Source organism: Scophthalmus maximus, chromosome 10, assembly GCF_022379125.1.
Source record: "Scophthalmus maximus strain ysfricsl-2021 chromosome 10, ASM2237912v1, whole genome shotgun sequence".
Lineage (NCBI taxonomy): Eukaryota > Metazoa > Chordata > Actinopteri > Pleuronectiformes > Scophthalmidae > Scophthalmus > Scophthalmus maximus.
In genome coordinates, this window is record NC_061524.1 from 22,403,249 (window position 1) to 22,473,331 (window position 70,083).

A 70,083-nucleotide genomic window follows, 5' to 3' on the forward strand; every position below is an offset into this window, starting at 1 on the left:
TGTAACTTTAAATGTCAAGATGCTGATTTGAGGTGCAGTCAATCTGTCTCGACCCATCTTGTTTACGTCTCTCTCCTCCCTCTGAACCCCTTCTGCTGCGGCAGGGAGTCGAGTGAGATGTGTGGGTGCACTTCCCTCTCTCTGCATTGACCCGCTGCTCCGCTGCACTCTGCTTCCACAGCATCCCGCCGGCTGCCTAGCAACGCTCAGTGTCCATGGCAACGGAGCCAACAAACGCCTCCACTCCTCCTTGGCCTGTACCCCTCAATTAGGGCTGAAGTGTGGCAATCAGGAGAGCAGAGTCACAGAGCGGATTAACAGGGAAGGTCAGGAGCAGCCTGGGTGAGCAGGCTTCCAGAACCCCAACCAACTGGCTTCCTGACTATTTTAATAATTTTTGTAAATTTAATTTTAACTATTTTCCCATCTGCAACATTTTTACTCATACTTCTGCCCTAAAGTTTCTGATGTTGTGTGATCTAGGGTTAGGGTTAACCCTAAAACTGCTTTTAATTGTGTCCTATTGTTGATAGCATGACTCTGACTGACACAGCATCAGTCTTCGACTGTGGTTTGACGGTTCCATCCTCCTGCACTCTACTGATTGAACTTCACAATCAAGTAATTTTTTTTTCCTGCCAGCTTCAAGTCATTAGTCAAATAATAAATTCTGAATCATTTCAGATCTTCTAATCAAGGTATTGGCCCTTGACTAACAAGAATAACCTTATTGCATGTTCAAAGTTAAATTCAGTGTTGTTGTTGTTTTTATGTTCTTTGCTAAAATGTGAGTGTTGTATTCATGATATTCATTTCATTCGCCACGACAGTCCATTATTAGAGTCTAAAGAAGGTTCTCTGGGTTCTTTACATAGTTTTAGTGATTATTGAGGAGGTCCTCTGGGTCTTTTCAGGGTGTTTTGATGGTTCGGTTCCCGAGGTCCTTTAAGTTCTCAGAGTTGTTTAGAAGGTTCTATGGATAGATTCGAGAGGTTTAAGTTGTGATTAAGAATGTTCCAGTAGTCCTTTATGTGGTTGTGGAAATTATTTAAGGGGTAGTAGTGGTCAATGAGGACATTCTCAGGGGGGGTTTCTAGGGATCTTTCTGAGGTTCCAGTGGTCACTGAGGATGTTCTACATATCGTTTTGTAAGTTTAAGCAATCAATGGGAAGGTTGTATCGGCCATGTAGAGGTTTTAGTGGTCCTGTATACAGTTCTTCAATCAATCAATCAAAAAGTGTAAAATCACCATTAGTCATAGTCTCGATGCACTTTACAATTAAAGGAACACAAACTAACAGACAGCAATAAGACAAATGAACATCATTAAAACAGGTATTATAAAACAATAAAAAAAACTGACATAAAAACAATAAGTTCAAATAAGTGATGATGTGCTATGGCTGGCTATGATATAATGAGTTGAGGTGGGTTTTCAATCTAGATTTAACATTTTCTACTGAGCGAGCTTCTTTGACATGCGGTGGGAGGCTCTTCCAGAGATGAGGTGCACGGCACGGGAATGATCTGTAACCAACAGATTTTTTTTTTTACCTGAGGAATGAGCAGGAGACCAGTATGGAGGGAGCGAAGAGGGCGTGAAGGTGTATATGGTGTCATGAGCTCGGTTAAAAACAGAGGCGCAAATCCATGCAGGGCCTTAAAGGTTAAAAGAAGAACCTTAACATCAGTTTAGCTTGCACTGGAGAGAGGCCGAACGGCTGTTATGTGATCATACTTTCTTTTATTTGTCGAGATTCTGGCTGCAGCATTCTAAGCAAGTTGAAACCCTTTAGTGGCACAATGAGGAAAACCAGAAAACAGGACCTTGCAATAATCGAGTCTAGAAGGCACAAATGCATGGATTACAGTTTCAGCATCACACAACGATAAAACAGGTTGAATTTTAGCAATATTAGAAAAAAATGCTGTGGTGGTAAAGCCTTGAAACAAGACTGGAATATCAGACGAGGATCGAAAAAATTTCGGTTTTAATTTTGTTCTTTGGGAGGTTTCGGAGCATCGAAGATGAACTTCATGGTGGAACTTTATGTTACAAACACACTTTGTCCACCGCCTGTAGATTACATATATTTGGGCATTTATTTCACTCATTTATTTCTATAACACTCATCTAAACAAGGTAACAACATGCTTTCAACATACAAGAAAAAAAACAAACATCAGTTAATCTTGCATTAAAATTATTTTCTATAAAAATATATTTGAAGCCATGATTTAAACACAGGTAAAGTAAAGTCTAATCTGCTCAGGCAAGGAAGCCAGAGCCTCGGGGTCCTGATGGCAAAAGCCTGGTCACCCTTAGTTACCAGCCTTGACTGTAAATCTTAGGTTACGGCTTGGAGCATAGGGAGTTAAGTGGCGATGTAAAACTTTATATTTGACGGGCCAGCGACGCTGAGATTTAAAAGCTATGGAAATAATCTTAAAATCCATCTTAAATTTAACTGGCAGTCAAAGAGAAATAGGTCCTACGCTTGGTGATGGTAAAAATGTGAGCAGCAGCTTTCTGCACTAGCTGAAACAGAGACATTGAGGATGGTTGAACAATGCATATAAATAGTGCATTGCAGTAGTCTGAGCGTGAAAAGACAAACATGACCCATAAAAAAAAGATGTCAAGGAACTTCCTCATCCTGACAAAACAGTTCAGAACCGGTTTGTCTTTTGTAGTTCTCAGTAGATGTGCAGCTGAAATTTAAATTGATCTCCTGTTCATACTAGTGCTGAATAGCAGCAACAGTTTCTGTGTTTATGATAGTGGTCTTTTATTTCAAATATAGTGATGCCACGGTGGCAGCAGTGGCCCAATTAACAGTAACACTGTGGTAGCATATGTAGTAGCAATGGAGGAACAGTTGGTGAAGCAAGATTACATTTTGACATCAACTTGTTTGCAGAACGTTGTTATGAGACTTGTAGTAAAATCAAACAGCCACTAGAGGGAAACATAAATCTAAAAATGAGTATTTTCAGGGTCTCTGTCTGTCCTGTAGGGGGCGGTATATTCCTGCTGCTTTGTGACTCATTGGAAACCCTTTGGCTCATCTCTGTATCTGTGTGTGTGTGTGTGTGTGTGTGTGTGTGTGTGTGTGTGTGTGTGTGTGTGTGTGTGTGTTCATTGATGTAATCTCCTGCTGTATTTCAGCTGTGGCACATAATGAATTAGATGAGCAGTATGAAATAGATGAGAGGTGACAAAACTCTGAGTCTCTGTTCTTCCGTGGTCCTGGTTTCACTGCACTTCATGTTCTAAACTCAAGGCCTCCTGCCTCCTGGTGTCTTGTAGTGTTGACGATTCTCGGAGTAAAAGATACTCAGACGCAGTCATACACATGTTGAGGGGAGTAGACAGGTTCTTTCAGAAACACTCCAGGGTTCGTCTACCTACTTGTAAATATTTCTAATGGTTTATCTGAGCTGCGTTTCCTCCTGAGAGGTTCATAATGAGAATCCTTCCCCCAGAGAGACTCAAGAGAGGGATCGAGCAGTTCCTCAAGACATCAAACAGTAAATGAGATCCTCCAGTGAACTTCAGATATTGCTGCAGTTATAAGGAGAGCATAGATATACATATTCACATTCATTCATTGAAGGAACATGCAATTTAGGGTTAAGTGTCAAGGACAGATCGGCATGCTGCTGGGGGAAGTTGGGGTCAAACCACCAACCTTCGGGTTAGAGGATCACCATCTCTACCTTCTGACCCGAGTGGAATTTATAAAATCAAGATCAGTTTACACAGTAACTTATTCAGATAAGATAAGATAAGATGATATGATATGATATGATATACTACAATATAATATCATAATATCATATCATATAACATCATAGTATATCATATCATATCATATCATATCATATCACATCATATCATATCACATCATATAAGATAACATAAGATAAGATAAAATAAGATGACCCTTTATTGATCCCAATAGGGGGAATCCAAACTTGACACAGCAGCACAGAAGTGCAGCACAAGGGGAAAATGTATGAAGAAAATATAATAAGAATAGACTTCTTAGAATAGAAATAGGAATAGAAATAGGTTAAACCATACATACAATTTCCAGATGTATATTTAAGGTCACACATCTAATTGGGTTCATTGACAAATGATAAAAGAAGAATAGAGTATACAGATATGGATTTTTGTGGGCCGATACTGATATTGATATTAGGGGGGAAAAAGTTTCCGATATCAATATCAATATCAATATCAATATATATAAATATAACAATATATCAATATATATATATATATATATATAAAGAGAGAGAGAGAGAGATTGTTTATATATATAATCTTTCAATGATTCCTAAGATGTTGTAATCAAACCTGTATGCCAAATAAGTTTAACTGATGCCTGATATTATAGTTTAACCATAAACTTTATAATAAATAACTATAAATAAAAAGAAAACTCAAATTCAACGAAATTTATTTTCTTAAAATAACATTGTAAAACATAAATGCACATTTTTTTCTGCATCATTTATTCTGTACAATAAGATATTGGTAAAGATAAGCAGTGATACCGATATGTCTGTGAAAGGGCTCATATGGTCGGGCTCTAAAGAGTAAATGAAGAGGTATGATATAATAATTTCATATGGCTTGTTGGTGACAGGTGTGGTTTATATACGTGCATATAGACTAAACTTTTATGAATATTTCCAGACCTGCCTTCTGACAGACAGTGAACATAACATAACCAGTGATGTCAAGCACCAGGACAGGAAATGAGAGGCTGCAGCTTCATCAACCGGATGATGATGATGATGATTATGATGATTTCAAGCCAGTGCTAATCGCTTTGTTCGTGTGTCTTATTGTTTTAATGATGTTTCCAACACCAGGTTAAAATAAAACAAATGGTAAATCACATATAAGCACCGAGCACGTGTTCAAATCATAATCTCCTATTCCTTTCCGTCATTTCCTCCTTCATCCGTCTCCTCCTCCTCTGTCTCTCCAGCTACCTCTCTTTTTTCTTTCCCCACTTTTGTCTCGCCTCCCTCTTTCTCTTTTATTCATCCCCGTTTTTTCCTCCTCTCCACCATTGTCTTCCCTCTGCAGCATCCTCTCGCCTCTTTTCTCTCTGCTCCCTCCTCATGGTTTTCCTCCCTGTTCTCCCTCTTCGCCCTCCATCCCCTCATCCTCCCTCTCCTCTTTTTCCCCTCCTCCTCCTCCTCCTCGCGCCGTCCCGTGTGAACAGAGCCTCTTTTCTCTCTCTTTGGATGACCGCCTGTTCCTGGAATTCAGAAACCCCTCTCACTTTTAATTTATGCGCATATTAATTGTTCTCCATTGTAATTTCCACCGTGGGATACGACATGCAAATGCGCCATTTGTGCATGAGCGTGCGTGTGTCTAATTGTCAGCGTTCACACACTTTTAACAGTTAATTCAAATTACACCTGATTTATTTCAAGCCTATGGATACATTTTTTAAATCGGCAAATAAGGCATGATTTTTTTTTCATGTGTTCATTAAATTTTAAATCGTATTTGCACGAAAACAGACAAATGAAATAGGCTACTGTAAAATAAAAACAAACAAAAATATATAGATAAATCCACTCCGCACACCACCAGATCATGATGTGTTGTTTTATATTGTTTTCGAATTACACATAAACAATACATATTGAACTTTAACTTTCAAGTTTTTACTCGCTGATTTTCTTACACTTGGAAGATCATTTGTCTTTTAAAACCTCTTTATTATTGAATCCCCTGAGGAGGAAACAAATGTTAAGAGAAAAATTTCAGTTTCAGTAAAACAAAAGATTTTTGAAAAAATGTATTTGAATTACAGTTAATTGTTGTTTATTTTCATTTATTTCATTTTCGTGCCCCTCTGATTTTATTCAATATTCAATAAAAAAAACTTTCTGTTCATGATATCAAAACTTTTTGTCTGAGTTTTTCTTTCTTCTGCAGATTTTGAGACTGAAAAAAAAATTCAGCTGCACATTTTCCTCCAAAGAGTCTGTTCACGTCGTGTGTGTGTGTGTGTGTGTGTGTGTGTGTGTGTGTTTGCGTGCGTGCGTGTGATTAGAAAATTATTGCTGATTTCCGATAACGTGCCTGCCAATCAGAGCGAAGCATTTTTCAGATAATTATTATTTCCTGTTGAAGTTCAGCTACAGACAAACATTTATGGGGTTGAACTAAATGTCCACAGGTCCTTTAAGAGATATTTTAAATGATCTTTGATAAACACCTCCTGTGATATCAATGAAATGTATATTAAATCGCTGATTTTACTGCTCCAGTCTTTGCACACTTTGTGTCTTAAATACAGTAAATGGAATAGTGTGAATGTGTCAGTGAGAAGCACTGGGGCCTGGTTAATAAATTCTGTTGATTTTAACTTTTATTTCAATTGTTAACATTTTTTTATTTTATTCCATTACGTTTTCTCACTTTTTAACCAGGTCAAACGAAGTTTAAAGAACAGTGAAATGTCTGCGATGTAGTAGCTATAGTAGGATTTAATGACCTGTTGAGAGGAGGATTTGTTTGAAAAAAAAACTATATTTTTCTTCCTCCATCCATCATCGACTTACTGTATCATTAGTGTGAATAGACGACATCGTGATTATATTTGTATAAATAATCATAATAATAATAATAATGATAAACTGGTCTACAGTCAGTGATCATGAAACTTTGAAATCTCAACCGAATTTATTTTTACTACTTATTTTTAATTCATTCATCACATTTAACGCTGTTTTTCATATAATAATTAGTACACACACACACACACACACACACACACACACACACCCCCCTCCCTCCATCCCCTTTCAGCTGCGTGCACGCGGCCTCTCTCTGGATCTGAGTCTGGATCTGGATGCACAGCGCCACTGCGCATGTCCTCGTAGTGAAAGGATTAAGCAATTCATTTCGCATGAAGCATCATGTCATCACAAGTGTTTTATTTCTATTTTTTTAGAAGAGGAAGAAGATGTAGGAGAAGCAGAGGAAGTAAACCCCTCAGAGCCCTGTGACCTGTCTGACCATGTCTCCAACCTGCTGCTGCTGTTTGGTAAAACACATCAATTAAACGTCACAACATCAGCAACAGAAGCAAGATTCAGATTCAGCCCATCACATGTTGCTGCGCTTTGAAGAGGAGACAGTGATGAGCTCAAACCAAACACTAGACACAACGTGATCACAGTGTAATGACACATAGATTTCAATCAATACAACACACCTGCCACAAAATAAAAACCTTTAGCAGGATTATAATGTTCAGATTATACTGACACTGTCAGATGAGTCTTAATCTGACAGTGTCAGTCAAACACACACAACATCGTTTTCTGTGTAGAGGCAGAATCTGTCTGAGCTGCTGCATTGGATTTTACATGTGTACCTAATAAAGTGACCACCGAGTGAATAATGGCCAGTCAAACAAAATAAAATCACGGTGCCATTTTCTAATAAATTATTATTACATTGTTACTAAATTAGGCTTTATATATGAAAATTCACTGATTATGTCAGTTATGTTATTCATAAAAAAAACTGTGGGAGAAAAAAAATCCATGTGCCAAGATTTTTATCATCCCCTTGGAATTTTTGATTCTTTAACCATCAGGAAAATCACCTGATGATCAGCTGTGAAATTTTTAAATGAAAATATAAATCATGCAACTTCTGATTACCTATATCATTTATGAATGGATTTCAAACACAACTGTAGAAAAGACCCAGACAGTTGTTATTGATAAATGGATTCGAATTAGTGATTTCTTAAGAACTATTATTTTTTGAATAGTTAAATCTTTGATAAACTATGCCAAAGGGTTAAATGAATAAAACCAACACTCCTACAAATGATCCAATCAGCACCGAACAGCAACTGAGACGATGTGTGTGAACCATCAAATACACAAACCCTATTTTATAAAAGACAAATAGGAATATTCCCCCCAGTTGCATATAAGCAAGAAGGCTCACTTAAAAACGAAACCATGCAATATCACCTCTGTGTCGACTCTAAACGTGGATGAACATCGTTATTAAGATTTATTGAAATCTGAAAGACAAAAAGTAAAAAAGAAAAAAGTCTTGTTAATGCAGATACAAACGGGCACTGAATTGGTGGAGGACTTTTGTGGTATTTTAGCAAATTTAAAACTATTTCTGCAAAAATAATTTAAAAAAATGCAACGAAGTTCCCGAAAGGCTCAAATGTGGTGGAGCCATGAACTGCTCCTGGTTTCTCAACCGTCACTCGACACCTGGATTATTAGATCAAGGTTCCTCACGAGCAGAATCAGTGTGGGTTGATAAAAACACAAAGACGGTGAGGTGTAAATCTCACAGCCTGATCTAAACCTCATGATTTCATATATGTCTGTCGTTGTTGTTGGGTTTTAAAAAACAATACAAAAAACAAGTCCTCCTCTGGCCTCGAGCATCAACGTCCGTGTGAAAACCCTTCTCTCCTCCTGAGAGTCCACATGCACGGAAATAACACACGAACACGCACGTACACTCACACCCTCGTTTCCCTGCAGCGCCGACATGGATTTCTGACTCATTTGCATTTATGCAAATTCGTTTCTAATTGCAGGCGTAATGACTCTGTCGTGGGAGATTTTTCAATCCGCCATGTTTGTTTTTTTTTCATTGCTGCATGGATGGCATTTTTTGTTGTTGTTGCTCCCTGTTCGTTTTTAAAAAAACAAAAGCGGACTTTTCTCTTATTTGCAGCCGCTCACCCGACAGGAATCCTGCTAGAGCTCCACGTAACATTTAGAGAGAGAGAGTGGGAGACCATTTTTAAATTTTTTTTTTTTTTTTGCTTCTTAAAAAAGGCTGCAGCGGTGAAGCTCCTGCTGCTGCTTTGGGCTTGTGGATTTCAAGAGAAGCAAATGACGCTGCAGGAGAATCTGTAACTTGGAGGTGAGTCCCAGGATTTGCGGCGGCAGCCTGTGGCTTCTAAAGCCATGTTTGCAAAGAGAAAAGGGCACAATGGCAGGAGTTGTGAGGATCTGCGCTTCCAGAATCACAAGAGGGGAAACCGAGGCTTGGTTCTGTTGGGATGACCTCTGACAGAAATATTAATGATCCAATCTTCAGGGTTTCATGTGTCAGAGAAAACAGGTTCATATGTGAGTCGAATGAAAAAAGACGAGAGCAGAATTCAGTGTTTTTTAACAGTTTTCTGTTTTCTTTTGTCTCAGTGCATCTCTGCTTTTTGTTTTAATTTAACACCCCACCGTTCACTGCTTAATGAACAACAAGGAAAGACAGTGGTGTGTGTGTGGGTGTGTGTGTGTGTGTGTGTGTGTGTGTGTGTGTGAGAGAGTGTGTAGTGGTGGAGGTGTCAGAGTTGGGGGTGTGTAGGGTGGTGGTGGTAGGGTGGGGTAGGGGGGGTTAGTCTGTCTGGTTTGGCACAAGGAGGCTGTTCGGCCCCCATAGAGCTCCAACAATGTGGGCAGATTTGGAGGGGACAAAAGATCCGCAGCTTTGAGTTGCAGAGCACGTCTCCGACACTGGGACCAGGCGTTCACTGGGACACTGGGACACTGGGACGTGACACCGGGGAGGTGCTGAGGCAGAGGACGGCAGTTCGACCTGCAGCTCCAGCTGCACAACAGGTAGCCAGAACAGGGGGGTCCAGTTCGGACAGATCCCCGTGCACGAAGCGAATCGTGTGGCCTGATCCAACACAATAATCGCTTCTAAATTTCTTCTCCACATCTTCGTTGTTCGGAACAGAGCTCGTCACCGAAACAGCTTTATTATCAGAAATAGAATGAGACGTGACTCCTGCTCACCTTTTGTCCCGACTGCTGCTGCATGAGCTGAAGATATTCAACTGTAGCCGTCACAAACACATGCATGTAGAAGTGGACAAGTCTCTCAGAAGAGCTCATCTCCCCACTGAGGCCCAACTGTTTCCTCAAAGTCAATCCAGCCTCAGCTGATCCAACAAAGCAATGCAGGTCATGCAATTATAATCTCTGTTTGCAGAAGAATGATATGTCCATAAAAAAAAAAAGAATTACACTAAGAGCAGCATTTGTTGATTCTTTACTCCATCCACACGATTTCAGCTTCACATTAGTGATGCTTACAGGTTTTCTGGCTCTATTTGTTTCTGTATTATTTGCGCCAAATCTCACACAGTCATAGGTACCAGCCTCCTAAATATGCCTGTTTCTTTCCATCAAGATCCACAAATTATTCCCTTGGAAATACATGACATGTCAATTTAACAAAAAATGTCCTGTATCGCACAATGATAGAGCCCTTTAATCCGGATCCATACCAACAATTAATGGATTATTTCTTGACCCATGTGCCATCTTTCCACCACGTTTACTGACAAACTGTTTTTTTGATTAAATCCTGCTGACAAACAAGAAATGAACATGGGGTGAAAACAGAACCTCATTGGTGGAGGTTTAAAATCACCCATTCAGTTCACATGATCTTTGAGAACCATCTTGCTGATGCTGAAATGTATAAAGCTGAGAAAGATGCTCAACAGTGGTCTCAAGTCGCCGAGCGTCGTCGGCTCTGAGCAGACGGAGTAACATGTGTTCCCTTACCTGATGTGGGGGTCTGGGGCTCGAATCCACATCACAGCAGCCGAGACATTTCGTTGACCGTGGAATATATGGGTTCCTGCGCGTCATTGCATCATATACATGTGTGTCATACAGTATCACTGGCTGCGGCAGAGCGTCACGTTTATAGAAGACTGGAAAACGCAGTTAGGTTTTGAAATAAATCATGTTTGTCATCGTAGAAATGAGAAATTGGGGACAAATTTAATTTGTCAGTGAAACACGGGACAAAGGCTTTCCAATCATAGACCAGATAATATAATAATGTTAAATATTATTACTTCCAAAACTGCAGGCTAATGTCTAAGAGTGGCCATAGTTGAACATAGTGTGTATGTGTGTGTGTGTTTTGATGAGGACTATTGCTTCTCATATGGAGAAAACCGTCACAGTGAGGAAGATCCTCCTCCATGATAAAAAGAGAGAGAGAGAGAGCAACCAGCGTGACAATCTAACAAAAAAAGCTGTTTATCTGATATGAGACCTGAGATCTGAAACATTTTCTGCTCTGTTCTTTTCGCCTGTGCACCGTCGCCTGAGTCGTTCTTTTCTTTTTTTTCTTCTTTTGGCTCTCGTTGGTTCCTTTTCATGGAAGTGTTTGACATGCTGGTCAGCAGCTGAACCGGTTGACGGAAGTTTCTCAGCTCAGCGCGGACAGTGTGTGTGCCTGTGAACATCCTGCTGCCAGTTTAAAGAAGCAATCTTAAATATAAGGCTTAAAAAAAACCGACTAGAATGGCACGCACGGCCAGGGCCCAACACTGCTTCTTAAATTCAATCAAGCTGCACCAAATCTCACACACTCATAGAATCTGTTCACTCAATATGTCAGATTTTTTTCCATCAAGTTCCACAAATGATTCCCTGGGAAATCAATGAAAATATTGTGGAAAAGATTCTATCAAAAAAAAAAAAAAAAAATCAGCCCCTTTGTTGGATCCATGACAAAATTTAGTGGATTCTTTCTTGGTCCATGTTCCATACTTCCAGTTTTTGTGTAATCCTGCTGACAAACAAACGGACAGGGGTTAAAACTCAACCTCCCTGGCGGAGGTAACAACAACCCCATAACAAAAATCTAAAATGCACTGAGGAGTTGTCATGGCAACTCATTATCATGGGGACAGATATGGTGAAGTTATGTTTTCTGATCTCGGTAAACGTTTGTTTATCTGCAACGTGTGTAAATAAAGCAGGAAGAATGTTTTAATAGTCCGTTTTTTTAAATTCAAAACCACAAAATTATTTTTTTTCTAATCAGAGAAGCTCGTCTGTTACATATGATATGCAGCTCAAAACAGCAGCTCTCTCAACTGTGTCTGACAAGTGTCACGGTGTGGATTTATCAGATTGCCAGTGGTTAGCATTAACACGCCGCACTTGTTCTGCACCTGCAGCCTGAACAGTGTCGGCAGTGTGTGAGGGACAGACAGGCCTGTGGCGTCTTCATACCAACAGGACGTAAATGTGCTTTTTCAGAGTGAGGTGTCTTTGGTGATTTAAAGTGTCTCGGTCAGACCAGGTATCTGCAAGATTCGTAATCTTAAACATGTATTATAATAATAAATGATCACAGGCTGTATGAAACTCTGAGAAAAATAATGCAGAAGACTCGTCACGTGTCCTGCAAAACCTGAAATCTGCTGAATGAATCATACACGTGTGGAGTGATAATGTTCCCACAGGTGATTTCAACTGTCCACAACATTTATTTTCTTCATTGATATTACTGTGACAATAATGGACTTGATTTGCTCATTTACTGTTTCTTTTTCCCTAAACTGTCAAAAATAGTGGAACAATGTTGGTGACATCTTTAAATAATCTCTTCTAGTCCCTCCAACTGTCTAACACCCGCATTGATTTAGTTTACTTTCAAATAACACTAAGAATATAAGTAGATCTGCACTTTTGAGGAGGTGGAAACATCCAGAGTTTGGCTTTTTGCCTGGAAATGACTTTAATGTATAGATCGGCGTAGCCAGACTAATACTCAAATGTTTATAAAGGTATTCTGGGAGAGCAAATTGAAATGAGCTCCCAGAATTAGGACGTGGGAGGAAAGGAGACAGAGGTGGAGGGGAGGGGGTTGATGCAGGAATGGCTGGGGGGGCTGGATGGTGCACCCAGGCTATTGTGCCCGGTCCTTAGCCCATTAGCCACCACTAACCACTTCGAGTTCTCAAAGAGGAGCTCGAGGCCTGCCTGCCTGCCTGCCTGCCTGCCCGGTCTCGGTAACCAGGCATCGGCGCTAGCGAGAGGAGGAGAGGAGAGAAACAGTAGCCGTATTTAGAGTCTGATCCCCAGGAAAGCGTCCAAAATTTGGAGAGAAAGACGAGGGGAGCTTGGGACATTGGTAGGCAGAGAGAACCCCTCCGACAACAAACCCGGGGCTGACAAAGTTGTCTCTTTGGCAGTCGCGCCTCCTATTGACCCGGTAATTTATTCAAAGGAGATTTTTATCCCCGCGATCTGATTATTATGATAATCAAGTGACCCAGACCCCCTTTCTTGGCTCTTGTCTGCGGGTCCTGGGCTCGGCGGTGACAGTAAAAGCTGATTTGCACGGTCGTCACCCCTTGGTCACATTCCTGGACTCCTCTGTATCAAAGACGCACACAATGGGAACACAGTGGATGTGCGCACTTGATCCAGGCGCATGAGCGGAGGCCACAGTCTCCGCCGGGGGCTTTGTGTCAAACGAATACTAGTAGCCAGACAAGATTACACGAAACTTTTTATAATCCCACATGGGTCCAAAGCGGGACTCAAAACGACACACTTAGTATATGAAACTCCCGAACAACCCCAACAGGAGAGGCTGAGGCGATGTTGCCCATTTATGCGTAATTGAGGAATTCATTATGAACCTGGTTCTCCGATTGTATGCCATATAAGGACATTGGGCTATATAAATTGATATTTGGATAATTTAGTGTCAAATATGAAATCAAACGCAGGAATCCAACATGAATACGAATGATTAGTTTCCAGAATTCTGAGCAGAGAACTTGAGCATCCATGCTTATTCACAGGCACGTATGCGTTCATTATTTAGAGGGTGGAGACAAAAAAACAGACCTGCGTCGTGTCATAAAGGGGAGGGTCTTGGTTGCAATATGCTATATGTTTTTAGAGCAGGCATGTCTTGGTTCATATTGCATCTGACGCCAGGAATGGCGAGTGCGAGCCACGGCGCGGGCAGGAGAGAGGGAGGGGGGGGGAGGCGTCTTGATTCACGGCCACGGGAAATAATGGGGAAGATCATAAAACAGGGGGAAAACCCGTCCGAGGGAATCTGAATGGATGGAGCCGGTGAGACGTCACGACCAGCCGCAGCCATGAAGACCGTGCGGTCCAGCCTCCCGCAGCTCAGTTGCCCTGCATCTCCCGAGCCGCTCACGCCACGGGTTTGAAGAGCGGACGCCGCGACGACTCACAGGCGACGGCGTGAGTATGAGGAGATGAAATATAATCTTTGTTTTCTTCATGCATGGCGGGGGTCGGTGCGGAATACTGGCTCAGAATGACGGAGGAGCGCGCGTGCATCCTCGCAGCTCTGCATCGCCAACCTGCTCACACAGCGGAGCAGGGGGCGCGTGCGGCGTGGATCATGTGGCAACAGCAGGCGAAATGGGCGATGGGTGTTCTTGCAGCAGCTCCTCAGTTCTGCATTTGATATCATTTTATTATTTCCGTCTCTGTTTCTGTCCTGATGCACCGAGAGCTGTGAAGCAGACGGCGACTCTTCTTTCACACTGGAAGCTGCTGTGAGCGAATGGGAGATGGAAACGAATGGTTCAGTACTGATATGAACATTTTCCTTTTTTATTAGTATTGGTCTGTTTGCAAACTGCATCAAATAGAAATAGATCAAATGATTCCAATGAATGAATTCCTCTAAATGAATCGTGACCAGGTCGGGTGAAAGGTCACAGGTGAAGTTTAGAAAGAAACCGGCAGTCTCTAGGTAAATGATGAAATACCCTCGTGAAACAGCAACTTGTAATAAGACATGGTTTGTCTGCGCTTTGGGGGATAACTCCTCATTTTCACAGCCTCAATGACGCATTGTGCTCAGGTTTTCACATGCGCCATTCACAGGCAGGCACAAAGGCCAAAAGGCGCTTCCAGCCCTGATTTCATTTATCATGCACGCATCTCCAGGCTCGTAGTAGGGTCACCTCTCAACCCTGCTCGCCGTAGCAGCGGCGGCGACACAGACAAGCAACATATGGCACCAAAACCTGCACCGAATCCGACACGATAAGGGCCTGGGAACAAAAAGAGAGACACATTTTTTTTTGTCTCTTTTTTTTTCTTCAAATTAAGCCCTTGCAGGACTCTCATTGGCCATGGGGCTCAGAGGATTACCAAGAGACGTGCCTGCAATGCATGCGTAATAAGACAAAGTGGTGGCGTTCACACCCATAGTTGGCGGATCACAAGGCCAAACATCCAGTCCACACGTGTGCGCAGAGTGTGTGAGGCCTGCACCCAGGACACGTGTGCGACCCCCGGACACACCGCGGGAGAAAACTGAGGCCGGCGTGGGATTGAAGCCAAAAAAATGAAAGACAAAATTTTGGTGATCATGTAACGTTTCACACGACGATCATGACATAATGCACGTGTGTGCATGTAGGGGTCAATATAAAGCAGAGATTGAGAAACGAAGGAGGAAAAAAAAACGCTTACACAAAATTCTGGTTCTTCTTACAGAAGAAAATTTGGAGTTTAAATTGCAGAATAAAAAGATAAATTAGACTAGAACACACACACACACACACATGACGTCAGGTTGTGCACTGTGTTATTGTGACAATCCTTTACTTCAGCGCAGTGTGTGTGTGTGCATCCCACGGTCCACAGCTGAAGTCTGCAGCTTCCCACAACCATCACAACTGTCTTTAAAAAAAAACTTATTGTCGGATGAAAAATGCACTTTGCTGATTGTCTTTGCTGTTGTATGAATAATTGGGACAACGTGGCTCCTCCGCGCTGTGCAGTCCACTTGAAGAATAAAACGATCGTCTCTTTTTTCCAGGGATCCCTGGAGAGACACTCAGCGGCCTCACAACACGTGGCTTACTGTAGGTGATGTGGGCTCCCAGCTCCCAGCGCCACCCACACAAACACACCACAGGCTTTCGTTTTCAGGCTGGATATTTAGAGACGTATGAGGGATTCATGCATGTCATGCTTGAAAATAATAATAACTATACGATGTGTGACGGTTTATAGTCTGACGAGTATTAAGTTATGATAAAGTTATTCATATCATTCTAGTTCTAAGATAAATTAGTTTACTATGGTAAAAAAGATGATTTGGAGACGAGCCCAACATAATATAATGCTTAAAAAAAGGTGCCATTTATTTGCCAAAATCATACAATATCAGAGATGTCCAGTAACAATTCATTACGTGCAGGACGTGTGGAAAATTAATTATTGATTTCCTCCGCATGAATTATTTCCAATTAGAAGCCCCTGATCTGTTGACGTAATGCACGTCTTGGCCAATGGCGCAGCCTGGTGAGGTTTGTTTAAATGATGGAGAGGAAGAAGTTGGAGCTTTTTAAAATTTACTTACAATTTTTGTTAATATGAGATCAGGTGAGGCACAGAGAAGAGGCCGCAGGAGAGGTAACACTGAAGTTGTGCAGAACACAAGCGTTTACTATTACTCACTGCGTTAGCAATCTGCACTTTATGAAACGTTGCAGGGATTAAGAACCCGGAAGACAAATATTGAAAGCGCAGACACGAATGCGCCAGTGTTAATGAAAGGACTATAAATGATAATGGGGAAAAAGTGCAAGCTGCTTATAATTATCTTTCTCTCTATCCAACTTGGGGGGAAAAAATCGAGCCATAAACCTCACAGCACAGCAGCGCTTAAATATGTTGATGGATCGCATCATTCCCATTCAAAAATAAAATTGATGTGTTTAAACATCAAACTCAAATCCTGAATTAATAATAAATTGAATTATTTGTTTTGTGAAAAGTAAAAGTAAATTAAGTTTTTTAGATGGTATTAAAAAAAAATCCTAAATGTTAAAGGTTATTGTTGTAATTATACAATTACTGTGTAAAAATTATAACTGGAAATTTACACTTAAATCTGACCATTAAGAATATGTAAAGAATTTGTGTTTTTAAATATCTAATACATCTAAATATCTACACCATTAATCCGTCTGACTGAGCTATTTATGAAGTAAACTGTGTGTGTGTGTGTGTGTGTTTGCAATTAACACCTACGCTTGGGTTGATGTGTGTAGTCTGATATTTTCAGTAATTATGCATCAAATAATGTAAAGTTTTGCACACTGTAGGGTACACACTCGCGGGTGTGTGTGTGTGTGTGAGAGAGAGACATCCAGTGCAGCTGCATTGTGAGAGCTGAGGCATCTTTCTTGTTAAAGGTCCTCGATTTGTCCTTGTGTGTTGACACAAAAATCTCCTTGACGAATATCTGTGTTATGATGACAGCAACAGAATGCCTTTAGAAAAAAAATGTGCACAGCTTCAGACAGTAGAAGAATAAGATGACCTGCTGTTGGTGGGAGAACAATGCCAGCGAGATTTGTTGGGATCAGCCATCGCTGCTAGCACCTGCCATGTTGCCAGTCAAGTCGTGCTCAGGTTTCGGGCGTGTGTGATAGAGTGTCTCGCCCTCCTCTGTCACTCTCGCTCTCATTCTCCCCCAGTATCACTCCATCTCGCTCTGCTTTCAGTTAGTGGCGGTGGCGTTGGTGGGGGAGGAGCCTGCCACACCAGGGATCTGGGCACACTGAACAGCTTTAATTAGATGGGGCCTCATGCCATGTGGCTACATGGCGTGTGTGAGAGGGATTGTGTGTGTGTGTGTGTGTGTGTGTGTGTGCTAGGTCATCGTCTATTCCCGTACAACTGACGTGTTTTCACTGTATTTAAGCTTGATATTTGCAAATCTTGTGGACATTTTTAGGTGTGAAAGAACACGTACTTCGATAATCCCTTATGTGTCGTACAACATGCTTTGATATGTTTATTAGTTGTATTAAATCGTGGTTAGTTTATATGCAAGGGGAAAAAAATGTGCGTATGTGCATCTTTAACTCCTCTATCTTTGCGTTGATGCAACCTTTGCTTTGGCATCTCATCGTGTGAATGAAGACAAACCAGAGTCTTTTGTTGTCAAACAGCCATGATCTTCTTTTAATTTAAAAATGCATTTGGGCCGTGGTGGGGGGTGGCGTTTGAAGCCATCACCCTCCCATGGAGCCAGTCAGCAGGTGAGGCGGGTGTGCCATAGGCTTGGGCGCTTGGCCAGAGAAGGGAACTTTGGTGCCATAGCCGGTTTGGACTGGTTCATCAACTAGTGTACTTTTTTTCTTTTTCTTTTTTATTGGTGCCTCTCGCTGTTTGCTTGACTTTAGGGAGGTTTTATACGTAGGCATTACTCGCAGGCCAATCAAAGCTTTCATTGCACAAAGGGAGGTTGCCTATTGGCTCAGGAGGTTTGAGGCGGGGTGAGGGGCCACTTGGTGACATCACAAAATTTAGGGTCAGGACATTTAAGGCCGCTGCTGTAGGATAAGTGAGGAAAGAAGGCCTCAAGACAGAAGAATAACATCTTTGTTCGGAGGGTGTGATTTTTTTTTTCTGACCAGACTTTGCTCACTATTTCCCTCCAAAAAAACATGAAATCATGTAAAACCAAAGAGATGGAGACATATAATTATGTTTTATTAACTACTTTCTCTTCTGTGTATAGGTCAGAGCGTGGCCCATGCTACTCCGCCAGCAGCTTGAGAGGATGGGTAGCCTTAGGGGTTGGCTGTTATCTTTGGTTATCTAGCTGTATGAGTGATGTACATTCTTCATAAAGCTAGATAACCGAAAGTAACAAGAATCCCATTACACTCCTGAAGAAGGCATCAAGACCCCATTAGTACCCCCACCCCCACTCCCCACTAACTCAACAAGAACAGCAACAGAAGTGAAGAAAATGGACAACATTTATAGGACATGTCAGCGAAATGCAGCAAAAGGTAGGATGCATGATTTGGGTGTGTGACCCTTCCATTTGGTTTATTGAGGAAATGTGTGTGAGTGAATGTGTTTGAGCAAATCCCAGACCACAAGGCCAGTTAGGTAAACTTGACTTTGCTGTGAGCCTCTGTCTGTGTCTGCTGTTGTGGCCCACCGGCATTCAGAAATGCAGAATACTGTAAGCAGCCATGTAGGAATAAATTAAACCTTACCGTACATATTTCCTACAGCCGTACGGTTGGTGCAACAGGATCACTATTAATCTAATAAGCCCCATGATCCTTGAGTGTGGGGTTGCATGCAGGGGCTTAGCCTTAGCATCACATGGCCGGGAGTGACGGGCTTGCTGAAAAAGGCCCACACTGATTCACCAAAGCCGGTGGACTTTGACAAGTCGTTTGACAAGTTAGCTAATCAGTTTGCTCGCCAGTTTAGTCAATGCTCTATTCACTCGTCTCTATGAATTTCAGCTTTGATGCTTGCATCTTTGGCATCAAGAAAATATGCAATGTGCAAAGAATGTGGGCCTTTTATATCATAGGAGCTGCATACGGTGCTATAAATTATACATATGTTCTGACTTGGTTTGGATTGTGAGAGTTAGGAATGCTCCCTCCGAGTTAATCCAGGCTCCCTGTGCCCCGCCGGCACCTAAGTGAACAGACAAGAATTTGAGGCCAGTTTTGTTAAGTCCGCTGTTGTTGATTTTTTTTCTCCCTACCTACTCCATTCTTGCTTTTGCATGAAAAGATGTTTGATTTGGGGTGCTGGTTGTTGTTTGATTTGACGTGACAGTTGGCTTGGTTGTGAATGGGCCGTGGCAAAGCCTCCATTGCATGAGGTGCTGCGATGTGGAAAGGCCTGATAGGATCTTTCTGAATGCTCCTGTGTGGGCAATCAAGCAGAAGGTGTCCCAATTGACGAGGTCCATGACTGAAAGAAGGAGAAAAATTTCAGCCTTTAGGTTCTTTGCCTGGTCTCATGGTGAGGAGTAATTGGTCAATCAGATCCTCAACCTCAAGGCCCCTGATGGCTGATTAAAGGTGTGATTTCTCTTCTGCCCGTCAAAGCTAGAGGGTCACTCCTGCTGAGAGAGGTCACTGAGGATTGTTCCAAGGTCTGAAGGATTTGGAGCTACAAGGCTAGCGGTGAACTCCAATCGTACTACCTATTTGGCATTGCGGTTTGCCGTTTCAACATGGTGCAGCCAAAGCATCACCCTCAAAGTTTGTATATATTCAGCTTGACATGGTAGAAATTCTAAACAGTGGTGCTGGGACAAAGTAAAATTCCTAAAAGCTTTTGTGGCAGCCTCACCTCACAGTGTCAATCTCTTACAGCCCCGCAGTTGCGCCCGCCTGCCTGCTGCATTGCAGGTGCTCACTGTGACATTTGAGCTCTGGGCTCAGCTAGTAAAAGATAGAGGAACAAGGGTTTTGACAGGAAGTGATAGCTTCATTCTTGGGCGGCAAAGTGGTACCTGGTTCTCTCTCTGTTGTGGGGCTACCGCCACCGCAGATATATTTTCATTACAGTACTGACATGGCACGACCTTGATCTGTTATTTTAAATGAGAGATTGACAACTGTTTCTGACTAACAAGCACATGTTTATCTGTACATTTTGCCTTTCACAAAGAATGTATTAGGTAAAAGGCAGGCATATTTTGTACAGCGTAAAGATAAGCTCTCTCCTCTTGCTTCCTTTTCTGTGTCAGTTACAGTGTTGGGGGTGAATGGGACCTGAAGTCTGGGACAGATTGTGTTTAAACCCTAAGCAGTGCCCTGGGAGACGCATGTCATGGTGCAAATGCTTAGTGCTGGCTCTGTGTGTGGCACAGTTATATCACTAACACTTCACACTAGGGAACCCCAGAGTGGAGACTGTCTTAGCTTCCGCCTGCCTGAAAATGGCACGGAGATGGGAGAGTTTCTAAAAAACACCTTAGGGCCTTTGCTCTCTCTTTTTCGGTGTCCCCTGGCAGTGTCTGAAATAGAGAGAGGGTGCGAAGAGAAAAGGGTGAAGGGAAGAAGGCAGGCAGAAGAAAGAGGAGGAGGAGGAGGGGGTGGTGGGTTTGTCTTAGCTTTCATGCAATAGGCAAGCAGATTTAGACTCTAAGTGTCACATAGAAAAACAGCCATTGTGGTCGGGTCCTACTTGCCCCCCACCCCACCAGTAGACTTTACAGTCAATAGAGCTAGTCCACTTGTCACTGAGGGACAATGCTTCCCTTTGCCTCCCTTTCAACCCCGCCAGGTCCAAGCAGCCAGACAGTTTTCTGAATAAGACCCAGTGACTCTTGCCCCCTTTTCTCTGCCTCTCTTTCTCTTGAAGGAACACACCAACAGGGCTTGAAAATGCCTTCGCTGTACGGCATGAGCAGGAAGCCAGACCGTGTTATTTTCCACAACATCGGCATTCCCTCCATCCCATACACTCGCAGATAAATGTGTGTATCTTAGGCAGTTGCAAAAGTCAATGGGCCTCCCCAGACAAAGGAGATTAAGTTTGGCAACTTGGCAGTAACAGGTGTACTGTGACTGTGCTTGGACCACACGGGGGGAGACTCCAGTCACCTGACCCATTGCTCTGTTTGCCTCCCTGTTGGTTTAGAGTCCTCTGGAGATAAAGATGAAATGTACTTTGTGTTTTCAGATGACGAGATCGCTTTGGACCTTGTCTATTCAGGCGCTTTTGTCAAGAGTGTGTTGGGCCCTTTAGCTGTCCGGCAATGGCCTCATAATTTTTACTACTTTTGAAATTTTTGCTCAGCTTTGCCACATTTCTCCAGTGATTTCGTAAGTTTTATCTACAGGGATTGTGCAGGTATCTTTAGATCTTGAGCTGTGGTCACCCGAAGGAGCCAGCCTAGGGTAAACAACGTTGGCGCAGAGGAAGAAAGAAATATCAGAGGGAGCGCTGTGCAGAACTTAAGCATGAATACATTTTCACACGTAGAACTGAGACAGTGATGTTTTAAGAGTGGAAATGTCTTTCAAAGAGAATGAATGAAGCCTTCTCTTTCTTCATGTTTAGTATTTTCAACCACAATAAATCGAGCCATTCAGCAGCAGCACAAACAGAGCCACTCTCTGAGCCAGAGCAAATCAGTGCATGCATTTGTTTGTTTGAGTTGTTAATAAAGCTTTTACTGAGAGGCTCTGTCCTCAGCAAAAGCCCATTCTGGTGAAATGACTTGGCAAAGCATCCGATGGAGGGTCTGTTCAGACTGAAGCTGCTCCCCCTGCCATTGTCTAGCCCTCTCTCACACACCTACGAGTCCAGAGTGAGCACACAATGTCATTGTTGCATGAGCTGTTAATATCAGAAGCTTCACAATAGAGCCCATTCGCCATATTTGCATAAGGCACTTTTCCAACAAGGACCCGGAGAGGGCTTGAAAGCTGGCCCACTCCAGTGCCAATGGCAAAAAAATGTCAAGTGCCAATTAGGAGAGGTTTGCCACCATTCAGCAGTACCCCACCCACCCCTGTAGTCAGTCCCCTCCCTGCTTACCCCGACACAACTCTCTCACACTCCAAGTCACCCCTGTTTTTACCACCTTATTCCAATTTCAGACACATCCTTCCCCTGCTGACACACAGAGACAAAAGCTGGCTCCCTCCTCCGCTGGCTAATGGAGAATCTTTTCTGGATGGAATTAGCAAAGTGAGACAGTGTGCTCTGTGCACCGATTAGTCAGCTTTCTTTGTTGATATCTTTGAATTGAAGGGTTGGGGAACTATGTGGCTAAACCTGCAAGATACAGACTCAACCTGTTAGTGAATACTGAACTAAGTCAGCTGGGTACATTGTGCTGCTTTGGTTTTGGACTCAGGTTACCATGGGCAGGTGTAAGTTATTGAAGGAAATTTTTTGGTAAAGATAAACGCCGATTTTTAGCAATTAAAAATAACTCCTTTCATCTGATATTCAGTCTGTGTTAATAGCATCTAGCCACCTACTGATTTGCTTTAAGCTAGTCCTGCTTATCATTTTGCACTGATGCAAACACCAAATGCCGAGCATCCTATTATGAGAATGGCTCTCAGAGACCATTAAAAGCGGGAGCACAAGCTTCGAGTCAGCTGTTAAGGTGACTCGACTGTTACGGTATTGGTGTGCCTTACGTTACGTAAGGCACACCAATATCACAGTCGGATTTACTGTAGTGGAGCCATGTCAAACCCAGGTTAGCTTAACTGGTGAGTGTCAATAGTGCTGAGAAGCTTCTTACATTTCTATCAATGCTGCAAATTTGACATTAATTCCTCTAATGCTTAACTGCAGCTGTCAGATGCAAAACTGGGAGGAGACGGAATGTAGATCATCATCAGTGACTCTGAATTTAAGTAACGTTGTGTTTACATTGAGAAAACCTGGTACAAGAGGCAGAGACATCAAATAAACAGAAAAAAAACAGTTATCCTGTAAAATGAGTCGAATGCAGGAAATTTAAAAGACATGAAATCGTAGACACATTAAAAGAAGGTAATCGTGTTTGTCCAATTGGGCTACTGTTGTTTGGTACAGAGCATTTACCTAACTTACCGCCTCCTGCCACTCAAAGGGATTTTTCTCTTGTCCCTTTTCTCTTTCATTCTTTCTTTCAATCTCTGTGTCGGGTTTTTTTTTTCTTTCCCACCCTTGATTCTCAGATGGTTGGATCTGATTTGCATACATTTGCATAATGAAAGTCATTTGCATGCTCAGGGGCAGACTGTACCATGAGAACAGACATGAAAAGGTGTGTGTGTCTGTGTGTGTGCGTGTGCGTATGCTTTCATGTATTCTTGTGTCTTTGGCTTGCATTCATATGTTTCCGTGAACTTTACATGTGTGTTTTGATGGATAAACAATGTTCTTAAAATTCTCCCTCTCACCCTCTGATTTTCCCCACTTCATTTTCTGTGCAGACTACAAGACCCCTGAAGGAGAGCTGGCAAAAAGAGACTGAAAAACAGAGAAGAAAGAGGAGGAGGGGTTGCTGTTGATTCTGCCCTCGCTCTCTCCTCGCCCTCCTCTGCATCGTCTCTTCCCTCCTCCTCCCCCATTCTTCTTCCTCTGCTCCATCCTCAGCAGACTGCCCTTTTTTCCTGTACGGCAAAACGAAGCCTGCGCCACCATCTTAGAGCAATGCTGGCATGAAATGGAAGTGGGAAGAACAGCAAGTGCAGGTAACACTCCAAACCAGCTGCGCCCGCCATCCTGCATCTTTCCACTGGCGCCATCCCGACTCTCCATCCTCTCCTCGTCAGCCTACCCTAGCCCTCTCCCCTCGTCTCCAGCAGTATACAGCCTCTGCTTTAATCACCTCGGATATGTTGGTTAATTGCACGATTCACGAACTGTGTTGATGGGTGGAGGGGCGGGTGAGCTGATGGAGGCGGGGCATGTTTTGTATTTGTGTTCACATTAAATCACTCCACTGTCAATGCCTCTCTCTAGAGGCTTTGAGTGGGCATCTGTCCTCCGAAGTGCAATGTTAGCTTTCCCGTTTGGGAATTCCCGTGCCATCCTCACATGTGTGCCCTGACATGGCGGTGGCTGCCATTTTGGAGATACGATGAAAACAGTGCCTGATCTACGTTACAGAGGCACAATTTGTAACTAAATAACTGAGCACTCTGGGATTTTTGCACGCTATTCTGACAGGCATAAAACAATATAGTAGATGATGGTGTTTTTTTGTAGTCTGTTGTGACAGAGTTACAACTTCAAGATTAATTCTGAAAATCCAGAAGTTCCTCTTCAACTCCTTAAATGAGGTCGGCGGAAATGTAAGGCAGGGAACATCTGTCGAGTGGAAACTGATGGTATCCATGAACCACTATTGACATTGTCACTGCAGCATGTAACAAACTGTGCACATAAAGCAGCAGAGAAGAGACAGACAGAGAGAGAGAGATAAATAATAGAGAAGAGGTGGTGAAGAAGTGAGAATGTGGGACCTCAAGAGGATGAGTCTCGGTACTGGAGTGGCAAGTGTTGGAGGGCAGTTGGCGCTCAGACAAGTCGAGTATTGTTCTCCCTCGGCGAGCTTGTTGCAGTGCAGCATTATTACAACCGGGGAGCTCCCAACTTTAAAAAACGCTGAAACTAAAACTTCAAGCATCAACTGGGCTTGATTAAGTGAGGCAGGCGTAATGCACTCCACTGTCCTCACAACAGAGACCTCCCACTGTTTGTGTCTGCGGTGTGGAGGTCAGAGAGACACCGCTAATGCTAACTTACAGCATGGTGCCAGTCTGTACTTACTCTGTGCTAACAGAGAGACTGCTCATAGACCCTGTTGGGTCAAGGTGAGAGAAGAAAAGGAGACTGTCGCTAAATAAAGGAACGAATATTGTCGTCACTGAAGGTTCGGCCCAGTGTGACTTTCCCAGTTTATGAGAGAAAGTGAGAATCGGAAATAAATGAGCCAAATTGAAGAAAAAAAATGTCAGCTTCTCTTTACACAAACTAAACCTTAAGCGATGTTTGTTCTCTAATTAGGTCACGCCAAGCTTTCTGTACTTCAATTTTTGATGATGCAGCCTTTAAAAGCAGAGGCGTCGCTTGGCTTTCCTGAAAAGTTCTGTGGTAACTGTGTCCAACCCAAGGAACACTAATCACAGCCAGGCCGCCATAAACAGGTGGTAGATTGAGCAAAGGGGGTCGGGGTTGTTCTCAATTTACTGTGTAAATTATGCAGAGCCCAAAACAATGCACACAGTAGACAGTGGAGTGGCTGGCGTTGGCTAATGAGATGATGAGAAGCCTGGGAGGGCTGGGAGCTTGTGGAGGTGAGGGGGTGGGCACGGTCGGCAGCTTGTGTCTGGATCTGTGTATTCGTGTGTGTGTCTTGTGTGTGAGGGTCTAGAGGAGCTTTGGCAGGGGAGCCGACACTGTCCCGTCTGCACAGGCCCCACCATCAGCACCCCTCCTACCCAGACTACAGAGTGCTACAGAGGGAGGGGAGGGTTAGCAGGCAGCTGGGGCACCCAGCCCCCATTGCGCCGCCAAGAGCACCAGCCTTGGGAACCTCTGTGGCAGGGGTCCCCTCCCAACACTGGCACGTAGGGGCCCCTCAAAAGTCTGGCTTCAAACCCCCCACCACCACCACCCCTTCCTCCCCTCTTGTCTCCCCAACCACCACCACTCCTCACACTGTGAGGATGGGGGCCTGGGAAGGACTTCAAGTTCACGGCCAGACCTCCTATTGAGCTGACAGCCTGACTGTTTGCTCAATTTGGCTCCCTATTCAGGGTCGAGCTGGAGGGGGGAGTGCTGAGAAAGGGCTGGGGGATTGGAGGGTGGGGGTGTTTCTAGATGGGACATGGTAGCACTGTTAAAGCTATTCATTCAGCAGGGGGAGATAAGTAAAGAGCGAGGGAGAGAGTGAAGAGGGATCGGGGGCTCGAGTCGGTGAGCATAAATAAAAAGTGAGGAATCCAGGCTCAAAGTTTGCTTTGAGCAGTGTGCGCCTCTCTCACACTCTTTTAGACTCTTAATTACTGGCGCCTTCCACTTTTCTCTCAATACACCCCACACACCCCTCCCACATCCCCACCATGCACACACACACACACACACAGACACACCTGAACATACACATGCAAAATCGCAATCATTCTCATCATCCTCTCCATCCCCTGGTTTTATTAGTCCACATGCTGAGGCTGTACATTTACCATTAACAAGCTTATTCACTCAACAAAACAAGACCAAGATGCCAATAACTCAAAGCGACACCAATACCCAAAACTGCCTTTTATGCCACCAACTTGCACCGTCAACCACTCCCTCCCTCCCCTCCCTACCTTTTTCCCTTGCCCAGTGCACCAGTTCTGAACAACGGTGCAGTGCCAAATGCCAAGGCTAACGTGATGCTTGCTAATGGCTCGGGCAATGCTAATTAGCACGGCGGTTGCTGATTTCTAATCTGAACGGCTGCATGGTCAGTTCACTCTGCACTTGGTGACCCGCTGTAATATTTTAAGTTGCTTGTCTGAGCTGCTTGAAAATGTAACAACAATAAAGGGGGTTTGATAGCCTTCTGAAGTCCAACTCAGCCTAGCTTAGGGTGCGTCACATGCTTAATCTTTGTATTAGCAGCTCATCGCGTACCAGGCTCCTGCTAAGGCCTTTCAACTTCAGCCCCAATCCCCTCTGCTGGTACATGGAGCTACGCTTCCCTCGGGCCAGATTTAGGACACACAAGAAATGCCATATTTTATTTTCAAGCCTTCTTCAAACTGACATTCACAATCTATTGTCTCAGATAATTGTTCTGACATTCACATGATTGGCCTCACTGTGTGTTTTGACTCCCTCTGAGGAAAGAAGACAGATTATTAATGTAATATTTTCTTCTGCAGGTGAGTGCCATCGGTGCTGGAGGATCCGACCCAGGCAGTGGAGGAACAGCGGGACTCCTCCTTCAGCTGCCGATTGCCACCTTCCAGCCCGGCATAAACAAGGGCGATGATGTCTGCGCACGACTCGGCGCCCATTCCTTGCTGTCACCTTTGAGCATTGCCGTGGTGATGTCTTTGATGCGGCTGTGCGATGCATTATTTGACCAGACAGGCTGGACTGATTGTGAATGCAATCATCGCGGTGGAGTGTGGGAAGCGACTTTCAGACAGAAGATCGGCGGCTCGAGGATTGTGACTCCTCTTTTTGTATTTTGGGAGTGTGGCATTGAATTTTGTCATTTATATTGTTATATATTCACTTACTTCACTAAGAAAAAATATGTGTTCAACTTAAATAGGCTCCACTTACTGCAGGTCACACTAGATGAGCTGTAGCCCACGTTGTGTTTGATTTGTTATTGCTTTAGTTGCTATGACTTTAAGACACGTGAATGTGAGACCCACGGCAGCAGTGAATAATACTGCACTGCGATTGGACAGCTCCATGTGTCGGCTGACACAATGGCGAAGGAGTGAGCTGTCGTCTTTATACTCTATGCAACTGTTCAATTGTGTTTCATCTTGAATCCCAGTTGAGCTTCTTCTATCTTTATTTATTTTTTATGTTTAGCGGCTGTAGTTTATAGACATTCCTTCAGACGTCATCAGGAGAAATGTTTTTTGAGGAGCCTGCATTCCCGATGTCAATACACTGATACAGAAAGTTACCGTCAGAGTGTGAGTGTCAGTGTGGGACAGATGACAGAATGTAGCTCAGTTTCATCACTGGATGTATTGAATCTCATATTTGCAGCCACAACAGACTGTGCAGCCATAAGCCACAGTCTGAGTAAATGTGGACGCACACATTTAATATTCCTGGTGGCAGAAGTGTATTTGATCAGCAGGGAGCAGCTGAGCAGAGTTGTGGTTCTGTGTATACAGAACACACCACACTATTAAAACCTTCCCAGTAGGCTTTGAAGCGCAGCGGTTTGGTTCATAGCAGTTACCTGCTTCGCTGTATTGACACATCTTTGGGTGAGACACGACAGATACATCGGCTTTGCACACTGCCTTAATTTCCGGTCCTTGACATTGACACACACACACACACACACACTCACCCAAATGCAATAAAGCAAGTGCTATCGCAGCCTAATTCATTCTATATTAATTTTTCAGGAAGTGGCAATTTTTTTCTTATTACAATTGATAATCTATGCAAATCTTTTAAATATTACTTTAAACAATCTGTGTCTATGCAGTGCTTTTGCAATTGATTCAAGGGAGACTATCTTGGTCTAATTTAGAAAATGTATTCTTTTGATAATCATGCACATCCCAGTGCTCAAGACAATTACTTATCTGCCTGGATAAGCTTGAAATTATTTTTTTTAATTTCTAGCAAAAAATAGGAGTCACTCTTCTGATATCAGTCCAGTGGCATGAAAACCATAATTTGTGGTCTAAAATAATTATATTTGTTGCACTAAATCTTTTATTCCCCTCAAATGCATCAGATGCGTCATAGCTTATTCTTTTATATAAGCAGCATTGTTTGTGTTATGCAGTGTAATCACTGTGTATACGTATTCACCACATGTGCCTTTCTATGGAAAACTGTGTTGGAATAGTAATAAAGGTTTACATTGAAAACAGTGAAACTGGACGTTGTGTGTGTTTTTGTAAGTCTGTGATTCTGCTGCAGGATCCTCTAATGAATGAAAAAGAAGGTTGTGTGTTCAGAAGTCACATGTACTGCAGGAGTGTCCTTGAGCAAATCCCAGCATTCGGTCACACCCGTGGTGAAGTAGCTAAGTGAAATATGTAAACGTAAATATCTGTCGGCTATGGGAGAGGAGGCAATCCAATACCTGGTTGCATTTTTTTTTTGCTGCAATCAAGTTCGAGCATGTTACAGCCAAAAATTATTATAATTACAGAGATCAAAAAATTTAAAACACCATCACAGATGTGGGTTTATTTTCTGTCGTGTTTGGCATCAAGCAGCATATGAGAAAGACAGTAGAGCACCGTCCGGATTTAATGTAAACTTAATCCTGAGCTCCTGTTGTTGTATAAATTTGTAATTAGCCAATATGCATTTACACACGTCATTAACCTGCTGTTATTCTGAATTTAGGTAAAACAAAGAGCACGGTAGCGTCCCTCATCGCTGACTGTGCAGCAGCGGTTCTGTGCAGTCCACTCTGTGCCGTGCACAACACTTCCTCTGCATGATTTGCTTTCTGAAACCACATATGGCAAATGCGCAATCGCTGACATATGGGCCCCTCTCACAATTCATTAGCATTGTCATGTTAAATAGGGTAATCCCACTGTAAAACAAATGAAATGTAACCGTGTACAGTACAGGTTGATCACACAGCTCTTTTCATTCATTTCCCCCCCTTTTATGAAGTCTAATGTAATTCAATGAAAGAGGTTTCTAACGCAGCTCTGACGCACCCCCTTGGGTGTCTGCATCCTCGCTGCACAGCAGCAGAGGCTTTACAAGCCGCTCTCGTCTTGTTTACAGCTGCGCTGCGCGTTGAAATGAGTTGTAGTACACATAAACAGCAGCAACATGCAAATAATATGTGCCCTTATTAACCAGGGCAGCCTGCAATTACATTATGTCCCGGGCGTTAACATCCAGGGAGCGGGCTACGGTCCACAGTAGCAGCTCCCCTCGCCCTCAGTGTTTCTTGGCGGCATCATGGCCCTCATAATCTGATTCACAGCTTTTGTCATGCTGCCAAGAGGTAAGTTGTATTAGCCAAGAACTATAGACCTTAATGAACTGAGAGCGATGTTAAGCACACTAGAGCAAGCTGGAGTGACGGCGTACAACTAGCCTGTAATTTGCAGCCATGATGGATCACATTCTTAGGTTTGTCAGGTCTCGCAAAAATTTAAAATGTCCCCACTCCCCATTAATGAGCATCCTGACAGAAAAAAATGGTAGCAAGTCTTGCGTATAAGACTCTTGTACTGTTGCGTTTGGCTTCCTTTTGACATGAAACACAAAATGGCTGCCGGACACATCAGATCATGAGACTGAAGGAATCAGATTCCAAGATGGCGCCGTAATGACATTAACGCAGGTTGAATCAGTCCGGATCATTTTCTTGAAATTGGAAAAACTACACGTTTGATTGACAATTACACAACGGCGGATGGGGTGCGGGGGGGTCCGAAGTAAGAAACGGCGGGTTTTGGTGCACGGCCAAGGTCTAGGAACTCGGGTGCTGCTCCTTTCACAAGTTCCTCTGAATCATCATTGGTATGCAGGAATGCACCCGCAGGAGGCCTTTCTGTGTGATTCTGGAGGGAAACGTGTTTGCAACTGGTCGCCAGGACAGATGATGTGTGTGAATGTGTGTGTGTGTCTCTTTGGATTTGACCACTGTCAGTGCCAAGAAAAAGTGGGCACCTGTCCAGATCTGTCGACCTAGGCGAGTGGCCTCCCAGTGTTGCAGCCCATCAACGAACACAAAATGGCTCCAGGTGCTTTGAAGGGTACGTTGTACTGTGAAATGTTCCAGTTTTCATAAAGATCGTTGATAATAAAGACTTGTGTGTGTGTGTGTGTGTGTGTGTTATCAAGGCTTTCCGGATACTCCGTCCTTGCACTGACAACATTAACGGACAGAAGCATTTACAGCAGTTCGGCACGTTGTGCATTAAACACACCACAGATTTGGATGAAGTTGTGGTTTTGGTCACTCACACATTTGAATCTGTTCACTCATGACACGATTGTTCTACTCCCAGGAAACTTTTAGTTTTATATACTAACATCGCTTTATGATCCTGTGAAGATGAAGCTCAAAGATCGGACTGCACTCAAGGGACATCAGGTGTTAGCCAATAGCCTGGGAAAATGATTTCACAATTTAAGAATAGTCAAGATAGGTGATCTTAATGGGAAAATACTCAAGTTTGACTGCTTTATGAATTGATTTTTTAATTATACTTTTATTTAAATTTAAGGACCACTAATGTGGTATTTGCATTTCTACTTCAGTGCAGGTTTACAGTTCTTCATCGCCGGCCTTTAACAGCATCTCATGACTATATTTGACCATGTATTTAGTTTCTACTTCACATTAAATCATATTGAAGCAGAAATTACTTGTTACACTTTCCTTTCCTCAACCAAATTCAGCACAGTTTCAGTCGTCTACTTAACTCAACTTAGTGATTACTGGGCAACACTGGCATGGTAAACTGCCACAATATTTAATTGTGAATTGTGAATTTACATCCAGCCGAAACCCCCCAAAATAGCTTAAAATGACAAGAAAAGGCGAATGTGTCCTTAAAGGATGTATTGTGATTATACTTTTGTCAAAGCTCGCACTTCAAAATGTCTGCTTTACAGAAACTAGATTTAAAAACTGTTTTTTAGCACTTGACCCTGCGCTTTTTCAGTTTTAACATCTAATGAATTTGGAAGGGTAAGACAAATGTCTGCAGAAGCTAATACATAAGTGAGATTGACAAGGCTTTACCTAACAGCGGCAATATTTCAAGCTCAAGTTTTGTCACTTTGCAGGTAGCATGAAGCTTTGACTATGACGCTAAGCCTAAAATCCACTCACACCCTGGAGCAATTTCTTGGAGCTTATGTATTTATTTAAGAAAGAGAAATACTTGAGCAGCAGAGGTTAGCGAAACTCAGGCCTGATGAGTTAGACGTCCGAATCACAGAGGATGCTTTTCCTGAAGGCGAGGGAGCCCTGTTGTGGAATGTCAAGTAGTTTGGCCAGGGCGGGTGACTGAAGCGGGAAGTGATTTGACTAATGTTTTCCCTTTCATGGCGCTCCTCACCACCACGTCCCCCTTCGTCCTCCCCAACCGCCAAAAACCTCCCCAGAAAACTTTACGGTGATGTCATTCATATGCAAAACAGGCATGCTTTCAGCGGTTGAATGTGTGTGCATGCATGTGTGAGCGAGTGTGTACGTGTGCGCGTGTGCATGTGTTGCTTGAGTGGCTGATTCCATTACTTGAAGGACCATTACACTTGCCTGTCAACAGCCAAAAGACCTGAGAAAAATTAGCAGATTAAATCACTCCTTTCGCTCCTTTCCTCCCCCTCCTACTCCTCCTCCTCCTCTTCCTCCTGAGTAAGAATCCAGGCTGTTGTTGCAGGATGGATCTTAAGAAAAATGTATTGCATTTCCTTTCAAAGTCACATCTTTATCTGATCAATGACAGGTCCTAATTTTGGCGACAAATCTCTAGAAAAGGACAAAAAATAAAAACAATGATAATGCTGCAAGACACAATCAGGGCAGAGCTCCTTTGAAAACGAGAGCTAGGAGGCAAAATCCTATAAACAGGGGCAACCAGGGAGACTGAATCTAAATGTGGTTTTATAGCCTTGTAAAATTAAATAACACTGAAGCGTGAGGGGGTCCAGTACACGTTTATTGATGCAGCAGGGCAAAAGTTCAAATGTTGGGGAGGGTTCAACAGATTAATGATGGGTTAGTGTTTTTTTTTCACTGTGAATTCATGGAAAACATCAAACTCTACGACTGTTTTAACTGGCCAAGTCACGCCACAGATATAAATCCTAATCATAATCCTGCAAGGGACTCCAGACACATAGTTTTACTTATCATGGTATGACAGGAATCCAGCAGAGCTTCTCCACTCAAAAACAAAAGAATAAATCCCACATCCCAGAATGTGGGAATGAAACCCCCTCGGGTGAGATTAGCATTCTGGGAAAACAAAATTCCCCACTGGGGCTTTTGCCACAGACCAGATGGGTGTACCCCCCAAAAAAATCAGGCACACAGGGGGAAGTGGCTGGAGAAGAAGATGAAGAAAAAGAGGCTTGGCCCCCAGGGAAGATGGAGGAGAGAGTACTGTAAGAGGAGGAGGAAACCTCCTGAGAGAAGGGGCGTGAAGAGTTAACGCCGACAGCTAAACAAAAGGCCAACAACACCGCCAAGGGCAGAGAGGAGCACGGGAAAAGAGCTAAGGTCAAGGGGACCTCAGGGGGGTTCAAGTTCAAGGTTACTATCAGTGTCTGCATTTTAATAGCCACGCCACGCCCTCTGAATAATTTTACTTCCATTTGCAACAACTGCAATCGCCACATCTCTGTTCACTCCCCAACATTCAAACTAAAGCCGCACACAAACTGGCCATTGTCTCTCTGTGGCCACAGAGAGGCAAAAGGTAAAAGCAACGAGGAGGGTGAGGTGTGACCGGGCTGCTCTCACGGTTAACGTGTGACAGGTTGAACTCGAGATGGCCGCCATCAGGAGTTTTTGCAGTGGGTGGCACTGTTGGCGACGGTTCAGTGAGATGTGTCTCTGATTATTCAGAAGTGCGAGGAATCTGCATTTCAGACTTCTGATCGGAAGGTCGGAGGCTGATAAAGAGACGCAGGTGAAAAATGTCCTTTCACTTTTTAAAGACAAGAGTTTTTCCTGACATTGCTGTGTAATGTGCTTTTAAGCCTTTGAATGTAGTTTTTTCCTTTTGTTTTCCCTAAAGTAGCTTTAAGGGTTAGTTAAAATCAAATGACTCTGTCCGACAGTATCATATACTGTATGTTGTGCTGTTCCAGCTCTTTATAGAAGCTGTGTGAAGTTGTCACTGAAATATTAATGGACAAGACAAGATTTTATGTGGCTGTGATATTCCATCAAATAGAAATATTCTATATTTGATGATGTATCTGATATCAATTTTTCCTTTCTCACCTAAATCTGACAAGTTGCAAGTTTCTCCTTTTCCTCCTGAACAAGGCTGCGTCGCTGTGATCATAGAGAGGTGTTGCCTTGGCGGGGGAGCCCGACTCACAGGCGACTCCTCAATGGAAAGGAGCAAAGGTCTGTTGCTGGGTGCTTTTTTAAAAATTTCTCATTTAATAAAAGTGTGAACATTTGGTTAATGTGGTGACAAAGTCAGAAAACACTGCCTGAAACGCTGTCCTGATGATGTAATGGAAACTGTTTGCCACAATTCACAAACTCAAACACTCTGCTGGTCGACCGACAGTGTAACTTTGTCCTCACATCCATCAGACTCATTAATGGTGGATGTATTTATTTTAACACTCTTCTTGCCTTTTATTTTACTTTTAAGATTATCTCCCTGCTGACTGCTGTCTGGATGTTGTACGATAAGGACTGATGCTTTTACACAAGTCAATTTCCTTACGGATAAAAAAAGTTAATTGAATTGAATAGAACTTACTCACTCACTTTGTCTGCACTATCAATTTCATTTTCTGAAAACGATCTCCATCCAGACAAGAGTTTCAGCTTTGTGTCAGACTAACAGACCTGAAGATTTATATCACGTGACCATTCATATACACTGGGCATGTGCGTGCCGGTGTAAACAGGAAGTAGATTGTCTCCTCTGCAGTTAGTTGCTGAGTTACAGAAAATCCCCTCAACGAGGAACAGCAATGGTGAAAAGTAAGAGCAGGTATTTCTGTTCTTGGAACGACGGCAAAGTGGAACTGGTCCTGACTGGAAGTGTTGGCGACACTTTGCCTTCATTGCTGGTAGTCGAGTCGTGACTGATTAGAACCAATCAGGAAGAGAATGTCTTCAAAAGTCAGCATTCCTGCTTGTTCAGATTAAAACACAACCCTGCGGGTTTTCAAACTGGAACAAGCAAATGGTGTTTCCGAAAGTCCCTGTCTTAGAATCCTGAGAACTACGGAATTGTGTGGACACCAGGCGTAATGGAGCAAAACTGGCTGACAAAAAGGTAGCGTCAGTCAGTCAGTCAACGACAGACATTCGCCTCTATAGGGCTGAATTTGAACATGTTTCTTTCATCCAATTCTCCTTCACTCAAGGTCAACTTACTGAATATACAGAAGCAGATTCAATTCTGAGCATTTTTTTGGACGACTCATCTTTGTTTTGTTGGAAGAGAATTAAAATGGAGGATCTGTGTCTTTGTATCTTTAAGTTTGAGTTTTCCCCCACAATGTTTTAAAGGCTCTTTACCAAACTGACCAAGTAAAAAAAAATATTCTGAAACAGCAATTAAAGACACACACACACACACACACACACACACACACACACACACACACAAAGAAACCTCCCTTCTATATAAACACTTTTCAGTGTATTAATTGTGTGGTTATGTGACATATTTCGTCTCGATGGACACACTGTTGAATGAAGTCAGAACGTGTGAGTGGTGAAAAGATGGCCAACAACAATGGCCTAATGAGATTTTAAAGTCAATTGTGTTGATTATCTCTGCTCTCTCTCATGTCAGAGGCTACGTTTAGATGCCAGAATGATTCAGCATGGGGGTAGGAGATCTGCTGCAGCCTTCAAATACGTTGTGTTTGTTTTTCAGGAAGTGATGCCGTTAGCTGCAGCAAACCCATTTGCACCTGGATGGGTATGGTGGCACTGTGAGAATCACATTCTTTGATTTCGCCAGTTCTTTCAACACCATCCAGCCACTGCTACTGGGTGACAAGCTGCAGGTGATGGGTGTCAGCCCAGTGGGTCCACCATCTCCTGGATCACTGACTACCTGAGAGGCAGGCCACAGTTTGTACGACTGGGCCGCGTTCTGTCTGACATGGTGGTGAGTGGAACAGGAGCTCCACAGGGGACTGTGCGGTGTCCTTTCCTGTTCACCTTATACACCAATGACTTTCAGTACAACTCTTAGTTGTGCCACTTGCAGTGGTTTTCTGACGACTGCAGTGGTTGGGTGTATAAGGAATGGACAGAAGGGGGAGTACAGAGCGCTGGTGGACAGGTTTGTGGAGTGGGCGGGAGAAAATCCCCTGCTGCTGAATGTGAACAAGACCAGAGAGATGGTGATCGACTTCAGGGGGAAGACTTCACAGCCTCTTCTGATTCAACAAAATGTTCTACCAGTCTGTTGTGGCCAGTGTACTGTTCTTCACTCTGGTCTGCTGGGGGAGCAGCATCGGAGCCAGCGACACCAACAGACTGAACAAACTGATCAAGAAAGCTGGTTCCGTAATAGGCTGCAAGCTGGAGACTTTTCGAAGCTGTGGTTGAGAGGATGACACTGAACAAATTGTTATCTTTCATGGATAAACCCTGACCATCCTCTCCACCTCACACAAGACAGACAGCGGAGCTCCTTCTCCAAAAGACGCTAAGGACCGTTACAGGGAATCTTTCCTGCCACAAGCCATGAGATTTTATAACACTTCATCTCTGTTTAAAACACAAATCCCAGCATATTTGCACATTAAAGGTGCAGTAAGCGCAGTGTGTAAATATCAGCGAATATTTCCTCATGGTCCACTAGCTGTCGCTTCTGTGTGCGCTTACTGCCCCTTTTATTTTACCAGGTTCCTACTCACATTTATGCCGGCTGATTCTTTATATCAATTTTCTTTATTCTTTATATTTTTCTGCAATTCGTATAGTTTTAGATCCGTTTTTTGTATATATTGTATATTTTGTAAGATGTGTTGTGTGATTCCTGATGCTGCAACACCAGAATTTGGATGAAATTTGGAAAATGGATGAAAAACATAATCTAAAACTCTTTAAGCATGATCATCGTGTTTGTCTTTTGAAGCTTTGCAGGTAGGACTGGAAATTCCTGTCTGTATCCATTTCAGTTATATATCTATAACACTCAGGCCTACACCAAGACCCAACAGTCTCCTTTTGAAACCACATTTAAACCCGCTAGATCTGGATTTTTATTTAGATCCACACCACATTTAATACACTTATTGATATCAGTCCCATAAATATGTCTGTTATTTTCATCAAAATCCATGAATTATTCAATCGAAAATCTATAAAAAAATGTCAAATAAAATTTTAAAAAAATTGCTCTATCTCACACTGTTAAAGAAAGTAAGACAAATCCCTGGATCCACCTCTTTTTCCAGATCCACACCAACATTTAATGGATTCTTTCTTGGACCATGGTCCATCCTTTAACCAAGTTTTATAGAAATCTGTTATGTAGTTTTTGTGTAATCCTGCTGAAAATATGGACGCGGACAAAAACATAACTACCTTGGTAGAGGTATACACATATCTATCTATCTTTGTATGTATATTTATATGTCAGAGTAATAGCGAAATGTTTACTTGGGTAACCAAAAAGTTCATTTTCAAGCTACAACGACGCAGATAAGACCGGTCTGGGGCAGAAACACAGGCTTGTTTACACTGATGTAAAACATGGGTTCCTTCTGGATTGCTGTACCCTTCTGACAGGAGTGTGACTAGATTACATCAGCGCTGACTAATCTTGACCACGGAGCGAAAGTAAAAAAAATCCATGTAATGAACTGGAACAACACAAGTTGCCCCTTGTGATTTAAAGCCAATTGAAAGAGGGCATATGTTTGTTTTCTTTTCCGTGACCAGGCAGAGGTCAGAGGTCAGGCAGACCACCAATGTCACCCCATGGAGCACAACATCACCGCTGACCCCCCTCATCACCTCTCCCGACCTCTGCACAATGGAAGGTTAAACGGGGTAGAAATATGTGACGCCCCACATCTTTTTGTTGCCCTCAAACGAACTAGACAAACCACAACATATCCACAGGTTGACCTCTCACCCGTCAGCCTGCCGGCCACACACCCCGAGACCTGCTGGTTGTCTCGGTGAAGAGAAAAATGTCCAAACTTCAGTCTCTTCAAACCATGAATGACAACCAGAGTGAAGTGGTAGCGGAAGCTCCAGTCATTGTTTCTTCTAACGTCAGGATATATTCTTCTTTATTTATTGTCAACAAATCACATGTAAAGACCAAAGCCTACAATAAACTGTCCCTTCTAATACATGTGTGTGTGTGTGTGTGTGTGTGTGTGTGTGTGTATTTGTGGTGATGAAAGAACAAGTCACCCTGTGCAACAGTGTGACTCATTGACGTGTTGTGGAACAGAGGGATAAGAGACAGTAAATCCGGTTTTGAAACACACACACACACACACACACAAACACACACACGTGGATCAATCCGCCGCTGAATATAGTCCCCAACAAATACACCCTTTCTCCAGTTTAAGTTTGTGAAAAAATACACTCGGCTGTTTTCACGCTTCAGAAATGAAACCATATATTTGCGAGTTTCTATTAATAGTGATAATAATAACACTTTGCGCTGGCGCAGTCATGAAAAAAAGGCATGGATTTTGAAGAATCGAGTCCTGGCTCTGCTTCAACTGTGCAAGAGGCTGATGTCAGAAATGTATCTGAACATCCAACGTGATTGGAGCAATTAATCGCCGCTTTACCCCCTGTCTTGTTGACGTTTGTAACAAAATGTTTTACACTGTTCCTCCCACTCAGCCGTCCACACAACCAGAACTGGGACACAAGGTGCTTGAGAGAGAGTTGAGGTTCAGTGTTTAAATCCAGGTCATTGTGACGGGGGATTGAATCACCAGTCCTGAAATGAAGCTATTATGGCGCTGTCTCTCTTAGTCACCCGAGGTTAAATGTCACAACAAGAAGAGTACAAGCGATATTGTTTTTGTTAAGCCAGGTATCCTTGAGTTAGTGAGCAGCTGTTCCTTGAGCTACACCACACGTCAGGTCGAATCATATCAAGATCCTGACGGGTGCTACTGGAGCTGGAGAGGATGCAGCCTGAAACAATCATATTTACATATGAAGACAGTTTTTTTGTATATCTCTGCGAAGGCACAGTGACATGTCATGAACCTGGAGTAGAGCAGCGCGGTTTGATCGTATTGTTCTGAAACCTGATTCTGTATCCCCCGACTTGAGCCAAACGCCCTTTGGCATTTGACAGGACTGTCAAAATGTATTCTCACTGACTGCTTCGCTTGAATCCATCCAGACCAGAGCAAAAGAATCAAACAGCTTTGATAAAAAACCTCATCAGGCCTCAACTTGAACGTGACAACTGTGACAATAAAGCCTCTTTCACGTACACCCCTACATGTGAAGCCATGTAGGGGTGAAAATGTTTTTCTAGCCATGAAGCGATGTCTAATTATTCAATTTAAACAGCAGAGTGTAACCAGAAAGCAGGCGAAGGTTAATGGACATGGCATCTTTTGTTATTTACTCTTTCTGGATGTTAATGTCGCACTCCCCGCCTCCTCTGTCTCATTATGGGTCAACACGAAAATATGCACAAACACACACATTACTCCATCATTTTCACACACACATACACACAAAGGGTGGCAGTTGCTCATCAGACTGGTGCCATGCTCCACCTCTCGGCAAAGCTTTCATGCTAGCTGCTGGTTGCCTTGGCAACTGGCTGTATGTGTGTGCGTGTGCGTTGGCACTGTGTTGAGTAGAACGTGAAGAGAGAGGGGAGGAGAGTGGCAAATGTAGATACACATGCAAAAAGACACACACACACACACACACACACACACACACACACACACACACACACACAAACACACATTAATTTATGGATGTGAGAAGTGCAGGATTAGCATTATGCCTGGCATTACTACACATCCACTTTAGCGGCCTGATGGCAAAACAGACCACGAAACCACATCGACGAACCAGGACACGTTACACCTCTCTCTCTTTTTCTCTCTAGATAAAAGCCTTGTTTTGGAGAACGCATGAAAGAAAAACATTATTGAATTACAGGAAAATCCCAATCAGTGATAATTTAAATGCAAAGAAAGAGTGTAACGGACTGCTGCTGCCTGCTCACAGCACGTCCTGTAATTTGAGAGAGACTGATTCTATTGTGTAATGTTTGATTAGGGTTATGTACAAATGATATGCATGAAATACAATCTACCTATATGGCTAGTGTTTATTTTTGTAGTAGCATATTGTAACAGTGACGACAAAAAGGTGACACATTATAAGATATTTACTGCACATTTAAGTAAATTAAGATTCAAGATGTAATTCTTACACACACACACACACACACATATTATTTCTTCAGATATTGATGTGCTACTCTTACAGCCTCCACTCTTGTGGTTTCAGACAGAAGTTAAAGAACTGCAGAGACAGACCATCAGTGAGGTCCAGCTCTGATTGGGTGACGAGGTCCTTGTTCCAGTTCTGGACGGGGCTGAGGTCAGGGCTCTGTGCAGACCAGTCAAGGTCCTCCAACTCTAAACCTTATGGAACTGGCCTTGTTCACCGTGTTGTACACAAATACCATTTTTAAAGCATTAAAACAACACCCGAACAACCAGGAGAATCCTCCGAGGCTGGACCACGAGTATGTGGGAATGTAACATCGCAGCTGGATCTTTCCTGCAGCTGTTCAGAACAAACACCATGACATCCCTATCATGGCCGCTCTGCCAGTTAATTGCATTCTCCTGCTGGTCCTGTGTGAATCAGCCCCTAATTAGAGGGTCTGAAAGAAAAGCTCCGCAGCCGCACCACCGCGACGTAGCACCACTGACCCACACGTTTTTTTCTTTCATACAATCTCTGTATCACGAATAACATGTAGTGAAAGTGAAGTGCTGTTGGAGTGGCATGAGGCTCTGTGGCCTCCAGTGGCCTCCAGAGTGAGGCCCTGTTCCTGAGAGCGACGGTGTCAGTTAATTTGATCCCATAAGGTTAGTTGTAGTACACCTTAATCCACATGCACGCTTCCTCCCCCTTTCATTCAGGAGCTCTGATTGGATTACACCAATCTCTCTCTCTCTGTGTGAAAGAGAGAGAGAGAGCTGTATTCAGACACACATCCTTCTTTTCCAACACCACTCGCTCTCCAGCTGTGTTGATTAGCTCTATCTTTAGCAGGTGATTTGACTGAATTTGGGCAAAAATATGTATTTTCTATTTATAAAAAAAAGTTTTTCTGATTTTGTGATTGATAAAAAATTATATATATATATATATATATATATATATATATATATATATATATATATATATATATATATATATATATAATATAGATATACATCCAAGCTGTGCAGCCTCTGGTCCCAAACTTGATTAATTCTCTGCAGGAACTGAACTCAAAAATACCATAACATTTGAGGCATTTAAAATTGCAGACAGGCCTGAATTTGTGCTGCCATGAGTTGTTTTATTTATGTATTCTCTTTATTTTTATTTCAGGGTTAATTAATCAGCTGGAGCCCAGAAGAAGATTAGAACAAAAGGAGCTCCTAACAATAAAAAAAAAGGTTTCAGTATTTTCTTTTCATATGAGTATATTCATTACAATTACAGCAATGTTGTGGTGCATTCGTGTCCACAGCTGCTCTGCAGGGTGGGTGTTTTTGGAACTGCCATGACTCTGTACTCACTGATTCTAAGCAGGATTTTCTATGTGAGTGTGGATGGAGAGAAAACTGACAAAATTAAGTACAAAAAAATAAGTCAGGATACTACACTGCTTTGCCACAATGCAAAATCACAAAGGACTGATTTTGTGCAGCGATGTACCCCCCTGTTTGCGTGATCCTGCTGACAAACAAACGAACAAACGGATAGGAGAGACAACAAGCAATTTTCCTGTTACTGCAAAAATGGTTAAATATATTTATTTCTTAAATACTAATTTGAAAAAAAACAACCCTGTATCTATGAAAATATACTTCACACCAAGGTTCTTTTGATCTTGTCACATTTCATAATATCAAATTTGAACCTGCTTCAGAGATTTCAAACACCTCTGTAAAGGAAAATAAAGGATTGTTTTTTGGGGTTTTTTGAATGATCAGATGCGTTTCCCAGAGGGAAGTACAAAAATGAAGCCACAATATCAAACCATTTGTTTGATTATCATTTGTTAAGGGTTATGTATTACTGTCACCGCGAACCAAACACCTCCTCAGTGCAAATCATCAGTTAGGATTTTAAATTTAAATCCACTCAGGAGCCACAACTGTAATTTCAATAATGGTACCTTTTAAAATCCCCTTTTAAATGCTGGCACTAAAAAAATGGTGCTGCTAAATATAAAATAGCTCCATCGTAATGCTCCGTATGCACAGTTTCCAAATGTGATATATCAGAAAAGCTTCAGATTAGAGTTTTCCGATCAACAAAGCGAGAGACGCAACGATGACTGAGGCCCAACAGCGATCGCATATAACATTTAAAAACACATCACCATCTGTACAAGCAGCTCATTGCAGACAGTTGCAGCAGATCAGAAGTGTGCACAAAGTGGCTGGTATGGCTGTTGCACACGGTTGCCTAGCGATGAGATAAAAACTGAAGAAAGACGACGACTGTGAAGCCTGCAGTGCAGCTTTCCTCTATGAAAACGCAAGTGAAAAGATTGTCAAATGCATTGTTCTTAACAAAGCAATAAAAGCACAACGTGTTTGACAGTCATTCAGTTATTTTGAATCAAATGTCTGAACTTTGGGCTGTTGAGACAAGACGCCGCATTATGTTGCGAGGCAGCAGGTTTTTACAAAAACAAATGGCCAAAATTAAGCCAATGCGGAAGTGTCTGGAGCCTGTATTATCTCGAATGACCAGCAGAGGGAGACTTCACTGGTTGTTTCTATAGAAGTGTATTAGAAAATGACTGAAAACATTTTCCTGAGAAGTTTATGCTTCAATCTCTAGTTTCAAGTCTTCTTCAATACAGCATGACGTTCATTTTGTAAGTTATTGTCCATTTAGGGTCAAATTGACGATAAAGCACCGTAGCGTGGATACAGCATGATTGAGAGCTGGTCCGTCCAATGGGTGCATGATTGCAGGTGGTGGCGGCCGCTCAGTGGACGAGGTGTCGGTCAGACCCACCAACCGTCCCCAAAAAATCCACATGGCGCCGGTAACACTACAAAACTTGAGGCTGGCTGCTCACGAACCTTCCGGCGCCTGGGTCAAAGGCAAGTATCATTCCCGCTGACTTTCCCAAAACGACAATCTGATACTCGCACGCACTTCAAGCAACGTGTGGAGTAGAGAAAGTGAAAATATGCACTGATGTCCACACCTCTCTATGTCGACCGATTGTTCATCTCCTCCCTCTCCAGTGTGGCTCTTCCGGACAACACTGTCGCCCTCTGATGTGATAAGACGACACGTGTCAGCGTCAGATGTAAATTGTGACATTTGAAATCCCAGTTTACCGTTATGCTCTCATTTGCTTCCTCCATCACCACTGCTGCTGTAGTTCATCCAGAAATTCCTCAGCCTCCAACAGGAAACAAATAATGAGGCACATTTAGTTAAAGAAAAAAATTTAAAAAACAGAACCAGCACAACTGCTTTGGGTACTATGAATGAGTTGAGCTGTGACACCAAGAGCAATAAGAGTGTGGTCTGTAAGAGTGTCGACTGAAGGTTCAAGGTAGAGCCCGACCAATATAGAAAATTGGGTCCGATATGGATATTGATATTAGGCAGTAAAACATTTCTGATTAAGAAATTGCAGATATATACATTTAAAAAAATTGCTAATGGTTCCCTAGATAAAATAAATGTAATTGAAGATACAGTACTTGATATACAGTTTAACATAAACTTTATTATATAAAACAAGAAAACACAAATATATAGAACTTGTACAAGGCACTTTGTTTAGCTGAAGCAATTTTATCTGCCTTCCTTATGCATTTGTTCCCTGACAAAACTTAAAAGTGTTGGACTGGTATGTGGGGAAAAGTCAGCCAGGTTTTCAGGCGTGTACTGATGCTGCAGGCATTGTGCACCTCGTAAACACGAGTGCTACATGGTGCTGTCCCCTCAGTGCTACAGAACCCAAGGTCACTGTACCTAACCAGCCTTCCAAGGAATTCCTTAAGTGACATTTCACTCCAGGAATCATGGCAACCATCTTTCTCCAAAACCCTCGACCACCTGAACATATCAGGGCTGAGACTCACAAAGGAAAGAATGTGTTATGTGCATTGCTTTACCACGAAACCTCAACACCAGGACGATTTCAAGCTGGCACGACCCTGACCTCCAAGAGCTAATGGGTGAAGGAGAGGCTGTGAATTCAACCCTCCAGATTAAACCTGTAGGGGCAGGAAGAGGAAAGGAGGGGAAGATGTCACTTGACCTCTGCATGTGTGACTGACTGCCCTGACATCCCCCCCCCCCCCCCCGGGATCGCAGAGGATGGAGCATCTTGATGGCCTCCTACAGCCAGCTCCAGTCATTGTCCAGGACAATGAACAATCAGCAGTGAGTGTTGGTGATTAGGGAGGCACTCAGGGCAGACCTGGCCTCCAGCGAACCTGCTGAACCTCCGACCATAACGACACATCTTCTCTCTTTGACCTTCTGTCCACTTTAAATCTGCACTAAAAAGAGTGAAACTGAGTTTTTGGAAAACAATTTGCTTTGACCCGATTGAGTGTATCTCTCCTGTCTATCTTCTATTGTTGAGACCAGTGATCTTTGAGAAGGAGGAAATGGCTTTTACTTTATTTTGAAAGGGAATGAAGGAGTAATTGTTCACCATCCTCACAGGCACTGCAGCAAATGAGCTGATCAGTCTAATGACAACAGAATTAGAAAAACAAGTAAATGAAAACAACTAAATTATTGAAACAAACCATCTCAATGTGCAAATCAGTTGTTAATTATACCAAGGAGAAAAATAACAGACCAGACTAAAACAAACCTATTCTTTCTGCCTGACCTTTTCCTGCCTTCATATGGCATCCAAATTATGGTAAATACATGCATGACTTGAAATTGCACATGAGCGCCCCCTCAAGTTGTAATTACGAGTGGGAAACTCAGAGATAATTTTGATACCCGAGTTCCAGAGTTGGGGCCACCAGAACCTTTCAACATGGCGGAGAAGAGGACAGATTCAGTAAATTATTGTACGACATTATTTCTTTTTAACAGTGCAACAAGTGTTAGCTTGTGTACATAATTTGAAACAAGTTATTCCATAAGCTGACGTTACTTCATCCACAGTAATTGCCTAGGTCTTTCACTATGAACCACGTCACAGCCCGCTGGCGCTCATTTAGAGGTAGGCGATCTGGCCAAAAGATCATCATGTCACGATCCGAATCACAATTTTTCTCACCATCTAAGTGAGACAAAAAAGAAAAGAAAAAACAGGAGCATCTTATGTCAGAAAGACAAATAAAAATAAAATGTATTTTAAATATACCAGATCCGATCTTTGACTTGGACCAGCAGAAGTAGAGTGTACTTTCACTTTCACTAAAAGTTTCGACATATTGCTCGTGTTACCCCCTCAGAGAAGTGTTAAGATAAAACCCCCATGTTATTTTCACAGTCTCAGTGCAAATGCTTCAAATCACTGATAAAATGATTAGATGGGTACAAATTTGTTTTTCGAAATCTAGGCTCATGAAATTCTTTTAGGGTTAGTGGTTCCTGAAGCCTTACAATTAAGACATAATTTCTGAAACAATTGCAGTTGTATGAACTAAAATACAAAATAATAAGCCTGCAAAGACAATGTAGGGTCGACATCAAACCAGTGATGATATCTGTCTGATATATACGTAATTACAAATACATTTCACAGCAAATTAAGAATTAAAAAAACATGTTTTGCTGCCAAAGTGTGTCCTGCACAAAAAAAAACAACCTACAGTGCATATTGAAGTCTTAAAGAAAATCCACTCCCCAAATTGTCTGGACGGTAATTAGGTCTCGCATTAAAAAAACAAACAAACAACCCCCCCAACCCCCCGCACATATCTGTAGTGCTACAAAAACCTGAAAAAAACATTGTTGTAATCAGAACCGCTTCAGTGTTGAAAGCCGACGCGGGCGATTACCATATGGTAACTGCAGCACGCACAAAGACGTTCCCAGGCTTTGATGGTGAAACAGAGGACACCATTGATGCTGGTGTGAAAGTGATGCACCCATGATATGCTGCATATGTTTCTCATCCCGATGCAACTTTATTGGATTAAGCCTCCAAAGCCAGACGCACACACACACACACACACAGATATACACAGTCTACGACTTCACAATCTCAGGGTCCCCTAATCATGTTCCTTCCATGGGTCCCCCTCTCTTCATTAAAACGCAGACAAGAAAAGGGGGTGCAGACAGGAGCAGGGAGGTAAAGAAAGAGTCCTCCAGCCTGTCTGGTTAAGAGTGTGGGAGGGTGTGTGTGTGTGTGTGTGTGTGTGTGTATGGGAATTGACTTTGCCATTAAAGGACTTGATTGAGAGACACCCGTTCACCCTCCTCCCAGCCCAGTTGAGAGGACGGGAGTAGCAATGGAGCAGTCCGGGAACCCGCCACTACCACCGCAGCAATTTGCTGTCTGGGAGGCACAAAGGGGAGGTCAGAGGTCAAATAAGTGCAGTGAGATGGACGTTCTTTCTTATGTTAATTACGTCACAAGTAGCGCTGCATCATTCCTGGGCTGTTGGACAGACAGCATGCTGCATGGGGCACCGGATGGCAGCATTTCTGAACATGATGCTCTGATTATAATGAACAGCATCTTCCATGGCAAATAGATAACATGACAAAGAATTAAGAAAATGGCAAATAACTCCCAGTCACAGCAACACACCTGAATCCACCGTTACCTAAATTTCTGGCAGAACTGACACACGACAATCCGGATATTCTGTGTCTTCCAAAGTCCAATGATCATCTAGATGATGCACAAGCTCCTGCTCCTGCTTTTCTTGAGGGGACAGTCTCCAAGTATGGATAAGAGCCCAGAGGTGCCTCACTGATGTTACCAGAACCAGAAAAACTGTGAAAGCCAATGAAAATATTTCAAAAAACAAAAATGAAGCACGTGTTACGCTTTTCTGCTACAGAAATTAAAAATATTACGGACGAACGGACTGATGTATATGTATACCCTTGCATTATATGGCAGGGGGATAAAAACAGTCGCCTGATGTCTGGGTCAGTGCAGTTACATATTATAAAGGGAAAACCACAACTAAAGTGTGACTCAGTACAGTATCAAGGCCCAACAGTCTCCTTAAGTTCACTCAAGCCTCATCAAAACCACAAAGGTCATAAAATCATAATCTCCATTGCAGATTCATACATATTGCACAAGATGTCCACACAATATGCCAAGATCCATAAATTGTTCTCATGGAAAATCAGTGAAAATGTAAAATAAAAAAGTTTAAAAACGGCGAAATGTTGAAGAAGGATCCATGATTCATCTTTCCATCAAGTTTTGTTGAAATCTGTTGAGTAGTTTTTGTGAAATCCTGCTGACCATCAATTTTTTTGTAATCTTACTCCTAATCCTGCAAGCTAACAAACAAACAGACAAACAAACAAACTGACAGGTTACACATTACCACCTTGGTGGCGGAAAAAGAAAATACCCACAAGTCTTTCTTTTCATCATTCTAAACCAAACCACTGCTGTACGTGACATAATCTTCGAGGTTGTAAAAATGTAAACACAGAAATGAATGATCCACACAAACTTTAGCTCCTGATCATGTTTCTAAATATAGTTCCTGAGGACCATTTGGTCCAAGCACAAGGAAGCAACAAAGCCAACTTTCCAAGAACAGGAGGCCGCTTTCGTAGCGGACTGGCTGCCTCTCAGGAGGAGGCTGTGGGATGAAGACTGTCTGAGGGGGCCAAAGGGAGAGGCCCCTCCACACGCAGACATGAAGCGCTCTGTTTGCAGGCCGCCTGCCCTGCTGTCTATGTGGAGAGGCGCCTCAGACAGACAAGAAGAGGCTGAGCACTGGACTGTTTGTCAAACAATGTCATGTTCAAAGGCACAGACACAAACTATCAATTCCCGAGATTAAAATGAATACAAAATGATTGAATTATGAAAACATCCATCACCTGGTTGAGGTTAAATAAATTTGATTTGCTCTAAAAGATATTGTAAATGTTAAATTACATGCGGGTTATGTGCTGTATTCTCTCTGTCAAGCCTTTTATTCACGTTAAATCTGTGCTTCTGTTGTTCTGATGCGCTGCCACGTGTTCAATCAGGGAAAGTTCACCATTTCACACAGAATGTGTTAAATGGATAAAATCAATGAAGAGATGTTAAAAAAAAAATAAATCTGAGGTGCCGACTGAGGCTGGAAGCGTGGGCTTCAACTAACGTGGCACCGTCAGGCCCCAACAAAGCTTAAATCCAATCAAGCTGCACAAAATTGCTCATTCGACTATATATGCTGGACTTTTTTCATCAAGATTCGAGAATTATTCCCTGGGGAATCTGTGAAAATCTCTCTCGCAATGTAAATATTCTTTCATGGCCCATCCTTCCACCAAGGGTTTTACGAAAATCCATTGAGTAGTTTTCACGTAATCCTGCTAACAACCAACCAAGACTGAGGTGAAAACTTAACCTCCTTGATGATAATTAACTTAATGCTGAAGGTTATTTAGGGACTCCGAACAGCTCTAATTATGGCTGGTGGCTCACTTAGGAATATTTAGGAAACTTAACCCATGCAAATTCATAAAAGGAAGTTTCCTAATTTTTGAAATGTCCCGTAAGTATTTCATTGGCAGCCATGATAAGAGTAATTCAGATGCTCTAAATGCATAGGAAAGGAGCTTCGAAGCTTCCTTTCCTATTTTCCTATATCCTTCCTATGCAAAAGGAAAGGAGATATAGACGCCCCACAATTCATTGCGGCAGCGATATTTAACGCGTCATGCACAAATGTAAACGATACAATCCGAAGTAGAAAGAAAAGAAGTAGAAGAGTATGAATATGACCCACAAGAGATGCAGGTCATCATGTAAGTTACCATTGCATATGAATAATTAATACATCTGATGTCACCTGATGGTAATACACTGAAAAATGCTGGATGAAGCAGCTGCGTTTTTTGTAGTCCATCTTCGGAATCAATACATCAATAACATCCACTGTCACGTGATGATGTAGTATAGTGAAAGTCGAGTCGGATTCTCTGAGCTGCCCTGTCGACTTTTCCTAAGTCCTATCAGTTCTCCTTCAAACCTTTCCTTGATCTCATTATGTTTTCCAATTAGGTCAGAAAATAGTAGATAGGAATAGTATAGAAAGGACATTTCAACCGCACCCTGGACCTTCCTATGCGAAAGGAAAGTAGAAATAGATGCCCCACAATTCATTGCGGCAGCAATACTCAACATGACGCGCCATGCAGGGACGTAAAAGTTTAAATCCGAAGTAGGAGAAGAAGAATATTATGAATATGACCCAGAAGTGACGCACGTCATCAATTCAATTCAAAGAACTTTATTTTCCCCGTGAGGGAACTTCATTTGTGGTCAGGCACACTCAAACACAACAATACACAAGAATAAATAAACACTTAAAAAGAAGGAGAAAAAAAACAGTGGGTAGTAGTAGAGGGTTGGATAGGGAGAATAGGTTGAAATCTGTCTATCGTGTAGTGTGAAGTAATGTAGCTGTAAAATGTTGCCTGTGACCCAACCCACAATCTGAAACCCAGGTGGCAGCACGGATCTCTGCATGTCTTGATGAAATTTCTCAGTGGATGTCGATGCACTAGCTCAATTTGGACATTAATGAGATGCTTTTGCTCCCAGGGAAGGCATCAACCACCAACAACCTCTTCTTCACCTCTGCGAACTCCGTGGTGACCCCTGCTCAAACTGCAAAGAACCTTACACCCTGGCCAGTCATTCCGCTCTGCAACAGCCAAACGGCTTGCTATGCCCTCACTGCGAGAGGGGCGAGCAGCCACCGCTCAACTAAATCCCGTCTGTTTTCCTTCCTGGTTCATCAATGGTGGAACAAGCTCCCCACTGACATCAGGACAGCAGAATCCCTTCAATGCTTCCATCGAAGACTAAAAACGTATCTGCTCAGACTGCACTTTACTCACTATATAAATAAAAAAATATTATAAAAAAAGAAATCTTAAATGAGCACTTGAAGCTGTTTTTGCCTATTTCACAAATGTTAATGTTCTCTATTAATGTAATGTAAACTGGGATCTTGTGCTGGATTAGCAGCTATTATAAAACATATTTATAATTTTTCAGTTGACTTCTACCTACAGCCTCTCTACCTACTGACAGAAAGAACAAACAGATACCTGAAGGGTGTTCCCAGGCCAGTTGGGATAAGTAGTCCCTACAGCGAGTTCTGGGTCTACCTCTAGGTCTCCTCTCAGTTGGACCAACCTGGAAAACCTCAAAATGAAGGTGCCCCCAAACCTGTACACTTTGGTCCATTACAGCACTTAGAGCTTCGCAGTGGTTTCACAGGCTCTACACAAACACGAACTTAGTATCAGAGACGTCACTTTACTGTCTGCTGACATCACAGATGGGAGGTGGGACGAGACCATCGTGGCTGTTTGTGGCAGGAAGAGAAGCCTGTCCATCAATGTTCATAACATATCGTTATATTGAAGGTTCAAGTATCAACACCCCAACTTCTCACTGAAAACAGGTGCAGTGTTTCAGCTTGAGAATTTCTGGTAAGGTTTTTCCCAGTCGCCTCAATACAGTTGCGTTTTCCTGGACGCAGCATCTAGTGGCCATTAGTGGAATTTCATCCCTAGGGAATCCTGCATGGCTTTAGCTGCGAACCGAGATGCACCAACAATCTCAAGTGCAGTTTAGTAAAATTATGTCAAGTAAATCTAGTGGCATAAGAAGATGAATATTTGCTTTGTAATTTGGTTATTTCATTATTAATTTCCCCTCACAACATGGAGAGAAAAAAAAATAATTTGAGTAATAATAATCATTATTATTATTATAATAATGATTATTATTGATATGGATTTAAATTCATATTATTTATATGTGGTGAGTCATTGGAGCCTAATTGCAGTTTAAACTGAATGAATCCAATAAGAAGCAGAAACACATGTACATGCACATCTCTTCAGGCTGCTGAGGGACTGTCAAGCAGCACAAACTGCTGCTGCTGAAATTAAAGTTAATAACAATTTTTTTTGGGGGGGGGGTACTTTTTGCCCTCGCTTTTTAAAATTTTATTTTGGTGGTATGTAAAAACTATTACTGACTGAGCTCATCTCAAACAGTGCGGCATGGTAATTCAAACGGTATAAAATATTATGGATTATTATAATTACTTGGAAAAAACTTATCTCCACATTTAGAAAAAAGCTACTTCTCCTTGTTCCCGATACCAGGATTTTTTTCAAACCCTAACTCAGGCACGATCAATATTTTCTGTCCAGACACCACTTGTTGTGTTAAATAATAAAACCGTTGCAGCTTTAGTACAAATTATTTTTTTTGTAATAATAACTACTTTGAAATGATTCAATATGTCACTTTCGTCATTGTTATAGCATTATTATTATATTATTATAACTATTAATATATATATATATTCAGATATTATTCTATGGAAAGTGAAAGTTAATTATAAATCTGTAAGTGAAATTTTCTGATTATCTGTCGATATTTCCTTGAGAAATATTTTTGCTTTTATAAATTTATTTATTCATTTGCCCTCGCTTTTTAAAATTTGAATCTGCTGGTTTGTAAAAACTATTACTGAATGAGCTCATCTCCAACAGTGCGGCATGGTAATTCAAGAGGTATGAAATATAATGGATTCTAAAAATTACTAAAAACGGTGTAACTTTGGTGTCAGAGCGGTTTGTCGTTTTTTCAGCAGAAGCAGAAGACGAAGCGTCCAAACGTGCCCCTGCGTCACGGTGCTCCGGATAATCCTGTCCACGATGGAACCCCTTTGAAACGAGGCTCGGGGTGCATTAAGAGTAATTAAAGGATCGAAATGAAACACAGAGAAACGGGCCTTCATTTGCTGCGGTGCCCGGGCAGGAAGGCTCCTCTCCGGGCCTTTTCTTCCTCCCTGCGGGCCCCCCGCTGCCCCCACCTCCCTCCCGGGTCCTGTCTGCTGAGGGGTGTCTAATCAGGGGAGACAAGCGGCCGACGGAATGACGACGCTTAATTGGCATGGAGTCGTGGGAACGCGTAAACAAACAGCTGCCATTTTCATTTTTTGCTTGTTTTCCCCCTCGTCCCTCTTCCTCATGAATAAAGCCGCCGCGGAGAAGTGGAACAGCAACCTGGCAGCTGCAGGGACTGAACTGAAGGAACGACAGGGAGAAGAGGAGGAGGAGGAGGAGGCCCGGATTGGAGATTAGCCTCACTTTAATCCACCCTGCACCTCCTCCAGTGGTGGGAGGAAAAAACATCACGCATATATATATATATATATATATATATATATATATATATATATACCTTCTGAACAACAGGACACAAAAGGAGAACACATTTCCAAGATAAGCTGTGCATGTGATTATCCCTCACTTCTAAGAGAGCGAGAGCCAGAGAGAGAGAGAGAGAGAGAGGGAGGGACGGAGAGAGAGAGAGAGAGAGAGAGAGAGGGAGACATAAAAGTTATAGTGAATCAGTGGGAAATTAATCCCATTGATTTTGTCTCTGGTCGATAATCTCCATTAGTATTGGGACCACATTTTGCATGTTTTAAATTTTTTTTTAAAATTCTGCTCCAGTGAAAAAACTAAACATAAATATAACTTTGGAATCAAACAGTTACAGTAAATTACATATTAAAAATACATTATAAAAAACTGTGAATGTATAGAAACAGAAGACTAAGACGGATGTGTTTTATTTTTTCTTACGTTCTTCCTCTTCCTGTAATCTTCTGAAATTTGATTGATTGATTGATTAATTAATGAATTAACTAATTAATTAATAGATTGCTTTATGTCCTGTAATGCATGGACACCAACATCTGTGGGCTCGCAAGACACCAAACAGCAACAGCCAAGATGATCACGCTACGAGTCAAAAACAAACTATGTACACATCTGCAAATAAAATAAAATAAAGATTTTCATACAATAAGAAACAACAATTGTGGATAACACAGGGTCCAACATCTGATAAAGATGGTATCATAAATAGAAGTCTTCAAACAAAAGTCATAGATCTTCACAATAAAGGCACAAAGCATTAAACAGACGAGGGCAATAATATGAGACTTCAATGTTTTTTTTAAGAAGTTTTAGTTAGATTGGATAAAATGGTGAATCCTGTCTGCAGAACATTCAGAACTTTGGTTATTTGCCAGGAATACAGAAATATTACCCTGGTGGTTTATAATTGAAACTTAATTTAGAATTTCCTAAATTGCACTGGGAGTTTAATGTAGAGTGGCCCCTCGCTGAAGTTATGTGTTCCCCGAGCGTTCAAATCCTCCTGGTTTTCTCAAGTAGTGAACATCACAAAATCATTTAACGCACTTAAATACATATAACATCTGAACTCATCTCCTCCTTGATCGCCTTCTCTCTTTACCTGATTTTCTTGCACTTTGTCTGGCTGAACAGTTTGAGTGCTTGTTTCCTCCTACACTGACGCTCGATTCACTCGTGGGCCACATGGGAAGAAAGTGTCCGTCAAGTGAGTAAATATGAATGAAAATGCGACACAATTCTCCAGGAAGATCTTTAAACTGCCAGCGTCACGTTACGAGTTGGTGATTGTGAGTGCAGTTAATTTACCAGTTTGGAATATTCAACTATGTACATCCTGAAAACAGTTCTTAGTTTGTCCTCGTCCCACGTTTAATCACAAACGCACGACGAGGCTGGAGACATACTGTATCTTATAAAAAGGCCCAAACCAACAATGGTTCTGTCATAATAATAATATCATAATAATCATAATAATAGTCCTCTTTATTAATAAAGCACTTTTGAAATTCAGATTAGAAAGTGGCTCACCAGGCAACACGAAAGTTCAAAAAGACAAAATTGCAACTGAAGTGAACCCAGGAAAAGTTCCAGGATTAAAAAAGAAGGGACGTAAAAGAAATGACAGGGTAGAATCGCTCCGGTGCCTCGGTGCCCTGACTCCAAAGTCCCCTTTAGTTTCCAACCGGATCTCTGCCCCGACAAAGCTTAAGTTACGGTGCATTGGGAACTAAAAGTCCAGAGATATAACGTGGAGAGGCCTCAAAGAGACTCAAATCGAATCCGTTCTATCTGAAACTCAATTCTGTCATGTTCAGGGAAACAAAGGCTTTTCTAGTTAAAAGCCTCAGAGCTAAGTTGTATTCAGTGGAACAATGAAGGAACACGTTCAAAATGCTGGTAGTTAGTTTCTGGACAACAATGGAGCTCCATGGCATATTGGAATAATGTACTGTATATCTCACACACACACACACACACACACACAATGCTGGTTGGATCAGTTCACTTCTGTTGTGTTTTGTTGAGTATAAGAAAAAAAAAGAACATATCCTTAACGCTTTCTTCACGTCATCCTTGGTCTTCCTCAGTCCTGAGGCCCTGCTGTGGACTGACATGCTTCACGTTTACAAATGAATGGATGTTATGCTGCAGTGCTGGTCTTTATCATTGGTATCAAGGTGAATGTAGCGGATGCATAAAGTATAGCCTGACCTATTAACCTTGTCTCTTTCATACTGTTCAAGATTTAAATCATCGCTGTCAGTGAAAGCTGAAAAAAACATGCATTATTCACTGACCTGAAGGCTGCCAATATCGTCTGCTTCCTTAGATTTATCAGAGTGAAACAAGCCATTCGACGATGTCTTTCTATTCATTATCACCATTCGCAGGTCCTTGAGTTAAAGAGCAATCTGCATTTCTTCTCCTTTTTTTCATGTTTTGGTGGAAATTCCCTGTAATCGAATGAAGTTTTTAATTGATCTCAAGTTGAAATTATTTTCTATGTCTTCAGGCCAATGTGTTATTGAACAGTTAGTATGGATCTCCATATTACCTCATCTTCTTCTTAAATTTGTTCTGAGCATTTCATTTTCAGCGTTTTATTCCTGCATTAATATATATTTAGTGCTGAGCAGATATCAAGGGTGAGCCCTGCTTAAAAATTTGGATTAATCAAATTTTTTTAAGTTACACATCTCCTGATTATGATCCACATCATTCATAAAGGAGTCGATTGTCTCCATCGCAGACATCACAGTAGAGCACATATTCAAATGTGATTTCATATGTGTTTGCTTAAAGTTTTTTTTCTTCTTCTCATTAATCACATCTACTGCCAACCAATCAGGGTGCTGAAAACAGTGAAACAAAAAGAAGGAGATTGAGTGATGTTCCTGTTCCAAAAATAACCCTAACCCTGTTGTGCAAAAAAAATAAAGCTAAAATATCTCAGATTCAGGAGCCTCTTATCTTGAGCTTTGGACATCACCTGGAGTCAGAATGTGTGCAGTAGTGATCGTGGAGTGGAGCAGTGGTATCGAGGTACCACCCATACACATGCTTGACCAATGATGTCTCAGACTGTTTTCATGTCATTAATATATAATTAACAGCAAAGCGATCAGAAACATGAACACTTGAACATACATCAGTATGATAACAACTACTTCAAATGACAGAAACCATCTTTGGAAACATTTATTTAACATTTACTTTTGTCCATGTTCCATCAGATAACATGGAGGGGGCGGGGCTAGTGATTTGGCTTCACTTTTTGTAGCTGTCATGTCGTCCATCTTTATTTACAGTCTCTGGATAATGCACCTGTTGACATCACTGCAGTGCGATGTGAGTCTGTGATTGGAATCACGCTCGACTGCAGCTGCAACCTTTTGTAATATATTTGCGTTAATTTAGTGATGGAAGAAGTATTGCGAAAAAAGTTGTTATCTAAGTGTAGTTTAAGTAAAGTTATTTTCATACGGATAAATGGTAAAAGGGTAAAATCACAAAAAGGTAAATCACATTTTAGAAGCTAATGATGTGTTTAACTGCAGCCATCAGATAAATTGCGTGGTGTAGAAGTGTACAGTCACACACAAAGTGAAAATACACAAAGTGGGAACACTATTAGTTTTACTTTTCGAACTTCCATTAAATTCCTCCTGTTTTTCTCCTTCACAAAAACAATCTCAAGGTCACCTTGTTAACTGTTCAAGAGCTTTTGATCAAATCACATTATCGTCCTCACCTAATTAAGTTCCTATACACATGTACCGCAAACAACATGCTGCTTTTTGATTTAAATCAGTTTAGTATTGAAAGATACTATGCTCTGTTTTTTGTTTTTTTCACAAAAACCCAACAACAAATCTCCACATCACCACAAGGTCCATTGAGTTCTTGCTCTGTAACTTTTGTACATATTCCATGAAGTTCCAATCAAAGCAAAATAACAACATTTGATCCAGTAACAGTGTGACTGGATGTTGGGTTGCAGCACGTCCACTGAAGCAGCTCAACGGTGGACAAGAGAAATGTGTTTAAATTGCAACCCAATCAACGAGAGTACCCGTCCTGCTTGGAGACAATGGTAGATGGGATGAACGAGGAGGGGCAGCAAGCGGCGCTTGACTCAGCGGGAAGGATTTAAGGATTTGAAGCACCTTTGATATACTTCTTTGAATGAAGGCGTGTTTTTCCTCTTTTGTTTCCCAGAGTGGTATAATTGAGTACAGCAGCAGAGGGTGGCTCTGCAGAGCCACCAATTACATCGTTTTTAGAGTTGTGTTCTATTTTTTGGACGTGGTGTTCGTGTTGAGGGGGCGTGGGAGAAGAAAGCAATACAGCCACAATTGGGCCAATGAAGCATATCACATACATTCATTTTGCATTTGCCACTTCCTTCAAGACTTTTCTTTCTTTGATTCCTTTGCGGCTCTGCGGCACTCCTCGCGCTCTAATAATAGACATGTCCATCAACTGTCCCCACCCTTGGAGTTAATTGGGCACAGTGCAAAGTGAGCCAGCGCCACTCTGAAGTTGGGCCGTCATTAGATCAGTGGATGCTGACCGTCTCCAGCTCGCCTACACCCCTCTGATCTGCACACACTCCCCATCTCTTTTTCACCACCCCACCTGCTCTCACAGCACGCCCCCCTACAGAGCTGACCCTCCCTTTCATCCCCCTGTGGTGTCTTCTCAGAAAGCCTTGAGAAGTCCAACCTGCCTCCTTTCACATCTTCCTCTCAGATGTCGCTGTGATCACACTCTGACTAGTTGTTTGCTTCAGGCACGTGAGGGGCCATGGAGACTGTCCTGGTGAAATATGTTTTGTTTTCACCTAAACAATGTGTGCTCATAAGTTTCCAGCTTCTTGTGTGCTTCTTGAAAAATGTTTCTCTCTTATCTAAATATAAATCCCCAAAAACTTGTCCTCTTATGATGAGCACAAACCTCTGCCAGTGTCATGAGATCATATCCCGCTCAAATCACCTTGTTTCTGCAGCATTTGCCAGATGCTGGAGCAAACTGCCTTATCCTGTCCTCATCAATATAATAGACTTGACGCAAGTTATTATGGGATCTGCTTGAAATGATCTCACTTCAGCGGAAATTCTTTCACCTGTTCAAACACAACTAAATTCTGAGGAAAGATATATTTTTTTGGTTAAAACGCTCTGCTTGATTTTTTCAGTTTTACTGCATTAGAGAATACATGATTTGTACATAGCTAAGCTTTACTTACAATGTCCCAGTGGACAACACAGTGTGTGTGTGTGTGTGTGTGTGTGTGTGTGTGTGTGTGTGTGTGTGTGGCATAATATGCACAATATGTGTGCATCTTCACAACAGTTTGATAATTGATCACATCAATAGTAGCCTTTCAAATTCAGCCATTTTAAGAGGAGTAGGGCATGATCCAAAGAATAACCCATTAACCTTCGGAGCAGATCTGTACAAATGGGCGGATAGCCACGTGAGCAGAGGTTCAGTATGCACTTTGCACTATGCACAAGTTATTTGCAGTGTAGAAATTTTGGAGAGAGAGAAAGACGACAATTTGACCATTTTCACAACAAACAGAAGAAACCAAAAAGAATAATTGAACGTATTGAAGAATTTGGGGCCCAACATGGTGTTTAATTATTTTCCGATTCTTCCAACCTACGACCCGGTGTGATCGACTTTACCCTCTGATACGACCCAGAGGAGCGATTCCTGATGTAGCAACTCATGCTGGCAGATACTGTATACTGCATCTTTGTTGTCCTTTTTACATATAATCACACAGAAAAGGTGAGGTGGTGGCCATACATAAAACAAACACACGTTTATTGTTGGTTACAAATGGCCACTACAGCCACAAGTGTTGTGTCGTAATAATATAATAATAGCAATAATAGTAACAATAATGAGCTTTATTTGTATGGCCCTTTCCTTAACAGTGTAATCAAGTGATTCACAGAAGATTAAAACAGCAATTAGACAACAATGATATTGAACATTTGAGATTGGGATTGAAAAGCAGCAAAAAATGTAAGAAGTCTAATATCAGCAGGTTAAGGTTAAGAACTGGAAGTGCAAAAGCACAATCGTTTAGTCACCAGGCACTTTCAGAACTTCATGATCAGCTGATCTAAGATCAAAGACTCTGCAGTCTTTATTAATCCAGTAAGTAATCCAGAAAATACTTGATCAACCTACACTAAGAATGAATATATTCTGCTAGCAGCAATCCGTGACATGTTCCTTCACCACAGACACACAAAATGTAGTTTATTTTGCCTCATTCCAACATATGCTGCACTGCTGCCCCGAATATACAGAGAATGTGCATTAATCCGCTGGTGAAAATAGTCCCCAACAAATGTCCTACTCTTTGGGTAAAATTTACTAAAACATTTCAGTTGTCAGTTGTTTTGGGAAATTCTTACGCCTTTTTAAAAAGTGGGTTTGTATTTGTGAGCCTTTTTCAAGTAAATGATCATAAATTGGACAGTGAGGGAAGGGAAGTATTAAGAGAAAGACTTACACCTTTTTAATGTGCATGCTTGTATCGTGTAGGAGTTGTGTTGGTGGCCTAAGGGTAAATAATCTGCACATTATGAATAATCTAATCCTCAGATTTAATGTTACAAAGTGGTGCTAGGAAACAGAAAGACTAAAGAAAACAGTGTTCAAATAGATGTTTGTACTTGCAGAACAATAACACAATGATGATAAACAGAAAAGATTAAAGAAATTGCACCCACGCACACACACACACACACACACACACACACACACACACACACGTGAATGCATCGGTAGTGTGCACAAGGGAATAAATGTGTCCTTTTGGGAGTTTATGTCTGTATATGCACAGGGTTGAGCTCAGAACATAAAACGCCCTCATAAAATACCCTCTTTGCCCCCCCGACCCCCCCTTTGCCCTGGCAGCTCTCCCATGGTGCCCCTACCCCCAGCTTCCTTCCTCTAATGGCCATCTCTGTGTGCCATCTCGGGAAGCATGACATCCCCTCCAGAGGCAGAGGGCCCGGCGTTAATGGAAGCCATTGATGGGCGAAGAAAGGCTCCATTGTGGCGCCTGGGGCAGGCGTGGGCACCCGTTTGCTCACACACAGCTTCCCCTCCGCACACACTGGGCCGGTTGCTCAGGACTGAGTGCCAACAGCGGAGATCGAAAGACAGGGGCAGCAAAGTGCCCCCTGACCGGGGAAATGGCAGACAGAGATGGGTAGAGCTGAGGGAGGGGGAGGGTTAGTGAGAATGAGAAAGGCAGGGCGACAACGACAGAGTGGTTGGCAACGAGCGGGGAAAGCAAAGAGGAAGGGAAAGGTGTGGATAGGCCACAGAGAAAAGAAAGGCCGAATAAGACAAATTCAATTGGCGCGTTGGAGGAAGGAATTTTAAAAAGAACGTGAAGGAAATGGGATACAATCCTTGCAACCAAACACAGAGCGACAGAGAAAAGAAAACCCGGAGAAAAGGGAAACTGAGCAGTAAAAACAAAGAAACGGAGGTTGGGATCGCCCACATCAATGAAGCTGGGTGGCCCAGGAGGATTAAAAAAAACGGTGGCAGGGCACTGGAGGTCTCCCTCTGCCACTGTACATCCTGTCACCCTCTCACTGGCTCGCTCCCCTTTCAGTGATTTATCACACCTGAATTGTTCTCCTTTAACAGAGTTGTCAATGGGAGAAAAAGAGGGCAGCTGCCTGCACACCAAACCGCCCTGGCGTTATTGATAACCAAACAGATGTGTCCAGTTTGGAATGAACATCTGACGCTAAATCTGGGCTAACGTTTTTATTTGTCAGGGAAATACTGTACACTGGCAGCCTTGCTATTGTGTGCGATATTGTTTCCATTCATCCTAAATGAAAAGTCTGTTTCCTGGTGCGCTGCTTTCCTGGTGACGTCTCTTCGTCTCGTCATTGTTGGCTGTGAAAAGGCGTCGTCAGAAAACCAAAACCTTTAACTTACTGATTACATTCATTTAACTCCACATCAGGTCTGAATGCACATTCTGAAGCTCATGGGGAGAAGACAAAATGAAAAGAAGCTGTTTGCAGGTCTGAGTTTGCTCGACTCAACATCACCACCTACTGGTTTGACATTCGTGCTGTCGGCCGCCTCTCGTCTCCCTGCTGCGGAGCACGCAGCCTCCCGCATTGTTCAGGCTGCTAATTCATCCCAACAGCCCTTGCTGCTAATTTCAAACCACTGGCAGTGTGCCATGGCCGGAAGTTGCAGTGTACCCCGCTCGTATCCATGCGCCACCGTGGGAGAGCAGCGAGAAAGTAGTGCCATATTTGTCCCAGTATGTCATCTGTTTAACACGCCTGATTGGCCTTCACACCATAGCCTCCTAATTAATATGCAGTGGCCCCTCGCCCCGCCTCTCCTCACCATGCCCTAAGACAAAAGCGTATTGTGTGAGCACCTCCTGTTTTAATTACGCTCAAAAGGGAGCCGTGTGGGCGTGTGTGTGTGCAAGCACTGTACACAAACGTACAGTTTGTGCACCGAGGGAATCATAAAACATGCACTTTCATCACCATTTCATCCTACACGTATGCTTCTGTGTGTGTGTGTGTGTGTGTGTGCGCGCGCGCGCGTTTGTCTAAATAAAAAGAAGAATTGCAATGCCATTGCTAGGGGAGGAGCTGTTGCTGTTCTGTGCCACAGGGGAGAAAAAAAAGTGTTGTTGCTTGTTGCCTTTATGCAAATTGGCATCCGATAAAGGCTTTTTGGGAAAGCCACAAAGAGGGTTTGTGATCGGAGCACTGAGAAGAATGGAAGAGGTTAGAAGGGGTTATGGGGAAAAGACAGGGACAAAATTCCCACCGGCGTACCCAGAGACATCATGTTACATTCCGCCTTCCTCCTATTTTCCCTCTCTCCTCTTTTCATCCCTCTCTCTCACAACCATGACCTGGTTATTAATTTGGTCGAGATTAGTCGCTCGTTAATTAGCGCATGCCCCCCATCTTTTCCTTTCGCCACCTCTTTCTCTTTCGATTTTATTCCGGGTGCTTTTTCTTTTCCCTCGCTCTTTTATCAGTAGCTTTTCTTTTCAGTTTTTTGCGCTGATGAGAATGAGGCGATGTGTGAGGAGGGTAAGAGAAGAGGATTCGGTGGATCCCCCCTCCTCCTCAGTTCCCTCTGGGACCTTCTCAAATGCAGATAGTGAGATCTTAACAACTGAATATGATGGTCTGAAGAGTTGAATTAATTCATAATTCCATGCATATGCACATAATGCTTGAGCTCCTTGGATCTCCTCCAAGCAACCTCGGGCTGACCACAGGGCGGTTGGGTTTCGAAGTTTCGAATGCTGAAGAATTTCACAGAGGAGAAATTTCAATCCCCATTATTCCTTTTTAGAGGATTGAAAATGATTATGGCCTCTACATAAGCCTGACAATTCCATGTTATTTGCAGCATTATGGTTCAGTGAGATGGAGTCCAGGAGGAGTCATCCGTTATAAAGACACAAGATGCAGTGAGGTTTAATAACTCTTTTGCAATAAGTACGACAAGGAGACATGTTGATTTTATTAAGATGAATGTAGGGGTTAGCTAATGCCACCGCTCCTCCACGTACTGCAATGCTCTGATGGGAAACATGGGCTGTTTTCAGACATGCACTGAGTTTTGCCATTTTCCACAATTTTTTCTTCCATCCCCCCAAGTAAAACTTCCGGAAAGTGTCCGAGTGGGCCCATGTGAGAAAACAGCAGGCAATCACGGTGAGCGATTCATGTTCCTGCTGTTGTGAACGCGTCTGACCCGGTCCGGGGCATTCTCCTGCTGTGTTCCTCGTATGTTAAATGCAAATTCATTCATTCAAGTTCATGTATGAAAACAGCTGTACAGTGTTTCTCCATGTTTTTGTGTATGGAGCTGATCAGCCTATAACTTGGATGGCGAAAAGCATAGGAGTGGAAATGTTGAACGACAGAGGCATCGTTTCCATGAAAAGTTGTAATCAGGATATTAGCAGGAGCTTTTTCATAATTAATCTGCCCAATGAGTGATGGACTACTAGGAGAATATAATAATAACACAGAAACTAAACTGACACGAGCACACAATTCACACTGCAGTCTCCCTGCCGAGAACTGCAGGCTCCTCACTGGAACATTCACACCTACAGCAGAAGCTATGACGGGTCACGCTGCCTGAGAGGACGCTATAATGTTTTGACGGCCAGGTGATGTGGCGGGATATCTCCCAGTGCTGCTGATGGAGAGAGGGAGGGACACAGCGCCAAAGAGTGCTGCACATGGCTCTACAAGGAACAGAGCAAGTATTTTGCTCTGTATTTCATCTCTTCACGGTTAGAGATCAAATGTTTACACTGAGTGTGTAAAAATAATTTAATTCGCCCCCTGAACCAACATAAACTGCGCCTGTGGTGACAAATACTTAAATATCACAATATGACAATGGATAGATGGAGTAAGGTTTAATTCACAAGTAAAGTAATAATCACAGTTTCCGAAAATAAGGAAGAATATAAGAAATTGGGGGAATAATTTTTCAAATCCATCTCACTGTTTTAATCACACCCTCTACCTCGTTCTGACATGTGGCATAGTAATTGAAAATCTAATAGTATTTCCTCAAAACACTCTGTCCAATCACTACTTAGTTACATTTGAATTCTCAATTATCAACTTTACTGAATTTGGAGAACAGTTCTATTACAGCAGGTGTCTATCAGAAAACTTTGTAAGAATATTCAAGGAAAAAATGTCATCGTTATTTACTCCACTGCCATGTGTGGGTACAGTGCAGGAGAGTTATCAAAACTTTACTCCCACACAAATGTATGATGTTGTTGATAGTGCAGGATAGCTCCATGGTTTAATACACAGACACTTGCTTTAAAACAGACGTCACATAGGTTAGAAAGGAAGTGGGGTTCCAATAATCAAGAAGATTCTCACCTAGACTGGAAAAATAGTTTAATTACGTTTAATTAAGAAAGCCCTTTGAAATGCCAGAACCACATATTATTCTTCTCTAATAGAGAAACAATAAAAACAACCCCAGGTTCCTCTTCAGCAAGTAGAAGCTACTGAACAGTCTATTACTCCAACTCTTAGTAGCACTGATTTCATTAACTTCTTTACTAATAAGATTTGAACCATCAGAGAAATAATTTAACAGCCTTTTCCCACTAATAGCACAGACACACTGTCCAGTACAGTAGCCCCAGAACCAACAGTATCGCCTAATTTATATCTAGACTGCTTTTCCCCTATAGATCTGACTGAGCGGACTTCACTTGTTACTTCATCCAAGCCATCAACCTGTCTTTAAGATCCTATTCCATCAAAGCTATTTAAGGATGTATTACCTTTATCAACAGTTCTATATTAGATGAGATCAATTTATCTCTATTAACAGGCTACATACAAAGGCCTTTAAGGTAGAAGTAGTTAAACCTTTGCTCAAAAAGCCGACTCTGTATCCAGATATCTCAGCTAACTATAGACCCGAAAATCTGTTGCTAACCAGTTATGTGACTATTTACACAGGAATTGTTTGCTTGAAGATTTTCAGTCAGGATTTAGGATTCATATTCATACTCTTATTCTTCTTCTACTTCGGTTTTTACCATCTACCTTTATGCATGGCACGTCAAGATAAATATTGCTGCCACAATGAATTGTGGGGCGTCTATTTTACCTTTCCTTTCGCATAGGAAAGTCCAGTGTACCCTATACTTAAGGAGATAGAAAAGGAAGCATTGGAGCTCCTTACCTAAACATTTTAAGAATTTGACCAGATCTAACTTCCAAATTTGACAATTTGACTGCATCCTCTCTCTCTCTCTCTCTCTCTCTCTCTCTCTCTCTCTCTCTCTCTCTCTCTGTCACTCTGTCTCTCTCTTCCTCTCTCTCACAGCTAGACTAGCGTGACTTCCAGTGCTGACTTTGCCCCCGGTGAGGCCCTGCTGAGCCACATGCTTCCTCAATGGGCTCACTCAATTAACCCCCCCCCCCCCCCCCCCCCCCCCCCCCCCCCCCCCCCCCGTGTCACGCACCTCCACAGCGCCTACAGCTCTCAAAGTCATGCATGCGGTTAGAAGGGGATGATTTGGAGGAGGGCGGACAGGCGGGTTGGTGGGGGAAATCGGTGTGGAGGTACTGGTGTGAGGGGAAGGGTGATGTATGGGGGGGTTCGGTCAGTACTCTTTTGTTCCAGTGGTGTCCATCCTGCCCCCCTTCACCCCTGGTGTCTTTCATAAGGAGTAATAACTGCCTTTGTTGGTTTTTCCTCTTGTAATGGGTCCAGTGGGAGGCCTTGTTAGTGCACGGGGAGCTACGCCAGGGGACCTCGAAGGAGCTCCGGGATCAGAGGCTGCCTCATTCCACCCTCAAAGTGATCCTTCCCAGCCACAATGGTCATTCAGCCTGTCGATGAATATGATTTCTTTAGATCTTCCTAATTGCAAAAGCCTTTTTTATTTGTTCCGGGTCTTGAATTTGGGTTTACTCATCTAGAGTAGAGTTAATGGTCTGGTTAAAGAGAAGTGTGAAATACAGCATGACACAATGATGTAATTGCTTCAATAAATTTAAGTAATAGCGTTTCTCAGAATGAGGTCCGAGTCAGAGAAGAAAGTGACAGAATTTGCCTTCATGTTTCTTTAGATGTGTTTTTTAAAAAATGTAATCCTTTTTTAAATTTGGTTGAAGATGTATCGTGGCGTTAAAAGATACCAGGAAAATCTTTTGTGTTTCGTTGCATCTTTTATACCTGCACTGTTAACAAACGTGTTCTTTTCTCTAGACTTAAAGTGCATAAAGATTATAAAATGGAGTCCTGCCAATTGGAAATGAATGAATGTCATCTTCACCATAGAAAATATAGCAAATCTCTGTGCGTCCCAAATGCTCTATGATATTAAAACAGTTATTAGGCCTTAGGGCTCAGGCAGCAGCACCCTTCAGCTCAGTGGCAGATGTAAATAAAATATTTGTCAGGGTGAGAAAACCTTAAATGACCCTCCCCTTCTCCTCCAAGGACTTTTGTGCCATCTTTTTTGACATCCTCTTTCTCCCTAATAATTTTCATATTTTCACATTGCTAAAAATTACGAACTAAATCAACATAATCTCAGCTACACATTGGTGATAGTTAAAGATTACTTGACTTATTTGTAATGTACAGCGGCTGAAAAAAATCCTATCCCCCCATGAAACCATATTTAAATCAACTAGATCCGTATTTTAAATTTGGATCCAAGCCTAATTGTGCATACTCATAGATATCAGTCCCCTTCAAATGCTTGATTTTTTTTAAATAATAATAAAAAAAAATTATATATATATATATAACCACAATCTTATAATGTTGAAGAAGGCAATGAAAAAATTCCTGGTTTATCCTGATCTGTGCCAAAATTTTATGGATTCTTTTTTAGCCCATGTCCCGTCCTTCCACCAAGTTTTGTTTCTGTTCAGTAGTTTTAACATAATCCTGCTAAAAATCAAACAAACAGACAGACAGACAGACAGACGGACAGACAAATGAGTGGAAACATAAACTCTTTGGCAGAGGTAAGTAGGGAATCATAAAGAAAATCTTAAACCTGAGTCAATTGACAAATTATGAAAATCTGCAAAAAATTCTAAACCTCCTAAAAATGATAAATTTCAACAGCTCTCTGTTAGCATGTGTCTGTCACAATGTGTGTTCAACAAGGTCTAAATGGAGAAAACACTCTGTCACCGTCATCAATCATCATCATCAATATTCGCTCATGCTTGACTTGAGGTCGCACTCTCTGCTTTCACACGCCAGATTTGTTGACCACAGACGAGCTACAGCAGATGCGAAAATTTGCATTGCCCGAAATGAACTCCGCCGCTACTTTTGTTGAATCGGCTTTCACACAGGGAGGAAATTCAAGTACCGAGCACTCTTTGAGCAGTGACTGCGATTTCCTCCTCAGTCAAGTGGCCTAAACCCCTCTCCAGCTGAACAACTTCCTGCATTTAGTGAGCGACCAGCCCCGCCCAACACACCCACCCACCACCCCCGACACCCCTGCTCCCTCCTCACCCTCCTCAGCTAGCATCAGTCGCAACCCCTCCTCCTTCCAGAAGAGTGAGGATCAGGCTTTGACCACAGCTTTGTTCCAGGTTAAAATCTGAGAACACAGCAGTGATGATCTCGTGTGCCTGTAAGGGCCAGACATGAGAGAAAATGAGACAAGGAAGTTCAATTTTTTTTCCGTTTTGCAATTCGCGAATAAAGTCAAAATGTCAAGAAAAAAGCAGAAATGTTGAGGATAAAATTTCATGATTAAAGTCAAATTCATGACGGACATACCTTATTAATGATGCTCTAGCGCAAGTTCAGTGAGGAAGACGACTTTTGTCTGTGCTTTGGCCGTAGTTTAATTCTCATTCATCCTGACTTTCCTCCTCTCACGCGTGCACCCTCATTTCCCTGGGTAGTCATTTCAGCGACCAGCTGTTCATCAGCTGGTCCTATCTATCCAATAGCATTGCAAAACACCTGGCCTGTTAGCCTATCATCTCGCTGCTGTCTTTTTAAATATGATTTCTCTCCATGCGTAAGTTTTCTCATCTCTCTTTTAGAACATTAACACAGTGTGGTGATCGGCGTTGGGTCTTTGTGGAGATTTTTGCAGATACACAGTCTGTTCAGAAGGAGACACCACACACGCTTGGAAAGACGGAGAGACTGACGGCTCACAAGGCTGTCAGGATCCGATGGACCAGATGAGTCAACTTCCTTCTTGACATTTTTCAACTTTATTCTCCTCTGATTTAGTTTTGACTTTATTCCCGCCATTTTGACTTCCTGGAATAATTATGCAATCAAAAGATTATCATGTCTGTCTTGTATAGAGGGGATGCAGAACTGTGGTGTTACAACAGAGATTTACTCAAATGTCCTTAAAGTTTGTTTGAGACTTTTCACTTTTATTCCACTGCAGCAGGATTCATTTTGACTTCTATATTTCTGTTTATTTACTGATGCTTTGTTGCTGCTTACGTTTCGATGAATCACAATCATTACATCGTTTCCACATCCAGCGATAAAAAGATGCACATCTGCACAATTGAGTGTTGATTTCATAAGGCTGCCCTCAGATGACACAGGGGCTTTAGCATTGGCACATCATGGCCTCCACAGGGCTGCGGGCGGGCTGAGGGCTCAGGGGACCAAGGTGATCCTGGGGGAGCATATCAACCCATTATGTTCACCTCCAGAGCAGCATTAAGGAGAACAATCACACACGTGCTGGAGGCCGAGCCGCGGGACGCTACAGCTGCTGGGAACTGCCCTGTGCAGCCTGAGGCGCTGATCAGCACCATTCCCATGCCGTGCCTTGCTCAACAGCCACATGTAGAGAGGAGAAGTGATTAGGTCACGAGTGTAATCTGGTATCTGGGATTTACATGTGATGTTGCATTAAAGGAAAGTCGGAAATCATGTAAGATTACGGTCAATGCATACATGCAATACATGAACTAGACATTTTACGGTTAAACTACGCTGGACATTTTCAGACACATTGCTTAAGAAGTGACTTATTCTTTTAAGGTTAATGTAATTACATAAAAAAACATCTAACTACAGCAATGAAGTTGATTATTCTGTATATTACATGCTGCTTGTATTTGTATTTCATTAGTCAATTGTGGCATGTTCGACCACTTTGTTTTTGTTGACATGATATTACACACTGGAGCTGAAGCCTTAATTTCAAAATAAAAGTTGATTTAACTTTTTTCTCCTGCTATTTCCCACAAAGATCAAAACTTACACATAGATAACAACTCATACAGATGACCGTTTTTAATAAAAACTTATTCTTATTCCTTTATCCCAAAGGATCTTTTAGGTCAAACTCAAAAGACAATTTGGTGTGCTGGATAAATTACATGTTATTATTCCCGCTTGCTACAGAATAGATATAAAGCAGAAGAAATTAAAACAATTAACATGATGATTTAACCAAGTGATGATTACCTGTGGTACAGGCTTCACTTCTATTGCTTTTTTTATCTTTTCATTGTCTTTCACGTATTGCATGTACGATGCCAAACAAGTACATCACCACAAGACATATTAGACAATAAAATAATTACCATAATCATAATTATTTTTCCCTGCATTTTAATTAGCCCTATGAAGCTCAATTAAGCTCTTCACTACGAGCGCCTATTGAATAAACAGCTGTCCACCTGTCTCCTCGTTCCTGGGAAAGTGCTGCGGAGCTTGTTCACGCAGAGGTACCATCATCAAATTGGGAAGTGGGGGGGGGGGGGGGGGGGGGGGGGGGGGTTGCAGCTTGCAGAGGGGCCCTCGATATGTGGGGCAATTAATGCCAAAGAGAGGCAGCCTAACAGTAAGGGCATCATTAAGGTATTTTAATAGCTTGATCAAAGAACTTGAAAAAGAAATTAATGTAAAATAGGCAGAAATAAATAGTCTGCGTTGACAACAAAATTCAAGATTTTGGAGAAAACTGCAAATTGGAAGTCGTTTTGAATTTATCTTTTTAAAACACTGAGTGATATGGGGAGAAATACATCTACTGGCGACATTATGAGCTCTACAGGCAGGGCAGGGCAGAGAAAGATAATGATTATAAATCTTATTGTATGTTGGTTAAATCAAGACACAGCAGATGACTGTTGGGCCTACTAGGTGACACTCCAGTTGTTCCCTTTTTTCCTTCTGGCATCGGTGGAGGAAGAATTGAAGTGCTATGTCACAATTAAAGTTTTTCTTTACTACATCGACTCATGACAAAGCCGGGGCATGTATGACATGTGCGTTATTGTTATCATCAGGATATGTTAAGCTACTCAGAAATGAATATGAACGATACTTGGCATGTATGGATTTGGTTTCCCTCTGGATGAGCAAACTTACTCTTAACTTCCGTTGTAAAACCTTCTTTTGTGTCCTCCTTTGATGATGTGATCATAATAACTGTTGTTCGGCCTGGTTGAAATCGCTAGATGGTACCAAATAACTCTAACTTTGTATCACCATGAAACCTCCCCAGTTGAAATCTTATAATAAGACATACATTGTTTTTGTTTAACAAGTTCTGAAATTGTATGTATAAATCTGCAAATTATGTACTATTTAATTAGAAATGCTCTATTTTAAATAGGATTTTTTACAGAGAGGATTTGGAATAGTCTGTATGTTTTTATCACACCATAAATCATGAAATACTGTCAACAAGCTTGAAATAAAACCTGTTTTCTGTGATTGATACATGAAAAAAAAACTTTCATTGAAATTGAAATATTTGGTGAATGTGATCGATACTGAAGGCAAGATTTTTTATTTGTAGTATGAGAAAAAGCTTCTTTTGAACTCCTTTATAGACTGTATTGTCCTTTAACTCTACAAACAAAAAGACTAGGTGAAGTTTTAGTCTGAATGAAAACCTGTTAAGGAAGCAAAATAGACCAAACTTGACATTTCATCAATTTATTTTGCAAAAAATAATCCAATCTTCGGTTATCAAAATACTTTGAGGGAAAGTAATTTTAGAAAGTGAATACAGCAATCAAAAAAAATATTTTGTCTAAAGGTTTGAGAGAAAAAGTAACAGTAACAGAGTAACAGAAGGGAACAGCAACATTTATATTCTAACTAATCCTTTACAGTTTGATGAGAAAAATTAAATCACAGAAAATCCTGAACCTTATTTTAGGAGATATTACATATTTAAGATTATTATGCACATGCATTGTTCTGCATGTAAAATCCTTTGTTTAGAATAAAGTAGAATAAAGTAGAAAATGTAACACAGTTTTAAATGCTCCCTTCGTCTCTTTAATGGCTTCTGGCCCTGAGGGCGTCTCTGTCTTTGGTTTGAACTGGG

The 70,083-nt window shown here is 42.1% G+C and overlaps 1 long non-coding RNA gene across 1 annotated transcript; it reads left to right on the top strand.

Moving 5' to 3' along the window:
• The first annotated feature begins 13,851 nt into the window (after positions 1-13,851).
• LOC118285506 lies at positions 13,852-28,742 on the top strand. Its single transcript, XR_004785115.2, has 4 exons — positions 13,852-14,083; positions 18,399-18,675; positions 23,593-23,853; positions 27,037-28,742. It is a non-coding gene; the product is annotated as an uncharacterized LOC118285506 (long non-coding RNA).
• The last annotated feature ends 41,341 nt before the right edge of the window (positions 28,743-70,083 follow it).